A 72089-nucleotide genomic window follows, 5' to 3' on the forward strand; every position below is an offset into this window, starting at 1 on the left:
GTTATGTACACATTCAATCCTGTCATGGTAAAGAAAGGACATATGAGTAGGGAGGAATGCTTTTGTTTTTGCCTTTCTATTTCTAGTGCCAAGCACCCTGTAGATATTTTTTAAAAATTCAGTCCAATTCAGCAGTATTTATTAAGTACTTAATACATGACAAGTATTTTACTAGATCTTGGGAATACAAATGAAAAAATGAAATTTACCTTCAAATAGATTATATACTATAAGAGAAGGTAATACATGCATAGATAAGTAAAGACAAAATAGATGTATGTATAACATGCATAAGAAATATGTATTACAAAGGAATTTTTTTGGTGGGGAAGCCCTATCATCTAGTAAGATCCAGAAAGTCATCATTTAGAAGTTGGCTCTACAACTAAGCTTTGAAGGAAGCAGAGATTTTAACAGAAGTGGATAAGGACTGGATGCTAGGTATATAAACAGCCTTGGCAATGGCATGAAGACAGGAAATGGTATGTTGAGTAAGAAACATAAAACGCCTAAAAGGGAATGAGGCATAATAACCTCTGGAAAGGTAGATTGGAAAAAGGTTGTGAAAGGCTTTAAATACTAACTAGAGAAGTTTGTATTTGGAGCTAGAGATAATTGGAAGCTACTGAGATTTATTGAGTAGGTCAAATCTGCTTTACAAACAGAACTGTGACAACACTGAAAGATGAGGGGAGAGACTGAAGGCTGGGGGATTAGCTTGGAGTCTGCTGTAGGAGAGGCTTTTGAGAAGATGGTAGAATAAGGCAGGAAATTGCCTTGCTCATTTTGGTTCCAGGGCAGAGAAGTGAACTAAAGCTTGCAGCCACAAGAGGGACTGTAGGGAGTTTGAGCATTTGTGGTGATTGTTACTGAGCTCCCCCTCATGGCCCAGGGGTGGAGAGGAGTAACTGAGGCTTGTCCCCCAGATAGAGATCAATAAATAATAATACAAAAAACCTGAAGCCCTAAACATTATCTCCCACACCTCAGGACTAAAGCCCAACTCTAACAAAATTAACAGCCAAAAAATAAGCCATTGAAAAATAATGAGTAAGCAAAAGGGAAAGAGCTTGACTATGGTGACAGCAGAGGATCTGGGTTCTGAAGAAGATAGTGAAGTTAAAGCAGCTATTTCTACTTCAAAGAAAAAAGTAAAATGGTCACAAGTCTCAAAAAGTTTTTTGCAAACCTTAAAAAAAGATTTTAAGATCAAATAAAAGAGATGGAGGAAAAATAGGGAAACAATAAGAGTAATGTGAAAAAATCAAGAAAATTATGGGAAAAAGTCAACAAATTGTAAAAAGAGATCCAAAACATAAGGAAGAAAATAACTCCTTGAAAATTAGAATTGGGCTGGGGAAAGCTAATGACTTCATAAGACACCAAAAACTCCCCTAAAAAACACAAAACAAAACCCTACAACACAATAAAACAAAGTCAAAAGAATGAAAAAATAGGAGAGAATGTGAAATATAAGACAAATAACTGCTCTGAAAAACAGACTGATGAGAGACTGAAAGTTATGAGAAAAAAAAGAGTCTGGATACTCTATTTCAAGAAATTATTAAGGAAAAATGTCCTTGGAGTTATAGAATTAGAGGGCAAAATAGAAATTGAAAAAAATTCACTAATCACCACCTGAAAAACATCCCAAGATAAAAACTCCCAGGAACATAGCAGCTAAGAACTTCTACACCAAGGGGAAAATACTACAAGCAACTGGAAAAAGAACCATTTAAATACTGTGGACCTATAGTCAGCATAACACTAGATTTAGCAGTTTCTACATTAAAAGAATGGAACAAAATGTCATGGAACATAATATTCCAGAGAGCAAAGGTACTGGGTTTACAACCAAGAATAACTTACCCAGCAAAGTTGAGTGTAATCTTGAATGGAAAAAAAAATTAATGAATTAAAGGACCTTCAGTTATTTGTGAGAAGACCAAAACTGAGTGGAAAATTTGACCTATAAGATTCAGGAGAAACATAAGAAGGGAAAGATTAAGAACCAATTATAGCAAATTTGATAAGGTCAAACTGTTTTCTTATATGCGAAAACATTATAACTCTTAAGAATGTTATTATTACTTGGGTGCTTTGAAAGAACATACATAGATAGAAAGCTTGTGGTTGAGTTGAGTATGATGGTGGAATGAACCTAAAAAAATAAAATTGGATAGGGAGAGCTAAAACAGAGCAATTATCTCATACAACAAGGTGTGAAAAGAAGAACTGTTAACAGTGGAGGCAGGAAGGGGTGGAGGGTTGGTAATGTTAGAACCTTATTCTCATCAGAACTGGGTTAAAGAAGGAATAACATATACACCTAAAAGGATATAAAAAATCTTCTTAACTTACAAAGAAATAGGAGGGTGAGGGTATAGCATAAGGGAGGAATTGTTAGAAGGGTGGGTAAATTAAGGAATAGGAGAGTAAGGGGAGAGGATAAGGGAGGGATTCTTAAGAAGGGGAGAGGATAAGGGAGAGACTCTTAGAAAGGGTGTGGATTAGGGAGGCAGTGGTTACAAGTAAATTAGAGTTTGAGAAGGGATAGGGTAAAAAGAGAAAGAAGAATAAACAGTGAGGAAAAATAGGATGGAGGGAAAAGTACAACTAGTAATTATAACTGAATATGAATGGGATGAACTCCCCCATAAAGGGGAGGGAGGGAAGGAAGGAGTCAGTTTGGAATTTAAAGTGTAACTAAAAATAATTAAATTTTAAAAACAGTTTATAGCACAAAGAAAGATTAATTCAGTTTCCTGAAACAAATGGTGTTATGTGAGTCTCAGAATTTAGAGTTGGAGGGACCCCTAATGACCATCTAATCTAATGTATGTCTGAAAAGGCGTCTATGTTACAATATGGACAAAATGTGGCCCTGTAGTCTCTACTTGAAGACCTTCGATGAAAGGGAAACTTTTTTTAAAAAAATCAAGAATAAGTTGGATTCTTTAAAAATACATATATTAATTTTTAAATAAAAGATTAAAACAAGCAGGGGGAAGGAGTCTATAGTAATAATCCTAACAGAAAGTGATGAGGCCTGACCTTTGGGGGGGCCTCTGTAAGTGGAGAGAAGAGACAGATGTGAAAGATGTTTTGAAAATTGAATCAATTAAACTTAGAGTGGGAATGTGAACTGTTGAGGGCAATGCAAATTACTGTAAATAAATAGATAATTCAAGAACTAATCCTTACTTTTCTTCAACAACATTATTAGAATTCAAAGGCAAATTTTGATCAGAATTATCTCTGTGACTGCTTTAATTCACCAGTACACTCTACTTTTTAAAATAAACAACCCTGGTTTTTCTTTGAGTCTTTTTTCTATTCAATGATATTTACTGTATGAGTCTATGGCTGAGAAGTGAGGAAGTTTTTATAGAACTGAGAACAGTGTTTTCTGAGAACCTTGACATGTTCCTGTACATAAAGGAGTTATTTTGGTCGTTGACAGCATTCCAGTTAGCCCTCAAATAATTACTTAAAATAAAAAAGCTAGGAGTGTTAACTTTTTTTGAGTCAGTTCCATCTCCAGCTGGTGATTCTGGGGATGATTTGTATCATTGTGAGGCTGGTGGGACCTCCAGAGTTCAACTCTTTTTCATTCCTTTGCCTGCAAGTGAAATATTTCATTTAAAGGGGTTGCCAATTTTTGTTTCCTTTTAACTAGTTACTAGCAGTACACTGGCACAATAAAAGCTGAGAATTTAATATAACCCTTTCAGTTCCTTCATTGTCTGCTGAGCTTCAGCTTAGAGCTATGAGGCAATGATTCCGTTGAAAATTATTTTAATAGAAATGAATGGAGTTGGAAGAACCATACTGACAATTCCTAACCAAGAGATGAGGCTCACTGGGCACTAACTAGTTCAGATCAATCCACATGATGAGTTTCTAATAGGCAATATGAATCCCATTGGTTCTCATGTCCTAAAATGTTTTTTTAGAACCACTTTATCACACTTTGTATTTTGCAAAGATAAGTACCTTAAATAAGAAAAGTACTTAATCTTATACGGTAAGAAAGAACTATTTTTATTACTTCTCCATAAATTTTTTAATGGCTTTGGCTTAGTTGGGGAGTGACAGAGGAAAGGTCACATAGTAGGAAGAAAGAAGTTTTTAATTCAAAACAGGGGCAACACCAAGAATGCTTTATGGCCACAGTCGTTTTTCTGGGACCAGACGTTGAGTCCATTCACCTGGCACCAAGAGGTGGGTGATACAGGTAAGGAAGAGCCAGAAGTCATTGCAAGCAATGAGACAGCCAGTATCAACAAAATCACTAATGATGGGAGTTTCCATGTTCACTGGTATTCTCTATTGTCCCTTGGGTAAAATACAAAGTCTTCTTGTTGGCACTTAAAGTTCCTTACCAAATGCCTTCAATCTATATTTCAAGGCTATTCATTCCTTTGCATGAATTCTCTGTCCCAGGTACACAGTATTCCATCTCCTACCTTAATGTCATTTTATACATTTTCTCCTGTTCTTAAAATGCTCTCCCTACTCATATCCTGTTCTTGGAACCCCTAGATCATTTCAAGACTGACCTCAAGTGCCACCTTCATCAACAGACTATTCCTCAGTCTCCCAATTTTTAGTTACTCTTTGCAAAATCACTGAATGTTCCTTTCTGACATATCCTGTGTTTGGTCATCTTTGAACAGGTTATATCATATTAATAGAAAAGAAACTCCCTTAACTCAAGAACTTCCCCATTCTTCTATCTGTATCCCCAACACACAGTACTTTGTAGTTATTAGGTGCCCAATGAAAATGAGAACAAAGGACAAAAATCCTCTTAGAAGCTGGATTAATCTCATCAAACAAGCTCATAAGCACATTAAAAGTTTAATTATTAAATGTTAACCATATTTCTTTTAAGTTCCAACATGCTTTGTGAATTGCATTTGACTGTAACAGAAACAGAATATAAACAAAGGTGTACAATAAGATTCATGGCAATAATTCCACTTGAACAGTGTTTAATAGGCAACATTACAAAAGTCTATATATCTGTTGTATAGTGTCCACAGCATCACGAGATGGCATATTCTGAAACAACACCACGTTTTATGATTTCATAATAATGCCAGTTATTAAAAACATTTGTTTAGTTTTTAAACAGGGATGGTGCAGCAGACTCCAAAACATTCTCCAGGATTGTTTTAATTACCAAAGATCACTCCTGCTAGTTAAGAAATAGTACTGATTTGCCAGGGCTTTCATTAGCTTCACCCAGATAAATACTAGGAATCCAGCTAATTTGAAAAATTGACCTACTGGCCAAAGAAGGTTTTAAAGCAGCAGCACCACTCTGTAATATACTGTGGATTTTTTATATTGCATCTTCCTGAGTTCAACTTGTAAAAAAAAAAAAAAAAAAAAAAAAAACCCAAACCAATGGCCATGTAAACCATTAGTAGGAATGACTTGATGCCCTTTTCTGTCTTTACTGGTGATCGTAGTACTCTTGACCTCCATAGCCATTGTATGCATGCCCTTTGTAGTAACTGTATTCATCCTCATAGGTTCTGTAATTATCACCACGGGGTCCTGTATTCTCATTTTCATAGACTTCATACCCATTATCATATTCATTAGTGATTGGTTCTTCGTATCCACCATCATAGAGACTGCTGGTGCTTTCCTCATATGGAAGAGGAGTAACTCCCTCATCCCCTTTTGAAAGGGTTGTAGACTCATACCCACCATTCAGAAAGGTTGTTGCTTCAGTGCTGTTGCTGGCCCCTTCATTTTCTGTGGCTTCAGTGCCATTTTCTACTTCCTCTTCCTCTTCTCCATCCTCTGTGCCACCGTTCCCATTTCCATTTTCTCCTTCAGCATTTTCATGGTTGGTGCCATTGCCTCCTTCTTTATTTTCATCTACTTCAGCTTCACTTTCTTCTTCCTCCTCTTCCTCTTCTTCATCACTTTCTTCCTTTTTTGTAGCATTCTTATTTTTACTATCTTGTCCCTATAATGAATATTTGAAAGTATTCAGTTAAATATCTATTCAAAAACAGCTAAGAACATTTCTGCTTTTCTCAGTGCTCTTCTGCAGGGACTATGCCATTTCAAACTTTGTTTCAAACTAGTCAGTTTTCACTTTCAAATGATTTGCTGGGAATCTTTCCATAAAGAGTCAGAACAAATAGAAAAAAGAGATGTTTGTCTGCCAGATCTTCTCTTTGAGAGTATCATTTTTAGACTAAGGAAATACTTTTCAAGGTATTTAGGATCCTGAATTTTATGGGAAGCATAGTATACTGTCCATGTATCTGTCAGGGAGCTCTCTATTTTGCCTTTTTTAAAAAAAATTATCTTCTAACTGGGTATTAAATTGAAATCCTAGGAATGAAGACATAGCTTGGGATGGTGGAGTTTAATTTAACCAGTTTTCAGTGCTCCTGGCCATTCTTTAAGATTATGACTTGCTTAGCAGTTACCTATGTATCTAGTGGGAATTCCCTGTATCAGAGGTTCTTAAAGTGTGATCTGCAGACCTTTGGGTGTCCCTGCACCCTTTTAAGGAGTTTTCAAGATCAAAACTAATTCTGCAGTAATGTTAAGACATTAATTGCCCTATTAAAAATCCCTTTCTTTTCTAATTATATGTCCATGGGGACTTGGTTTTCTTCACAGGCTTCAATCCCAAACAATACATTGCAACAGATCGAGTGCAGAAGCAGACATGAGAATTCAGCTGTCATCTATTAACAGACCTCAAAAAATGTGGAAAAATATGTAAAACAATGCCACTCTTCTCATTAAAATTTTTTGGAAAATATGATTATTTTAAAATAAAAACTGTTATTTATATTAACATGTAATATGTTCAATATTATTTTTAAATGAATGAATAACTTTTTTTACCATGAGCTCTTTTAATTTCCAATATGGTAGATACCAATTAGATATATGCCACATAAACAAAAGCACTTTGTAATCTTCAATAATTTTTAAGAGGGCAAAGGAGCTCTGTAACCAAAAAGTTTGAGAACTGCTGCCCTACATTAATGAAGTCAAAAGTTGGAATTATTCATATCTATATATCTACATCTATATGCATGTATATGTTCACAAATATGTGTATAGTATGTGTATGTATCTATACATATATACATGGACACACATATGTACATATACATACAAACATATATATGTCTCAAATCCTTGACTTTTTTCCTGTATTCTGCTTGAAGGAGAAAGAGAAATCTGAAAGAAATAAAGTGTTATTGTGGATTTTGAAAAAAAAATATTTTTAAATAAAAATAAAAAAATAAAAAATAACTTCCAGAAGAATGATCTGCCATGATCTGCTTATGATTTCTTGTCATGCCTTCCCCCCAGTCTCTGCCATTCAATAATACCTTTCAAAATCCAGTTTAAATGTCACCTTATTCATGAAGCCTACCCTAGTCCCCAAAGCCAGAAATAATCATAGAAATCATATAATGTCCCTAATTTTAAAGATGAGGAAACTGAGGCCAAGAGCTGTTAAGAAGTAGAAATATTATTCCAGTTCAGGGCTTCTGACTTGTAATACATTCATGGGCCCTTTTAATTTTAGCTATTAGATTATGAGGTCCTCAAGAGCGGGGATTGTGTTTTATTTAGCTTTTTACTCCTTAGTATCTGTATCTGTGTATCTGTGTGTGTGTGTGTGTGTGTGGTGTCTCCTAAATGAATAGAGGAATAAAAGACTTAAATAAATACTAATTAAATTAAAAAATAAATAACAATAATTTTTTTTAAAAATAAATTAATTAAAAGTCAGGAGACCTGGGTTCAAATGCGACACAGGACAAATCACTTAACCTCCTTCTGACTTAATGTCCTCATCTGGTCCAAAGGACCACTGATACGCCTTCTCTTATGTCTTTAACTTTAGTACTGAATAATCAATGGTAATCAGAACGTTGACCAATCAACTGAGAAAGATGCAATTTTAGTCAAAAAGCTCTACCCAATAAGGCAGGAGAATCAACTATATTATATATAGGGAATAGTTTGAATAAAGGGGGGTTTATGGTTGAAACTTATTAGCAAAGATTTGTAGGATAACATGAACAGGAGTCACACAGGATGGAGAAAGTATGGAGGGCACTGTTGTAGTTAGCGTCCCTGCGGAGACCACAAATCCAATCTGCTATTAGATTTTTAGTTAACTAGAATATTCACTTACCGAGTCATTCAAGAGTTCCAGTTAATTGAGGTTTTAGAATAAATACTTATTTCAAAGCATGCATTAGAAGTGTTCATGGCTCTTTCAACTAAAGACAGAAGACATGCAATATTTCATGGAAGAGGGATAGCAAGGTCATGTTAACTTAGGGTAAAATGTAATTATCACCTTCTTTGGAAGTTGAATTGCTGCTAAACCCACATCCCCCCTTGCAGTGGTATTGTCCTCTCCATATCCAGGTGTAATGGCAGACACAGTGGTAGATTCTTCACTCCCATTACCCTCTGTTTCCTCTTCTTCATTTGAAGTCTCCTGGTAGGAAAGTCCACAACTATTGTAATAGCCAATAAAAGATAATCTGTGCTTCAAAGTTTGTCACAAACTAGCAAAGAGCTGAGCTTTCCATCTTTCTTCCTTTACTTATGTTGTCTCCCAAGTTGGAATACCCTTCTCTCTCCCTCAGCTGTATTTAGTCCCTCTCCTTTTATAAACTCAGCTCAAAATCTATTTCTTTTCAGAGAATACCTACATTTTACATATCTAGTGACTGAGGGATCCAATCCACTCTCCCTGCAGTGTGTCAATATTTCTATTGTATCTCTTCAGTCAATGTATTTGTTTTCTTCTTTCTTGTTGAAAAATGCATAAAACATTATGGAACTCATGGATACTAGGTATTTGCTTTGATGGAGAAACTTTTCTGTTTAGAAGGCTCTGTGATTTCGTTCTAGATGAACTGACTATATCACATTTAGGGGGTTTTCATTAGTTGGTGATTTTTAATTTAACTCCTTCCCCAGATATTAAGTTTTTGAAACCACTTATACGACAATATCTCTCTGAGGTACTGAGTCACATGGCCAGGTTTTTGTCATAGGAAGAATTATGGAATATATGCAACTGGGAAGAATTTTAATATATAATAAAATTTACAACAAAAACCATAGATTTGAGTGGGCACCATTTTCCCTGCTATTCAATTGGTTCTTGTACCTGGGTAGTTTGCAGATAATTATAGTACTGAAGATGCCAACTTTGAGGTAGAACCAAAGATCAAGATAATGGTGACTCTTACAATTATTGAAGTACTTATTACATAAAAACAAACGATTATCCATATTTTTAGTGACCTATTGATCACTACTCTATAAAGAAAGCTTAAATATACATGATTTTATTCTTGAAGAAAATATTTGTGATGTACATTGTGAGCTTTTTGTGTATTCTACAAATCTTTAACATTCATCAATTCTTATTTCTGGTTCATATTTTCTAATTGAAAAAATAATCCTTACTCATTCACAATTTTGTTTTTGTAAGGTACACTGTCTTTTTAAGGCTCTTTGAGAAAAAGAAGCAGTTAATAATGAAAAGGGCAGAAAAAGTATTTTGTATAAAGATTCGTACTTATTGTCAAAGAACTGATGAACATTTTGATACCTAATTATGAATATATTTGTTTTATGTAAACTATTAAATTATGTGTATGTGGAAATATAGCTTCCAAATGGGATTTAGGACATTTTGAGAAAGAAAATGATCAGCAGCATAGCTTTGAGAATTCAGATCTCTTTAACAACAAGGTAGAGGAATGTCTCATGCCTATTGGAACAATTCAGCATTGTAAAAAGGTAGGAGAAATCTTTTTTTATTTATTTTTTAAAACAAGAGAAATATGAATGGGAAGAAACACAATTTCAAGGACACCAAAGACTCCTGTGTTGAAGACTTCAGAGCTTAAAAATATGGTGGCAGGATGGCTAATTTGCCATTTTGTGGAAAATTTTATGAGTATAGAGGGTAAAATTTTAAAAATGGGAAATCATAAATATTTGGAAACTGACATATAGTTGAAAAGGATTATTAATTTCATTGGGAAATTTAGGATCTTTTACAGTAAAAGTTAAGTCACTGGGAATCAGGAGACTTTTATTTTAACTGCTGAACATGATAGAAAGCCCAGGGTCATCATAACAGGAGAGGAGGAGGAGCTTGAGAGGAGTTGAAAGAAGGGGAGGGGGTGAAAAAGTTGCTCTACTGGAGTCAGAGCAATTACAAACAGAGGAAAAGAAATAGTTACTGACTGGTCAGAGAGAACTAATGTCAATGGCCAAGAGTTCAGGTCCAGTTATTACACTTCACTGCCACCTACACTTTGAGAAAGGTAACGTCTTTCATAAGGGTTTGTTGATGTCTGCTGCTTTCTCTGCCTTGAGAAAGAAATGCAGACAGGGTTTTTACAAATACTGGGAGCCCCAATGCTGTTGCAGGGAGCTCCATTTTGATAGTACAGTGTAGCATCTAACCAAGTGCATCTGGTCTACTCTGTAGAGACCAAACATAACCAAACTGATGATACTTACAGTTCTTTGATGTGAAAGAGGTTCACATTTTGAGCTAACATTTTCTAAATGCCCCTTAAAGGGTACTGATTAATTTTAAAAAATTACAAAAAGTATTTTCCCAGTTGAAAAGTGGTTAGGATCAACATCCAGGCTTGAGAGATAATCTAACCTCGTGAGTTTTCTTCCTTCATTTGTTTCTCTTCCAAGTTTCCATAGGTATATGTCCATTCTTCACTATAGCTTTTATATGTATCTTGTGATGTATTTGGTTTAATACATTAGTATCTATAACATTATTAAATAATTTTATTATTTAAATTATTGCCTTAAATAAATGATTCTTTTAAAATCTAAAAGTGTCATTATTTTGAATGATTGATTGCATAAACATTACATAATATGTGGATACATTGCCTTGTGATTGGTTGGATGTATATGATACACCCTTGTGAGTGGTTGGATGTATGTGATAAAACATAATGGTTGATGCCTTAAGAGCTAAAGTGATAAGTAGGGGAAGTATATCTCACCTCAACACAGTTATCTTAGGACTCTGAGAGAGTATGAATGTAACCATTTGGGGGTAGTCTATCTCTGGGGTTAAATCTGCTAATGTGAGGACAGTTTGATGGAGTGAGCTAACCCCAGGGTGTCCCACAAATAGAAGTTCAGAGGTGTGACTCCCCAAGTGTGACACTGTAGGAGTATTCATACCCAGTTTGTGACTAGATCCCCCATATCTGAAGTACCACATTTAAGGTATCAAATTATGATAGCATAATACTTTGAAGTCACTGAGAATTAACTATTTATTGGTTAACTTGGAGGAGCTTATTAAGTAAGACCTTCCAATATTGTAGATCTTAATAGACAGGCTGTTAAGCCTGTATAGATAAAGATCTTTGTGAAAATACTGTGAACAGTACAGTAAAAGATGACTCCCCCCTTTTTCCTTTGTCCAAATAATAAAACAAATTCAATCAACTCCCCTTTTTGCCTCCTGTAAATCTGTGAACCAACCTTCAATTTAGCTGTACCATCCTTCTGTCTTTGAGTTTTGTTTACAACAAGTATGTAAAGATTAATATGATTTCTTTCTTCCAGATCTATGCCCCTCTCTGATCATTTGGTAAATATCTTACATTTTGAGTACCCATAACTAAGCTAATGTTAGAGATGGTCTGAAGACATTGTGATTCTTAGCATCCTTTAGTTCATTTATGGTCAGTCTGCCGTAGTTATGGCCTAAGTTTAAGGGAGGATGCAAAGGGTCAAGGAGCATTTGTATTTTTTCTTTGTTTAAGGGGTGTCCATTGCTAAAGAATTTGTCATCAAATTCCTAGACTATTGGTGATGAACCTGTCTATATTTAGCTAAGATGACCCTTAGAAAAACATCTCAGTCTTCCTCTGAGAAGGGTACTAGAATCTTACAGTTACCTTTTCTGTAACGTCCCAGAGCTTAAAGTCTGTGGGTGTAGCCTTCTAGTATAGAACAGTGGCTGGCACACTGGTGTGGAGTCAGAGAGTCTGGGTTAAATTCTTCCTTCCTAAAATGAGGGAGTTGTACAAGATGGCATTTGCCCCTTCCAGCTCTAGATATCTGATCTTCTGAGGTTCCAGAGTTAGTTCCATGTCCCAGTGAGGCATGGGTGGAGAAGTTTTTGTAATTTTAAAATTTATTCATCTTATATTTGCCACTTCAACAATACTGAGGTTATCATTTACTCAACCTCTATTATCATGTCCTAGTTATCTAAATATAGACTTTCAGTTTCTTCCTCATATTTTTTACCCCTAACTCAAAAGTAGAAATACTTCTGAGCTTGTATAACAATCCCAGGTAACTTTAACTGGAAAGTTATGGCAATGTCTGGGAAATTGTTTCAATTTTTAGCTGAATTGGGATTGAGTTACCTAACATCACTGCTCCCCAAAATAGAAAGCAGTAGGCAGTAAGTAATCCTGGGCATGGCTGTTTCTTGAGTATAGCATCTCTAGTTTCTTGTTCATTTTCATGCTGTTCTGTTTGTTTTGACATTGACCACAGAAATTACCTACCTCTTCCTCTTCCTCCTCTTCTGAGCTTTCACCATCACCTTCCTCAGATGAATCTCCATTGTACTAAAATATACGAAAAGACAATCAGAATTCTCTACAGCTGGTCATAAATAACATCCAACACATAGAAATATTAAATGTAGCTAGGTATAAGCTAGATTGTCTCTAAAGTCAATATAATGGCAAACCAAAATTAGAATATAGAGTTACAGAACTTTAAAGATGGAAGGGATCTAAAAGATCATCAAATCCGACCCTCTCATTTTACAGATAAGAGAACTGAGGCTAAGAAATAGTCACTTTTTAGTGCCTGACTTGGAACTAGACCTTATAGTTAGTTCTATTTTAATGTGTCTTTAAAAATCAACATGAAATGAGTTGCTTGGAATATAAAACCATTTTTTTCTCATAATTCAAAAGGAATCATTATTTTAACAAACATTTATCAAGTGCCTTTTGTGTGTAAAGCACACTAATAAATGTTTGCAAAGATACAAATTTTAGATAAGATAATATTTTTTCCATTCATGGAGTCTAGTAGGAGAACAAGATAGTCACATAATTAACTATAACTACAGGGTTGTTTTAATCATCATATTTAACGCATTTAAAATAGCATTTGATTCAATTCACATCAGCTAATCTTTCTATGTCTATTTCATCATCTGGAAGTTATCTTCCTTCAGTTCTGGCATTTTATAATTCTGTAATTCTCTGACCTCTTCTTAAAAGGGAAACAAGATTTATTAGCTTTGTGTGTGTCTTTTCTTTATTAAAGAATCCTTCCATATACACAGAGAATGACAATCAAAATAAAAATTTTAAACTGAGTGCTATAACCATATAACCTTGTAGGATTTAAAGGAATCCCAGTACTACCATATTCACTTGGAAAACTAAAATCATCCAACAAAATTGTAGTTTTTCTGAAACCCAAGAAAAAGTTTAACTGGGGGAGAAGGCTTGTTGACATTCTTGACATATATAAGCACAAATGATTAGAGTTTTCACTAATTGATAATTTGTAATGATTATTAAGTACTACAAATTCTTACTTTTCCTTATTAATGGATGGTATGGATCATTAAAATGTCATTCAAAAACTTCACCTTAGCCATTAATTTCAAATTCCTCTCCATCAAATCTCTTACTAGAACTACTATCAAAATATAGAATATGCCATAATGTTTTCTATGTTCTCTCTAAACTTCTCAATTAATGGTAAGCATGTGAAAAGGCATTTGAAGACAGACAACGGGAGAAAATAGAAGAAAAACTTTGAATATAATATATAAATTGGGTTAATTGTTTCCTGGATAATGGAGAATTTCCTGATTAATGATGACCTTGTGAGTTTGTATGGTTACCGCATATTATCTTTAGTATATTTTTAAAATGTCCTTTGATTGAAAAATATTACCATTGCCCTTTAAAAATAGTAACAATAATTTTAATTATCAGAAACTTAATATTTCCTGCTTTCCCAATAATAAATCAAAGTGAATTTTCCTTCTCTTCCTGGGACTATCAAAAGAGATATTGAGAAAAGAAAAGTAGCAAGAATCAAGATCCTATAAACATCCAGCAAATTTAAGCTTAGGTTATAATGATTTAGTTTGGAGCTAGCTCTTTTAAAATATAACCATAGAAGTATTATTCTCTTGCTGCTGAACATGGAATCACAAAATTTTAGAGTTACGAGGGAATTTAGCAGTCATCTATAAAAAGCTATATTTTTAAAAAATGCTCCCTTAACAAAGTTAAGTAATAATCAGGCTTCTGTTTTCCTGATGATTTCCAGTGAGAGAGAAATCCCTTATTTCCTGAGTTGAACATGTTCCATTTTTGTACAGTTCTAATTGTTAGTAATGGTTTTTATTGATATCCAACAATTACCTCTTCGCAATTTCCACATACTAATGCCATTTCTGTGTTCTAGGGTCAAATGAGCAAATGTAATCCATCATCTACATAGCAGCCCTTCAAAAACATGAAAATAGTCTGTCCAGGAATCCTTCAGGAATCTTCTTCAGGTTATATATGCCTCATTCCTTCAACTAATCCTTATATTCTCCATCCTCCTACTTGACTTCCTCTCAACACTATTTTTGCCACATGCTTTTCTTTTTTCAGAGGCAATTGAGGTCAAGTAAGTTGCCCAAGGTCACCCAACTAATGTCTGATTCTATGTTTAACCCAGGTCCCCCTGACTCCAGAGCTGATGCTCTGATCCATTGCACCACCTAGCTGCTCCACTAAGGGCTCAGAATTGAACATGATGCTCTAGAGGACCTCTTACCAAGTTACAGCACAGTAGAATAATCATGTTTTTATTCTTGGATACTCTACTGCTTGGGCTTAATGGAGCCCAAGACTACATTGGCTTTGGGAGGGATGGGGCAGACATCTCACAATGCCAACTGCTATTGAGTTTGCAGTGTGCAAAATGCCTAGAGCTTTTTTCCCCCAGAGAAACTACCCTCTGACCACCTTTTCCCATAATTAAGAGGTTTGTTTTTTTAACCCAGGTGTAGGGCATTGATCCTTGTTGAATTTTCTCTTATTAAATTCAACCCAATAGCCAAAATTTTGAAAGTTAGGTTGACTCAGTGATCCCTCATCCCCAGATCTGCCTGCCAGACCTTGTTGGGGGAAGGAGTTACCCAGTCTGCAGCTTTGTATTTCCTGATCCCACTGCCTGTTTGTACCTGAAAATTGTAATGGACTTACTAATGATTCTGGCTCTGTTCCTGCAAAATTCATGCTTCTTAGAAGATAAAACAGAAGCAAAATGAGAACTGGGCACCTGTGTGTTCTCTCTGGTCTGTAACATCATATCCATGTCCCAGCTGTGGCCCCATGACTCTTTACATACTTCCCCCTTTTACTTTTTTTTTTCTTTTTGGAGACAATTGAGGTTAAGCGAGTTGCTCAGAGTCACACAGCAGCGTTTGAAGCCAGATTTGAATTCAGGTCCTCCTGACTCCAGAGTCAATCGCCACCTAGCTGTCCCATGCTTTAAACAATAACAACAACCTTTTGTCGTCCTTAACTTTCCTCACCCACTTCTACTGGTCCCCAAGTCTAGAATGCACTTTTCTCTCCACTCTGCTTTTCTTCTAGGCTCAGCTTCAGTTCTATCTCATCCACTAAGTCTTCCTCAATTAGATCTTTCTCTTTTTCAGTGGGACCACTGATTTTGGAGTCAGAGAAACTTAAATCTGAGTCATAGCTGTAACACTTAGTAGCCTTGTGTAAGTCATTTAGTAGTTTCCTCATCTGTGAAATGGGGATAGTAATACTTACAGTACCTAATTCCCAGGGTGCAAATGCTTTGTAAATATTAAATGCTTTGTATATCTGGGTTAGTGTTAAAGCACTGTTAAAAATCCATACCACTTATTCTAGTGCATTTTGTGCTGGTCTTTTTCATGAACGTGTGCCTAGTTTTTTTTCCAATGAAACTATAAATCATTTGAGGCCAGGGATTTTATTTCTTGCTCCATTAATTTTTCCAAAGTTCCTACTTGAATTTTAGGTGCAGTAAAGGTAATTGACAAACACAGTTGAATAGTACTTTTTCTGTTTAGCGATCCATTTCAAAGAACTGCCAGCAATACAAATTTCTGAACTTGGCTCTCTTTTATAAAATGTATGATCTGTGATGCATAAATATATTTTCCTTTACGTATAACCATAATTAGTGCTTTTTGAACAAGAGCCTCTTGAATGAAACTGTAAATAGAAGCACAATTTACACACTTACTAAGTTTCTGGATGGAGACAGTCCAGGATCCTAAGCCCAAAAGCCCTAAAGAAAGCAACATCCCCCAGACCACTGACCCCCAAGCCATCATGCAGAAAATAAAACCATGTCCATTGCTTCAACAGGAGCTGCAAACCCTGCCTTCCCAGATGCCTTCATAGCTCCTGACAACTGCAAAAAGAAAGTTTTTAACACCCTAGTCTCTGGCACTGTCAAATGGCTCAAAATCAGAAAGGGGTGGAAATGGCATTAAAAAAAGATGCATTTCTATCTGCTTTGCCATTGTACCCTAGGGACCGTGGGGCCGTTCTCTCTGACTAGCAGCTAAGAATTCTTATGTGTTGCCTTTCTCTGTTAGAATGTGAGTTTCTTGATAGCAGGCACTGTGTTACTTTCCCATTGGTATCATCGGTGCCCAACACTATGCCGCACACTTAGTAAAGACTTAATAAGATCCCCCCCCACCCCATAAATCCACTTTCTGTTCTAGATGGAATTTAGTCTTTTCATATTTTCTATCTTGCTTTCCACTGCCAACAACAACAAAAATCTCCACCAAATGTAAAACCTCAAATGACTTTGTAGAAATCATATCAGATATCTTTATCACCTGTGATATTTTACAGAATCACAGAGCCTTAGAATTTGAAGCCACCTCAGATTCCATCTAGTCTGTCCTGTAGGTGCAAGAATCCCTTGAAAATGTACTCAACACATTGTCTTTACTTGAAGAACAGTTCCTGAAAGGGAGTTGCAACCCAAGAGAAAACCTATTCTGTTTCCAGATATCTTAATGTTAGAAAGTTCCTCCTTAAGTCCATTCACAAATTCTCTTTTGGCCACTTCCTTTCATGGTACTACTAGTTGTGTCCTCTGGGGAAAGTAGAATAAAGCTAATTCCTCTTTCTTCTTGACTTCAATTCAAGTACTTGAAGAAAACTCTCCAACTCATTCCCCACCTTCACCTCTAGATCCTCTCCTTTTCAGGCTAAATGACTTCTGTCCCTTTAACTAATCTTCATTTGGATTTGAGCCATGAATCCTGATCTCCATCTCTAGATCCTCTTTAGCTTATTAGGTCCTTCCAGACGTTGGACATCTTCAGTTCTGTAGATGCTCTCCCTTCATCCCATCCTTCCTTCTTTCATCCTTTATTTTTTCCTTCCTCCCTTTCTTTCTTGCTTTCTTTTCCTTCTTTTTCTTTCTCTTTCTTCCTACCTTCCTTTTTTCCTTCTTCTCTCCCTCCCTTCCTCTCTCTCCCTTCCTTTTTCCCCTTCTTTCTTTACGTCTCCAATGGACACTTTTTATGGCAGAATATAACCCTAAGAACCCTTAACTATCCATAATACTTCTATTTATATCTCCATAGACTACCGTGAATTCTTAGAATTGTTTACCCATTTATTCATACCATAAGGAGATTGTGTTCCTTGGAATAGAAAAACAAAAATGGCCCTAACTAAAAAGAATGCTTAACAACACCATCAATATATTAAGATGTTCTTCTCTAACACTGTAAGAGTTAAAAATTATTCATTGCAAATGTATCAAAGAAATATATCCAACTATCATGCCAAGATTTTTTCCATTAACAACAAAAACCTCTACAAAGTGTAAAAGCTCAAACGATTTTGTAGAAATTATATCAGATATCTTTATCACCTATGATAATTTACAGAATCAGAGTCTTAGAATTGGAAGCAACCTCAGATTCCATGTAGTTTATCCTGTAGGTGCAAGAATATTCCTTCTTGCATCATTCTCAGAATGTTGACCATGGTATATAATTAATGCCCTCCATGTAAATTACATGTACATTTTAAAATAGTTAAATCTCGGATTATTGCTTTTTTGGTGGTGAGGGCAGTTATCTTTACAAAAGTGTCTGTTTTTTTCTTTCAAATTTCAAAAGACATATCCCTTCCTGTAGAAGGGAGGCAGTGTAGGGTACTAGATAGAGCCTTCAAGTCAGGAAGACTCCCAAGACAATTCTCTCAGGCTACAGGTGTAAGTTACTGGTTTGTATCAGTAGAGGAAGTTCCCACATAAGAAGTTCCACATATTGATGAAATCACAGGTTTAGACCAAAAAAAAAAAATTCCTTTCCATGCAAGAGATTTCTATGGGAAGATGGAAATCATCTGCATTGTTGATGTCCTATCCTTTCATAAGGGTTCCTCTCCTCCCATTTCCCTTTATCAGCAGTATGCTAAACAGTTACCCCACTGCCACTTGTCAACATCAGTTATACTTTATTGAACAAATTGGAAAATGTAATTTGAAGGCCTCCAAGGCTGCCATGTTGTGTCTCCTTTTAAGGCTTCCTAGATCAATCCTTGAGTATCAGGCTCCCCAGATTTTTCCACGGACTTGACAAGGTTTTATAAACCTTTTCCCACTTTTCCCAATTCAATTCAACAAACTTTTACTAAGTGTTTACTATGTGCTAGGGTAGAGCACCTGTGACCTCAATACCACACATGGCCCTGTAGGTCCTCAAGTACAGCCTTTTGACTGAATCCAAACTTAACAGAACAAATCCCCTTAATAAAAGGATTTGTTCGTAAAACTTGGGCTCAGTCAAAAGGCTGCCCCCAATGACCTAAAAGGCCTGTTGACTAGATTCTGGGAATTCAAAGATAACATCCAAATTGTCTTCACTCTGGAGGAGTTTTAAACTTCTCTGAATTTTTGATGCTAAGATTTAGACCATTTTTTTATGACATTGCTGAATCAGCTATGATAGGATCTCCCAATTCATCATATTGATCATTTCATACATGTAGAGTAAAAAGATCACTGGACTTGGAAGTCTCCTCACCTGTAAAATGGAAATGATGATAGGTGTTCCACCTACCTCACATGGCAGTTGTGAGGTTCAAATGAAATAAGGGACATAGAACCCATGGTGATAGTACAATATTATGTTAATGTAAATTATTCTCACTATTGACTATATAGAATGCCTAATTTCTGGCAACTCATGAACTGAGCAGTCAGTCAAAACAACTGGATTTAACTTGTTGAAGACTATTTTAAAATTCTAGATGTGGCATTGATGGTCTTGCTTTGAAACACAAACCCCCTTTGTGCTTTAGTGAAACATTTATAATACCATTAGTGGTTGGTACTTGCTTTGGTTTGCTTGTAAAGATAATAGATTCTCTACCACCATCTCCCCTGTGTGGAGACAGTGGAAGTTTTGTATATCAAAGTAAGCTGAGGCCACATTGAATGCTGCAAGTTTTCAGAATTTCTTTGAGTAGCCCTAGGTAAAAAAAATATTTTTGGTCTATACTTCAAACAATCATTTATGCATTTTGATCTTAAAACATCTATAATGGGGGGAAAATGTTAACTGAAATAATTACCTGAACTGGAATTCGTTTTAGAGGAGGGTAAAGGTAAGAATATTTGTAAATATAATATCGGTGTCTATGATTGAAGACCTAAGGAAAAAATAAATGAAATTAAATGTTTATATTTTCTATACAAATAAATAAATGGTCCCCAAATTAAATGGAAGAATGAAAGTAAGTTGAATTCCATTCTGGAAATGACAAAGCTTCTTTAATGACTCCAAATTTCTCCTATAAAAAAGTTGTCATTTTTCGATACCAATATTCCACCAATGTACAATTATGAGTCATTTGGTACAGTAGCCTCTAAATAACCAAAAACATATATCCCTAGAGAGCAATTGGAGGTGTGAACAGGCTGCAACGCACAGGAGGATATCATGAAGAAGAATGCTCATAAAAGACATTGTCAAAGAAATGTATTCTAGAAATAGAAGAGGGACTGGTCATGTAGTAGAGAGTGTGTGTTCTACTGGTAGCCTCACTGTCAGAAGAAATTGAGGAAGGCTCCAGTATATTGGATGGACCTCCCTGTGCCAGATTTATGAGGGGATGTGGACAAGAGTCCCTCTTGATGAGTACTCCCGGCCATATTACCATTGGAGGCAATAGTCACACTGGTGAGATCACATTATAATGAGACTTGCCATTGTGTAGCCCATAAAAAAAAGAGAATGCAAAAAATAATCAATTACCCCATTTTCTTCAGAATCCTCTAATTTGGCCCTTCGGTATAAGTTTTTTACCTGGAAGAGAAAAATCAATATTAAATGTGTATATCAGTTTATCTCCCTGTCTGTCTGCCTGTCTGCCTGTCTTTTTATCAACAATGGATAAATTAAGAGAGTAAGAAAAAGACTTACTGAGAAAGCACAGGCTATTCCCAAAAGGCTGAGCAAAATGAGAGCAGTCTTCATTTTGTTGCTTTCTGAAATTAAACAGGTTGCAAATGTATTATCATTGCAAAAATAGCTTTTGTATTTCCTCCCACATCCAAGGAGAAATCTGTTCATTGGGTTTTACTTGTTTTCGCTCTGATTGAAGTTTGTAGGTTTTTTTTTAATTTTCACATATATTGGCCTCAATCAATTGGGAAATGGCTAAATAAATTGTGGTATATAATTGTGATGGAATACTACTGCATTATAAGAAAAGATAAGCTCAATGATCTTAGAAAAACATGGAAAGACTGGCACAAAATAATGAAAGGCAAAATGAGCAGAACCAGAGAACACTGTATATAGTAACAGCATATTGTTTTAAGAATGCACCGGCCCTGGAGTCTAAATTTTAAATTCAGCCTCAGACACTTGACACTCACTAGCTGTTTGACCTTGGGCAAGTCACTTAACCCCAACTGCTTTGCCTTCCCCCCTCCAAAAAAAGAAAAAAAAGAATGACTTTGAGTGAGTTATTTTGACTATTATAAATACTTAAATGAACCATAAAGGATATATGAAGAAAGTCGTTATCTGCATCCAGAGAAAGAACTGATAAATAGAAATACGTATGGAATAATTTTACACACACATGATTATATGTGTGTGCATATGTATGTATATATGTATGGGTGTGTGTATATATATATATGTATATATATATATATATATATATATATATATATATATATATATATATATACATATATATATATACACACCCCTATTTATATCTAATAGTAGCCATCTCTAGAGTGGGAAGGGAAGAAAAAAAAGAAATTTACAAGATAATTTTGTTGTACATTTAAAAGGAAAAGCAAGTTGTGCATACTAGATCCGCAGTGTCATGTGCAATCATCTTTTTTGTTGTACTATATACTTGTTTTATTCCATAATTTAAGAATAAAATAAAATGAAAAAAAAGAATATTGGCCTATTTCTTGGCCCATAAGAGGGCTAACACTGTACGTTTCTACATTTATTCTTGAATTTTGTGTATATCTCCTACAGCACTTACTGTGAATCTGTCACAGGATTGCACTAAGAAGCGCAAAGTGTTTCATTTAAAAGGCTTTTGTGTGCGTCCAAGGAAAAACACATGAAGAATAGAAGGATGAAGAATTCAAGATTTAAGACCTTATTAGGAGAGGCTTTTTCATTTTCACTGAAGTAAAAGGGTCATTTAATCTCTATGTGAGTGAGCTGTTCTCAGGGTCAGGCTGAGAGAAGAAATTAAGAAAATGAGATCCACTGAGAAGGGGGCAAAAAACTATAATAGGAATAGCCATAATATCCATAGGAAGATCTAACACCTCCAGATCAGACCCAGGAGGGCGATGGGGACAATAGTCCCTAGATACTTCTTGGACCTGGGTGAGCTAACAAGAATAACAAGCTTCAAGTGCCCTCTGGTGGCATATAGTGATACAGCACCCAAGTCCTTCTAGTCATCTGGACTTTGAACCATGGAAAACCCTGCTTGGGGAAAAGGGGAAAGAGGGGTAGAAAATGTGCTTTATATGTAGAAGCTATAACATATGTCTACTAGGTCAGCCCAAGACCTGTTTTACCTGTATTTATTTACTCATTTGCTTTGATTTATTCATATATTTATATGTCTCTCTGATAGAATTTAAGCCCTTTAGTTTAAGGATTGGGTTTTTTGTTTAATTTTGTTTTGTTTTGGTATTTCTATCCTCAGTGACAATACAGAACAAGTAGTCGTGCTTGGAAAAATGAAGGCCATTTGCCAAAAACACCTTTTTCTTCCCTGGTTCTCAGTCCTGCCACTGTCTCCCCTTTCATCCCATCTCCCATAATTTCCTGTAGATTATTTCATATTTATCCTGCATATAACTCATTTGTACATAGGTGTTTGCATGTTGTCTTCCCCATTAGACAGTGAGCTCCTTGAGGCCAGGGATTGATTGTCTTTTGCCTTTCTTTGTTTCCTCAGCTCTAAGCACCACATGGTAGAGATGCTTAATGAATGTTTATTCACTGATTGCTAATTGATTAATGTACCTGATCATATTAACACTACCAAAAGTTCTATGAGAAAATGTGTCCTAATTTTCTATTTGGAGACCAGAAACATATCTCTCATGGCTGTACTGTGATCAATGACTGCCTCTTTCCTCACCTACATGAAAGTGAAAGTGGGGAAAAGTTGGTGGTAACTAAGTTACTCATGAGTTGCTGGTGTACATCAGTAAAGCTAGGCTCCACATTAGGAGGTCCCCAACTGGATGAACTCGAAGAACAAAAAATCCTATACAAATTAAAAAAAAAAACTCTAATAAAAATTCTCCCCCAACCAATGGGGAACAAAAAACTTAAAGGATTCACTTCTCCCCCCACCCTAAACATTCTTTTTTGCTCACACCTTATAACAATAAAAAGGCAAAGATAATAGGAACCAGGGACACTGTGATAAACTTAGTTCTACCGGAACTTGGCTTACAGCCATGGCTGCCACTTCTGCTCAGAGTGATATTTGTGTTTGTGTGAATTTATGATTGAAAAGTGAAAAAACCCAGTTTCAAAAATATCATCCTTGTGCTAGGTTTGAAATTTCAAGGAACAGAGGCACAGTCCTATCTTTAACTATGGACTGTTGAATAATATACAATCCTTGTGGATGACCTCACTCAGGCAGGAATACATGGGCATATCTGCTTTCTTGCCAGTTGCTTTATCTTGGCTATTTTTATGTTCATTGTCTTTATCCCTTCCTTTATCTTGGTTCTGGGGAATGAAGCTGACCATAAAACTTATTTCAGGAAATCAGTTTTATCAAGATGATGGTTCAACAGCAGCTAGCCTACAGGGCTTAGGGAGATGTAGGGACTTATACTGAGGTAGACAGAGAAAGCTGAATACTAAAATTTAGGACCAGCAAACTCTAGCTGTCTTTGAATTCTCAAATCCTATATATGGTAGATGAGGTTAAACATTTGGTTAAATATGTCCAATTCATTTGGAGTCAGGGTCTGCACTCATGGATGATCAGTTTTTCTAGTCATCTTTACCACCTGCTCCATTGGAAGAGGGACCTAATGTAACTAGTCCAATTCAAGCAAAAAACATTGGTTTTAATTGTGAATCTAAGAAAAGAATCTAAGAAAATAAAACTAATTTAAAAAATTTTTATCAGTCTGCTTTCCAACCTTCTGTATAATGCATTTATGTGTATTTTTTCTCCTTTAGGAACTTCTTAGTGCCAGTTAAACATTTCAAAGTATTATTTTTATGCTATTTATTTAGTTATACTTTTATTTAAGTTATACCTTTATTTAAAAGTAAAGTATTAATCATGTTAGTCAGCAAGTCAGTAAACAAATACTTACTAAGCACCTACTACGTTCCAGGCATGATGCATAGCTCTGAGCATACAAAGAAAGGCAAAAGACAGTCCTTGCTCTCATGGAGCTCATAGTGTCATGGGGGATACAACATGCAAAGAACTATGTACAAACCAGCAATATGCAGGATACATTTCAAATAACTGCAGAAAGAAGATACTAGAATGAAAGATGATCAGGGAAGTTTTCCTGTAGAAAGCAGGATTTTAGCTCGACTTGAAGAAAGCCAAGACAGGCAAAAGACAGAGATGAAGAGAGCAGCCAGTCAAAATGCCCACAGTCAAAAGATGGTGTGTTTCAGCCTCAGACACTTAAGTGACCCTGGGCAAGTCACTTAACCCCAATGGTCTCCAAAAAAATAAAAATGAAAAGGCCAGTGTCATGAGATTATAGTGTATGGGATGGGAATGGGAGGGGGAGGGGGTGACATAAGATGTAAGAAGACTAGAAGGATGGAAGGGAATGAGGTGATGAAAAGCTTTGAGTTTTATTTTATTTTTATATTTGATCTTGGAGGTGGTAGGGAGCATTATTGCGTATAGAAGTGATATAATCAAACTTGAGCTTTAGGAAGATCACTTTGACAGCTGAGTAAAAGATGGACTGTAGTGGAAAGACCAGGAAGAAGGCCATTGGAATAGTCCAGGCATATGAGGATAAGGGCTGTGCCAGCAGTGCCAGAGGAGAGGAGGCATAGCCAAGAGATATGAGGTGAAAATGACAGACTGTAGCAATAGATCGGATATGGGGATGGGAGGGTCAGCGAGAGAGGAGTCAAGGGTGATGTCTATGTTAAAAGCCGAGGTGGCTAGGAGGATGGTAGTACCCTCAGCAGTAAAAAGGGAAGTTATGAAGGGAGCCGGGAGGTAATGAATTCAGTTTTGGACATGTTGAGTTTAAGATGTCTACAGGACATCCAGTTCAAAATATCCAGTAGGAAGACAGATATATGAGACAGGAGGTCAGCAATAGGTCTGGACAAGTAGATATGAAAATCATTAGCATACAGATGGTAATTAATTCATGGGAACTGGAAATAGAATAGAAGGAGAAGAAAAGAGGGCTCAGGTCAGAGTCCTGACCTGGATGAAATAGCAAAGGAGACTGAGAAGGAGCTGTCAGAGAGTTCGAAGGAAACCTAGGAAAGGGTAATGTCATGAAAAATGAAAGAGAACAAACTTTCAAAGAGAAGAGATTGAATGACATTATAAAAGGCTGCAGAGACCTCAAGAAGGACGAGAATTGATAAAGTGACATTATATTTGGCAAGGAAAGGGTTGTTGGTAACTTTGGAGACAGCAGCTTTGGTTGAACGATGAGATCAGAAGCCAAATTGTAGAGAATTAAGAAGAGAATGAGAGGAAAGGAAGTAGAATCATATAATTGTCAATGGTCTTCTGGAGGAGGTTAGTCACAAAAAAAAGACGAGAAATGGGGCACTAGCTAGTGAGGATGGCTGGGGCAGGTGAGGGGTCTGGGAGCATAGAGGAGATACGGGCATTTTGCAAGCAATAAGGAAGCAAACAGTAGAAAGGCAGACACTGAAGATAAGTGAGAGTTAGAATGATAGAAGGGGAAATATACAGGAGGAGAGAGAATGAAATGGAGTCCTTTATTGCCTTGGCAAAGAGAAGGGCCAGCTCACTGTGTGAGAAGGAGTGAAGAAGGAGCCAGTGACAAAAGGTGTCTGGGTGATGTGAGATAAGAAAACGGGGAGAAGAGGGTTGTGTTTGACCCTCATGGTTGAAAAGAGTATTTAACCCATCCAAATTATACATTTGGTAATGTATCATATAGACTTTTGCAACAATTTCCATATACAATCTAGTCTCTTTTTGTCTCCTACATGGGGGAGGTGGGGAAGGAGGGAAGTTTTGGAATTTTCTGTTTCCTTTTTTTCCTTTAAAAAATTCTGTAGAGTTCCAAGAAGTTTAAATAACACTCATTTGGAAAAGCCAATTGAATATATTCTCTCTTGTATCCAAAGAAACATAACAAAGTTGCAGTTTCCAATGCTTTAGCAATGATGATGATGATGATTTCCCTGGAAATATTTAAATACTTTGAAGACCTGTGATTTCACCGGGGCTTGCACTTGACAGGGGCATCAAATTGTTTTCCCCTCTGAAACTTGTAGCAATTCTTTGAATATTGATGTTTTCCCAGAATTCATCATCTTGAAGCCAGCTTGATGATTAGCCTTGAGAGAAATTATTAGTTCTCTCTTATTTTAATAATCAATTATTAATTGAAATTAAGATTTTTTTCATTTCTGTTTCCTCATTCAGAAATAAATTTCTGTAGCCAGTCTTTGAAGGACATTGCTGATCTTGCCCCAAATTTACCCCACCTAGACCGTCTCATGTAGGTGAAATTGTTAGCCCACTCAACTAGAAAACCTTACGAAAAAGAATCTAATCTAGGTAAATTCTGACCCACTGTGTTCTATTCAGGCAAGCTTGGGGGAGAGAGGGAGGAGTGGAGGAAGTGTAGATCCTTTTGTGTAGATTGCATTGTGTGTGTGTGTGTGTGTGTGTGTGTGTTTGTGTGTGTGTGCTTGCATGCCTAGTGCCTCATTAGAATAGCTCCACCTCTTATTATAATATTGTCATTAGTTGTTAACCAATCAGAGTTAGTTGATTGCTACCTGTCAGGAACACCCACTCTTCCAAGGGCATATAAATGTTGAGAGGCCCTCATGATTTGCTTTTCCTTTACAAGAGAAGTCAAATGATCATCCTTTTATTAATTATTGGCTAGCCATAATTAATACAATGATTACTTACCCAGAAATTACTCTTGAACGTTTCATTCGACACAGCCTTTCAAACTTAAATAGACAAGCATATAAACAGACACATTCCATCGCCAGGCCTGTACTCAAAGCTCGACATGTTTACACACCACAGAGAAGCCTCTGGGTAAAGCTTCAGTGGAAGTTCCCAGTAAAATACAACCCCAGTAACTACCTTTTACAAAGCATACTGAAAACTGCAAAATTAATGTTCTTCTCAAAATGTTTCTTGATGCATCATCACAAACCAAAATTCACTGCAAAGCTACTGGTTTTTTTGAAGGAGTAAGGCATCTCTGTGACTTTCTCAGTGAACTGAATGCCTAGTGGACCTCTGCCAATGCACCCTGGCATCCACTTCATAGTAAAGGATCTTGGAGAGTTACCTGGGGCACTGAGAGGTCAAGTGACTTGCCCAGCTTCTCACAGCCAATATGTGTTAGAACTTGGACCCAGAATTTCCTGACTCAAAGGTTAGCTCTTTATCTTGAAAAGTATTTCTTTTTTCTTGCTTCTCTATGGGAAACTACATGCTACCTTTCTTTACTGAAATCATTGCTACCGTGGAAAACCCAAAGAAAGACTTTGGACCTAGATTGTTACATTTTGCCTATAGGCATCATGTTTTCTCCATGTAGACACCATACAGTGCAGTCATCTTAAGACCCTGATGACCATGTACTGTGCTTCAGAATAGTCTGATACCAAAAGTTTCAGATGGAACTGGTAGTGGGAGGAGAGGAGAGAAGGAAGGAGAGGAGGGAAAGGGAGAAGAGAGGAAGGAAAGAAAAAGGAGGAAAAGGAAGGGGAGGGGAAGAAGACTTGATTCTTAGGAGTTACATACTTACTGTCAAATGATATACTGCTAAAGGGGTACTTGGGGTAATGTTTACCATATTAGCAAACATAAGCAATATTCCCATTATACTTTCATCGATTAAGGATCTCCTTTGAAGAGCCTACTATGTTCCAGGTACTGTGGCAGGGCTTGGAAATACAAAGGTTAAAAAGAAATAGTTGCTGCCTTCGTGGAATTTGCCTGATATTGAGGGACATAACATGTAATATATAAATGTAGGAGAATTGATCGCTGCCCAAACTCCTCCCACCCAGAAAGGCCAGAATGTAATCACCAGATTTTAACAAAGCCCCAGGCATCAATGGTGCCAAGAGGAGCTCAGTTATAACTTTACACAAAGAGAAAAAGAATGCCCAAGTCCTGCAGCATCAGGATTTATGAGTTGCTTTTGCCATATATGTAATATTGGTCTAATGTTCCTGGCACACAGTAGGCACTTCATATATATTTATTGTCTGACTAAAATGCACTTCACTACAATTGTTCTCTAATGTGAGCTTGTTCTTCTCAGGGATACTGTATTTATGGGACAATGCATCTTGGTTTATAGGGAAATCATTTTTGGCTATGTCATCTAGGTAAATGCCTTTGCTAAAAGCTAATTGTGCCTGTTGTTTGAGTCTCCATTGGACACATACTGATATTGTCTTATGAGCTATAGTTTTAGAAATACAGACTCAGAATCTCGGCTAGCGACTGCTCTTTGTGGACCCAAACCTTGAATGCAAATGCAGATTTGAGGAGTAGCCCATGGGTCATACGTCATAAGTACAACAAAATGTATGTAAAATAAATGCACATATTGAAGGTAATTTACTTTATTTTTGTTTACTTTTAAGAGCATTCTAGTAGATTTGGGGATTAGGAAAAACCTCATGTAGAAAAGGCAAAAGCTTATGTCGTACTTTCTAGGGTACACACAAGTAAACTGGAATATGTTTTCAAAAGAATTTGCCCTGTCCCTTCCTTGTATTGTATAGTGAAGATAGCCCATTCCTGTATCTTCATTTCGAAGTTCCACCAGCACTCCAAACTTGACAATTCCAACCTGTACCTCCAAAAGCACCCCAAAACCTAGGGTTCATTCTAATCAGGCTCCGAACCTCAGAATCATATTTGGCCTTTCTATGTGTCCTTTACTTCCAATATAAATGGCAAGTTCTGTCCATTTCTCTCCAGAATCTCTTTCATCCTTCACTTTCTTTCTACTAGCATAATCAAGACCTTAGCTCAGGTCCTTCATGTCTAACTTGGACAGATGTAAGAACCTTCTCACCAATCTCCCCAATTCCAAGAAAGATGCCCAAATTGTCTTCTTAATGTCCAGGGCTGGCCTGTCCATCACAGCACTCCCCTGCTCAAAAAGTCTGCAGTGGCAGAGTGTCTCTAAGATAAAAGCACAAACTTTTGTTTGTGACAAACAAAAAACGTGACAAACAAATGTCGCATGACATTTAAGTGCCTTCCTAATCTGGCACCAACCTAGCTTTTGAGCCTTTGGGGGACTCTACTCCTCTTACTACCAAACTGGAATGCTATTTCCCACATTCTATGCATTCTTTCAGTACATTAGCATGCCTTCCTCATCTCAGCCTGTCAGAATCCTATTCTTCATTCAAGGATTAGCTCAGGTCATCTTCCCTGTGCACTTTTCTCTGGTCTCCCCAGCTATTAGTTTGCTCTCTTTCTTATTCAGATTCTCTGATTTCTTTTAGACTCTACCTCGTATTATTTTTGTCCATGAAAAATGTATTTCCCAGTAAACTCTAAGTACATCTAGGCATGGTCTGCCCTATTTCCAGTCTCCATGATTGTCACTTAGCACACTACCTAAGTACTTTATACCTAAGTCAGTGTTCGTTGACTAGAATGGAATTGATTTAAATTAAAAAAGTCTTTAGATCACAGAAAGAAGAGAAAAAATAAGGCATATATCAGTAAAAAATGAAGTCTGAAAGGCAACAGTCAACCTACCACTACCATAATAAGAATGTTGTTTAGAATTTCATTTTGTTCTTCTTCTCCATCTAAAATTGAGATCCAGAATGGTCTACTCAGATTATAATATAATACAAAACTAACCCTAAGTTCTAACCCTAACCCTATCATCTTGGGTATGCAAGTTTCCATTGAGAAGATGAATCTATGATGTACTACCAAATCCCTCATTTCATCATGTACTATATATTTTCCTGATTGCAAAGAAAGTTTCAGAATTTTATATCTATATATATCTATATATATATGTGTGTGTATGTATGTATATATGGACATAAAACTCTAAGACTTTGTATGTAGATAGGTATGTATATGTGTATATGCATACATAACAATGTGAAAAGATGGTATATAGTGTTTTATTATATGAGCTCCTTAAGAAAGGAAATTCTGATTCTTATATTTGTATCCCCATTGCCTAACACAGTGGTCACAATATAATTTTTTTTAAAAAATGTAATGCATATTAAGTTGAAATCTAGGGTGTTATGAGATATAGTATTATAGTATTATAACATATATATAGTATATAACCTAGGTTATAATGAAACACAAAGACAAATTTCTTTCCCTGCAAAGCCTCTTGGGTGAAACAGATTAGCAAACTATCTTTCATACATCAGGAATGATTGGTGGGAAAATAGGAAGCGAGTATAAGCAATGGGTATAAGAATAAGGGCAAGGATTCCAAGTTAATTTCCAAAGTATTAAGGAGTTTGAGCTTTAGATTGAAGAGTACCTTCTTCCAGACAGAATCGAAAAATTGATAAAATACAATAAAGAAACCTCAAATTATATTGCCATTCTAGATAGAAGAAAGATTTTATAATTTGAAATTAAGAAACCAGAGGCAAAGCCTCCCTGTCTCCCATCCCATCTCAAGTCAGTGGATTCAAACTTACCCTTTTGTAGAGCTGAGATGAGTAGACAAGCTAGCAGGAGTGAATGAGTGGGCACAGATTTAATTTTTCCTCTGCTCACTCATTCGTTCCTGCTGGATATAAACTATTTTTTGTTCTCTAGCAGCCAATCACAAACACTGCCAATGTGATGTCAGAAAGTGGGTTCTCATAAAAAAAAAAACACCAAACTTCATCACTTTTTCTAGTTTCAGGTTTAGTTTATAAATATGAAATGCTTTTCTAGTGCCAGGAGGTTTGCATTGTGGAATTTAATTGAAGGTTTAAGTGAAGATGAATGGTTTAAGTTCTGAAGGTTCACAATAATGTTCAGGATTGAGTTAAGATAAATATCCAGGGCATCAGACTATTTTAGAAAATGATTTTTTAAAAAATGATTCCTTTCCACTAAAATCTGTGTTTGAAGGAAAAGAAGCTTGTGGGTATTTTTACAGATCCAGGACAGTGTGAAAAAAATAAAATTGCATGGAAATCTCAGTAGAAAACACACTGGCTTAGCTAACAGTTTACATTCAAAGATGATTCCTGTGCATCCGTATTTCTTTATGACATACGCTCAGTTTAAAAAGCTAATTGATGTGATTGTACCTTATTTTATTGATAAAACATACCTCTCAAAATATTGGGCTCCAGCAGTGTTGAAATTGAAATCAGAATTGGTAGGATCCAGAGAAGATTACCAAAGCCCATCTTCAATCAAAAATGGGCATTCACATGCAAAGGTGTAAAATGGTCCATATTTTTAAAATGTTCCAAAACACTAACAATAATGAAAGTACAAATCAAGATGATCTTGAAGCTTCTCGTTTCCCATGCAAAGGTTGTCAAAGATGACAAAAAGAAGTAGTCACTATTGGGAGTGTTTTGGAAAGACAGGTATTGTTGACAGAGCTGTGAACTAGTATGGCTATTCTGAAAAGCAGTTTGTAATTTTGTAAATAAAGTGACCAAAATGTCCACACGTTTTGACCTAAAGAGTCCATTAATAAAATAAAAGTTTCCATATTGATAGCAGCACTTTTTCGGGGAAGGTAATAGCTGGAAACAAAGAAGATGCCTATCAGCTGGGGAATGATCAAATAAATCATGACACATAAATGTAATGAGATATCATTGTTCCACAACTAATGATGCATGTAGTGAATACAGAAAAGCAAAGAAAAACTTTCACAAACTCATGCAGAGTGAAATAGGAAGAGTCAAGAAAATAATATAAAACTACCATAATCTAAGTTTAAAGAGCAACCACCTCAAAAAGTTGACAGTGAATGTTGAAAGTTAACAAAGAATGAGCTAGGCTCCAAAGAAGAGATACAAAAAGATACTTCTTCCAACTTCTTTGCCAAGCTACACATGAGGAATACAGAATATATTGTTTCAGCTTACTGATTGGATTTGCTGATACTTTTTCTTTTGTTTTGTTTTTTTAATTTATCAAAAAGTCGAGTTTTTTTAAAGATTCTTTATTACAAGGAGTTGAGAAGACGTATGTGGAGAATGGAGGCAATATAAAAACAAAATATATCAGCAAAAATTTATTTTAAAAATATATTGTGGAGCAGCTAGGTGGTGCAATGGATAGAGTGACAAGCCTGCAGTCAGGAGGACCTGAGTTCAAATCCAGCCTCAGACACTGACTAGCTGTGTGACAACGGGCAAGACACTTAACCCCTATTGCCTCCACGCAGAGAAAAAACATTTTTAGATCTAAGAATTCAGGATAGAGTTTGAGTGCAAAGGGACTCAGAAGTAGAATTCATTATGAGTGATTTAAAATGTGCAAATCTGGATATTTCATGTAGCAGCGAGCTATCCTGACAGTGAGATGATCTGATATTCACCTCCCATGTGTCTATGTTCCTCTGTTCTTTTTCACCAGGCAGTCTCATAGTTTCCTTCTCTTATGCCTGTGGTAAAGAAATGAGCAAATATAACTGGGCAGAACAATCAATCAAAAAAAAGCATTTATTAAACACTTTTTATGTACCAGGATCTGCTCTAAGCACTGAGCATACAAAGGCATAAACAGCCCCTGACCTCAAGGACTTCACATTCTAACACAGAGAGACAATGTATAAATAGCAAGGTGCATGCACTGTATGTAGAGTTGATAGCAGTTAGTCCCAGGTGGGAAAGTAGTAGCAGCTAGTGAGTCAGGGAAAGGATTCCCTCAGGAGGTAGCAGTAGAACTGAATGTAGATATGGGGTAAAAGTGGGGGAAAGGGCCAGATATACAGAGCTTTAATTGTCAAACATAGGACTTTATATTTGATCCTAGAGATGATGTAACAGGTGGGGGTGGGAGAGGGCAGGGAGAGGACAGAGGAGAAAGCAATGACTTGGTCCTGCTGTTACCCTCCCAAAAAGTGTTGCTATCAATGTTTTAGTGTAAATATGGAAACTTTAGGAGAATTGTTTTAGTAGCTGAGTGGGGGAGATATTAGATTAGGGAGAGTGTGAGGGAAAGCAAACAAACAGAAGGCCAATGCAATACAAAGAGAAGACAAGACTTTTTGTCTATACTGAGAAAGAAGGGGCTTAGAAGAAGGCATAAGAGCCTGAATATGCTGGTAAATGCTTAACAACTAGCCCTGGGGCGGGGGGGGGGGAGGAAGGGAGGGATGGGGAGGCTTTTAAGTTAAATCTGCTTTATTATTGTTTTTCCATCACTTTGTTAAATATGCACAATCGAGAAGGCTAGAGATGATGGGAGCCTGCCTGAAGATGTCAGTTATATGACAAAAGAGAAGGGGACTTAGAGGAAAGATGTTGTGAAAGTGGAAATAAGACTTGGTAAAAGCAATGTATGGAGTGATCGTGAGAGAAGAGTTGAAGATGACACCAAGGGTGTGACCTTGGATGACTGGGAGGATTGTGATAGTCTTGGCAGTAATAAGGAGGTTCAGAAGGGGGACAGTTTGGGGTGAAAGATAATGAAGTCTCTTTTGTACATGTTGAGTTTCAAATGTCTACAAAATTTTGCACTTGAGATGACAAAAGACTCAGTAGAGAGATTGAAGATGAAGGTATAGATTCATCAACACATAGTTGATAATTAAATCTATCCTATTGATGAGATCACCAAGTAAGACAGTATAGAAAGAGAGAGAAAAAAAGAGGGCACAAGATATAGCTTTTGGAAGACAACCACAGTCAACGGGTATGATGTAGATGAAGGTGTAGCAGAGGAAACTGAGAAGGAATGGTCGCACAGTAGGAAGAGAACGAAGAGTTAGGAAAACCTAGAGAAGAAAGAATATCCAAGAAGAGAAAATAATCAACAGTCAAATGCTACAGAGAGATCATGAAGGACTAGGACTAAGAAAAGGTCATTAGATCTGGCCATTGGTGCATTTGAAGGCATTTACTATAAAGAAAGATGGCTTCCTCCAAGGATTTAGCTGAGAAGGGGTAGAAGTGAAGACATATGGGGTGACAATCTAGTTGGGATGGTAAGAAAAAGTGGGAGGGAGTGTTGATTGTTTGTTCATAGGTGGTAGAGATAATGGCATTGTTCTAGGTAGTAGGGAAGGAGCCAGTAGTTGGGAGAGAGAGATTAAAGGAGACAAATCTGTTAGAGGAGACTGGAAGGGATGGGATCAAGGGTACATGTATAAAGACTGACCTTTGTAAGAACTGCTTGTATCAGAAAATGGATTGTAGGAGATACTGGGGAATGTTGTGAGACTGAAGCAAAATGTGAGAAGTAGAGAAGTTAAAGGAAGCTGAGAATGAATATAAAAGATGGTACCATTCTACAAAAATAATATCAGAAGAGCTTACGTTCAGGATTTTCTATGGACAATGATGATTGCTAAGAGAAGACAAGACTCTTTGGAGGGAATAGGGAGGCATCTGAGGTTAAGTGACTTGCCTAGGGTCACACAGCTAATGTGTCTAAGGTCAAATTTGAGTTCAAGTCCTCTTGACTCTAGGGCCAGTTGCTCTATCCACTGCACCATCTTGCTGCTCCATGACTCTTTTCATCTATAGGATTTTTGTATAACATCAACAAAATTCAGCAGGATGAGTTAAAAAGAGAAATCCATTTAAAATAAATAGAGGTTACATTAAATCCTCGGGAATATAACGAACAAGAATTATATAGTTAAAACTACAAAACAAATATTAATTGCTCATGAGAGATCAAGCACATGCAATGAAATTGACAAAACTAAATTAATTTACTTATTCAATGCCATATCAAGCAAACTACCAAATGACTATATAGTTAGAAAAATAAATATTGAAATTCATCTGGAGGAACAAAAGGGCACAAATTTCATAGGAAATTATGAAAATACAAAAGGTAAAAGGTAATAAAAGGAGAACCAGCAGTGACATCTCAAATTATAATACGAAAGCGACAATATAACAAGGACAAAATTATGTATTATGGGTTTGAATTGAGTTTTAATTTAGGTAGTATTGTTCGCAAGTGTGGTAGTATTGTATATATAAATATTCATGTGGATTTATTATATATGCAACTTTTTAGAAAAGCTTCAAAAAAAGAGATAATTTACCAAAGGACAAAATAAATAATTTAAAAGAATTAAATAGTAATTAAGGAATTAAAGGATCCCATTTTCCCTTAAAAAAAAACCAGTTCATGCTATATTGGATTTTACTTGAATGTATGGTTGAATTAGCTTTTAAACTTTCAGTGTGTTCTACCCTTTTGATCAGTTCAGATGAAAATGAAGTTCACATGCCTCTATTCTGTATAATATTCTACTTGAAAAAGCAATTATAGGAGGTTGTAAATTCCCTCATCTTTTCTATTTCTTCCCTAGAATATCTCTTGAATGAATTTATCCTGTTCAGATCATCAACCTATAATAATATCACTCAATGACATCTGTCTTATTTAATTCTTTCTATCACCTATGATAATATTAGGGTTATGAAGAACACTCTTATTTCTCCTGCCCTTATTAGAATACAAACGTTTCTTTCTGTTAAAGTTCCTTCTGAATAGTCACAAGCTATTATAATGATGATGGTCAAGTCCTACATTGAATAAATGGAAAAAGTGTGTATATAATATATTTTTATATATAATTATACAAACACATATTATATGTATATATAGGTGTATATATATATCCTCTTTTTTTAGCATCTGCTAAAATGACATAAAGGAATGAAGACATCTTCTGGTCTTGAGGTTTTAGAACTAGGGTTGGGGGAGGAGAGATCTAGGATTTTGCCTACAATTTCCAGCTAGTCCAAAACCAGAGTCAGGTCTTCCTTGTAATTATGTTTTACTGTAATAGCTCTTCTTTGAAGTTCATAGTTCATTAAGGTGAATACCATTCCTCATGAATTTGGAAACTGCAAGAAGTATAATACATTCTATCAAATATACCAGATAACTCACAGTCTCTCTCTGAGATATGTGTGTGTGCTTGTCCTTCACTGCCGAAGAAGACCATGCCATCAGGGAAATAATGACATGACTTACACTTCACTTTGTTTTGAGTGAGGGAGGGCTATGCAGATCATCAGCCTCACTTCTCCTCCAGAGCCATCTGAATCCAGTGACCAGATATTCATCAGGATGACTGGAGATGACCCAGGATGAGGCAATTGGGGTTGTGACTTACCCAAGGTCACACAGCTAGTGAGTGTCAAGTGTCTGAGGTGAGATTTGAACTCAGGTCCTCCTGACTCCTACACTGGTGCTCTATCCACTGCACCACTGATAGAAGAGATGGCAAAGGAAAATAGATCTTACCCAACTAGGTAAGGTCAAGAAGGACTTTTCCAATATTTTCACCACTGCCTAGGGAAAACAAGATGTCCATAAACTTAAACTTTTCACATATCTTTTCTGCTGCATCATAGGAAGAAATTTCACTTCACTGTGACTCCCAAAATAAGACTTTTATAATGAAAAGTTGCCTACTTCACAAAATCTAGACATGTGTGCAAATACTTGAAGAGAAATTGCAATTTTCCTAGCTCTGGTGACTTGAAATCATTAACTCCAGACATTCTTTTCACTCACTTAGTCAACAAGCATTTATTAAACATTTACTATGTGTCAGGTACTGTGCTAAATTCTGGGGCTACAAAGGAAAACAAACACACCCTCTGTCTTCAAAAGCTTGTGTCCCATTGGAGGAGATAACATACAGCCAACTGTGTACATACAAGATATACAAAAGTAATGGAAGTAAACATCAGAGTTAATATCCTCACTAATGGTGATGAGTGAAGGCAGGAAAGGACTATTGCATAGGTGCAGGTACCAAATGTACATGCACCTTTTCCTGCCCATCACACATGACCTCTATAAATCTTTTGTTGGTTTTACTTCTACTCTACATTCTTTCTTAAATCGTTTTGGTATTTTTTTCTCTCTCTTTTCATCTTACCTTATTTACTATCTGTGACACCCATAATAAACAATTATTCTTGAAGGAACAATTTTTCCTTCAAGTTACTTTTTTGTCATTGTTTTATATGCTTTTCTGTTTTTTAGTCATGGCAATTTTTTAAGTTTTTCCAGATTTGCACAAATTTCTCAAAAACTCAGAAATTTTAAAATTCTAACAAATTCTTTTTATTAGTCAAATATAGTCTTAACACACAAACCAGATAAGGAAAAGGAAAAGAAAGAAAAATATATGGTAATATCATTAATATCCTTTCAAATTTTAAAAATAAAATCCTGTAAAAAAAAAAAAAAGACCAGAGTAGCATCTTTAAAAATTACTCACAGTGATCAAGTTGGATTTATATTAGTGATTCAAAGAAAGCTCAACTGAGAAAACTAGGGAGCAAAGAGGCTTCCAAATTCCATATTCCAGAGGGAAAGGGAATTCTCCTCATTCTTCTACCATTGATAAAGAGTGTGTGCTGGTGCAGGGGCCTTAGTGTTAAGCGAGGACCTAGATGTTTGATGATAATTGGAGGGTTATAGTGACAGAGTAGGTGTGGCTTTCAAACAGGGTAATGGATTTGGGCCAATAGGTTCTGAAAAAGGGAAGCATCTGAGTGGGACTGGAATGGAAGCTCTTGGATTCAGTTCTTGGATTCAGTAATGCAGGGTACCAAAAAGAGTAGGAATTTTGTAGGTCCATGTCTTCCTGGGAACTCAGTGGTAAGAGGGCTGTAGGGCAGATAGTCATTTCAGAGTTGCAGTAGACTCTAGGTACTGTGTTTGAGATGGGGGAAAGATAAGTTGAAATTGAGATATCTATGGGATAAGTACATGGATATATCCATCAGGTCACTGAAGAATGGATGAGGTCATTGAGAGATGGTATAAAGAGAGGAGGGAAGAGATTTTTGGACAGTCTTGGGGAAAATTCACATTGTAGGGTATAGTACATAGATAATGATGCAGCAAACGAAAATGAGAAGTGGTCAAGCAGGTAAGGAAAAAGCCAGATGTGCAATATCATGACAGCCAAGGAAGAAAAAATTCTATAAGAGAAGGCAGTAGTTAACAGTTTCAAAAACTTCAAAGAAGTCAAGAAGCATCAGGATTTTTAAAAAGCCATCAGACTGATCAATTATAATGTTGTTGATCATTTGGGGGAGAGGAATTTTAGGAGAATGGTAGATTAGAAGCCAGATTACAAGGGACTGAGAAGTAAATGATAGGTAAGGAAACGGAAACAAGCGTGTTATTGTTCAGTTGAGTTTGATTTGTCACAACTCCATAGACTTTTCCATGGGATTTTCTTGGCAAAGATACTGGAGTGGCTTGCCCTTTCTTTCTCCAGAATGTCCTTGTTTTATACATGAGGAACTCAGGCAAATAGGAGCTAAGTGATTTGTTCAGGATCATACAGCTAGTAAGTGTCTAAGGCTAGATTTGAACTCAGATCTTCCTGCCTCTAGGTCCACCGCACTATCCAATATACCACCTACAAGCCCTGGAAACATGTGGAAGGCTGGATTTGGAGCCAAAGGACCTGGGTTCTTTGGGCTCTGGTTTCCTTAGTTTCCCATCTCCTGGGGGGAAAAACTATCTAAATATGTTCCTTGTACCTTTTCACTTTCTAATTACTTCTAAACTCTTGAGATCAGGTTTTTAAACCTACATCTTAGACTGAAACTTTTCTCTCTTGATTCTTTATCTATCTTACTGCTTCTTCTCAGTTTCTTTTGTGGGACCATCAACCATGTTCCATCCCATACTTTTAATATGCTGTCTTGGACTCCCTTTTTTCTCTCTGTATTCTCTCAGTGATATAATTAACTCCCATGGTTACTTCCAACTGGATGTCCAATGGGCATGTCAAATGTAATATGTTCCAAACAGAACACAACATTCTTCCTCAGTTCATCCTCTTAACTGCTCCATTTCTCTTAAATTAATCTATGAATAAAAAAGCGTTTATTAAAATGTTTACTACATGCCAAACATTTTGCTAAGTGCCAAGGATGTAAAGAAAGGCAACAGACGGTCTGCCTCTAGGAGCTCAGAATCTAATGGGGAAGACAATGTGCAAACATCTACGTGCAAACAAACTAATACAGAACAAATAAGAAATTATCCACAAAGGGAAGGCACATGAATTAAGAAGGGCAGGGAAAGGCTTCCCGTAAAAGGTGGGATTTTTAACTAGAACTTGAAGGAAACCATGGAAGCTAGGAAGTAGAGTTGAATAAGGAGAGAATTCTAGGCATTGGGGACAAATATAGAAGATGTCTGGATCTGAGAGGTGGAGCATCCTGTTGAGGGACCAAAATAATCAGTGTCACCAGATGAAAGAATATGTGGGGAGAAGGGGAAGTGTAGGGTATATGAAGACTGCAAAGGTAGAAGAAGGGCTATGTTATGAAGGGTTTTGAAGGCCAAACAGAGGATTTTGTACTTGATCTTGGAAGTGATAGGGAGTTACTGAAGTTTATTAAGTAAGGAGATAACATGGTCAGAATGGAACTTTAGGAAATTCACTTTGGCAGCTAGAGGATGGACTGAAGCAGGAAGAGACTTGTGGCAGACAGACAAAGCAGCAGGCTATTACAATAGTGTAGACAGAAGGTGATAAGATCCTATACCAAAATGGTGGCAATATCAGAGAAGAGAAGGGAGAACAGGAATATTCAAGAGATGTTACAAAGGGAAAACTGACAGGTCTTGGAAACTTGGAGATGGATGGGGTGAGATATAGTGAGGAGTCCTGGATGACTCCTAGGTTATAAGGCTGAGAAACTGGGAGAATGGTGATGCCTTCCATCAAAACAGGGAAGTTGGGAATATTGGGGGAGTGGTTTGAATGGAAAGATGAGTTTGTAACCTGAGTTTTTATTTGATCCTTCCCTCTCCCTTAATTCACCTTCACATATCCAATCAGTTACAGTCTCATCAATTCTACCTCCATAATATCTCTTGTGTTTGTACTGTTTTATTCTCTTCACAAAATCACTTGCCTAGTTGGCATTCATCACTTGTCCTCTGAATTGTCTTCTAACTAGTCTCCTTGAATCCAGTTTCTTTTTCCTCCAGTCACTCAACCGTCAGTGTTATCCCTAAGCTCTAATACTAAACATGTCATTCTCCTGTTTAAAGACTTCCAGTGTCCTCCTATTGTGTCTAGGATAAAATCCAATGCCTTCACTGGCATTTACAGTAATAGATACCAAATTAAAAAAAATTTTTTTCTTGATCTCTAGAGCAAGAGTGTGAGGTATTATGTGTAAAAGGAACTACCTCCCCCACCAATCTGCCTTCACCTATCTTCCCAGTCCAATTATGCATTATTCTCCCTCATGTATTCTAGATTCCAAGCAAACAGGTATATTTAATGGTCTCCAATCATCATATTCCATTTTCCACCTTTAACTTGAAAAGGTTCCCCATGGCATTCTGGGCCCTCTCCAGTTGTCCTGATCTATATTTGGCCATCAGACCCAGGTAGCTCCAAAGGAAGAAAGTGAGGCTGGTGATTTTGCACAGCCCTGCCTCACTTAAATCCAATTCACTTGTATGTCATGGTATCCCCTTCCTGATGTCATCAGAAAAAGACAAACGACAACAATCATTTCCCACCTCCATGATTTTGCACAGACTGTTGGAAAGTTCCACCTCTTAAAAGCCCTACTTGCCTTCAAAGCTCTGGGAGAGTGTCACTTCCGAGTCCTGATTTCCTAATTGCCAATGCTCCTTTCATCCTCCAAATTACTGTGCCTTAATTCATGCGTATGTTATTTCTCTCCAGAACTGTTTTGCTTTTTGTCTTTGCCATCCCAACACTTAGCACCTTGGCACACAGTGGCTGTTTAATAAATTTCTTTTATTAATCCAGTTCTTATGGAATTCAATGGGGGAAGTGAGGAGAAGTGAATTTTTCATGGACAAGGATAAGAGCAGATATTTTAAAATCCATTTCCTGGATCTGTCCTTTGTGCTCATCACTCCCTGTCTTCTACATACAATATTTCCCTATTCCTGATTCTTCCTGGAGAATGTTATCTCCTTGAGGCTCAAGACTTTATCATTTTTTCTTTGTTTCCCCATTGCCTGGAATTTAAAAGGAGTAATCACAAATATAAAAACTTGTTGCCCCATCTCCTTGGATTTAATCTTTCTTTTCGATGCATCCTCTGGGAAGGATAAGAGAGCTAGCTTCACAGTTTAACTCAATTTCTACACAACAAGCTCCAGTTCCAAGGCCACAATCCTGTTTGGATTTGATTCTCAGGCACCCTGGGTTTTTAGGGCTCCTCTGCTGGGTGGGCTGGTTAGATGCAACATCTGGTCCAGAATCCTTGGCTCCAAGGTCAACCTGACTGAAACAACCCTCTGCACCTGAAACTGAGAGACCAAACATCACAGGACAAACACAAACATTCCCAGGCACATTTCTCAGAGCCAAGGTAAAAGAGAGGGAGGGAAGGAAAGGAAGTTTTCCCTTCTAACTGATGAATGGAGCCTGTGCTGTAACTGAATTGGAGACAGCCAGAAAGAGAACAGGAATTATTCAGACACAGAATGTGAGGGACTACCTCAGGTTGGCAGCTTTTAAAAATGAGCACTCTCTGGCTGTGCAGCCAAGGCTACCTCTGCCCATGTAAGAGGGAACACAGAAACCTCCATTTTAGGTGATTTGGGTCTGCCAAGAGAAGCCTCTTTACATAAGCACGGAATAAACGGGTTTTTTTCTCATTCATACATTCACTTATTCATAACCTCATTTGATTTCACCAAAACCCTGTGGGGTGAGCCCTCTTATTATACTTCAGGCTCAGAGATGGAAGGAAGTGTCTGGGACAGAATTCCAATCCAAGAGTTTCCTAACTCCAAGTCTAGAGCTTCATGCCACAATGTATCTGAATTACATTTCAGGCAATGCAATTCTTTAAGCATGACCTGTTTCTTTGAAATAATTAAGCAGAAAGTCAAATTGTTATTTTAAAATTTTGAGAAATGATCCCCAAACCCACAAACATTGCTAACATTTATGTTTGTTTAGTCTTTTATATTTTGAGTGATCACTAAAATTAGAAACTAAAAGGGCACACATGTGACTTCACTACTGTAAAACAGAACAAGCCCCAACCCATCTCTGGCCTCCAGGCAAGTCCCAAATGACCCCCCAGAGACATTATTCCTGTACTTATTCAACACTGAAGTGATTTCCCTGTTTCCAGTTAGTCAGTCAGTCACTCAGTAAGCATTAATTGCCTATTATAAATTGTTCTCCAGGATGGTTGCATCCATTCCCAACTCCACAAAAAAGAAATGCATCGCCACCAACTTTTATCATTTTCTCTTGTTTTTGGTCATCTTTGCCAATCTGATGGGTATGAGGTGGAATTGCAGAATTTCTTTAATTCTCATTTCTCTAATTATGATCTGGAGCACTTTCATTAAGGCAATAGATAGTCTGGGTTTCTTTCCTTGAGAATTGCTTGTTCATACATACACATGGGTATATGTATATATATACACATATATATATGTGTATATATATTATGTATGTATATATATGTAAATAACCCAGCTCAACAATCAAAAGCCTGTAAGAAAAACATTAAAAGTAAGTTGCCCCAAAGATCTAATTGGAGTTCACTTAAAAATCTTCATTTTTCAGATTTTTCAGATGATGCAACTGAGATCTGAAGAGACTTCTAAAAGATCGCAGATTTAGAGAGAGGAGATGGGGACTCAAGTCTCTGGCCTTCACATACAGTGTCATACTGCCTCCTTAGCCCTGTGTTGTTGGTGGTGGTGTTTGTCCATCATTCTCAAAGAGGACCAAGACATCAGGAAGCTAATGCTATGACTTTTAAGTGAACTGGATTTAACTGAGGCAAGGCTGGGAAGAGTCACCAGCCTCACTTTCTCCTCTAGAGCTATCTGGGTCCAATGGCCAGATATAGATCACGATGACTGGAGATGGTCCCACAGCCCTTCATAAGATGGCACGGGAGCCACAGTTTTAACACATGTACAGCATAAAAAATACATATCAGGTCATGAATGCATAGTAATGTTTATAAACATCTTAACTCTCTCAGAAGCAACATCACATATGCAGGAAAACACCATTTATTCAATTCACAAGGTCTTTTTTTTATTTGATTTTGTGAACATATGGTACATCAGAAGACCAGTTTAGTCTTTTTTAGGTTGTTTTGTATTTTTTTTGGTAAGCACTGCTCTTTCCACCCCAAATTATAACTTTCTTAGACCAGTGGTTCTGTGCTTTTATTCATATATATGGCTAGTATTACACAATATAGCCACTTGCTGAAATGTGTTTCTAATAGTGACAAACATGCTGGGATCTACAGCTTTCCCAGTGGAATAGAATATTATATCCTTCCACTTCCTATTTACATTGCAGAGCTCAAACTAAAGAATTTTGCTTTCTGAGTACTTAGTTATACTTCAAAAAAGCAAAAAATTGGCTACTACACTGGTACCTAAACCTGTAACTGGAAAGCTACTTTGCTAGGTGGATAGAGTGCTGGATCTGAAGTCAGGAAGATTCATCTTCCTGAGTTCAAATCTGGTCTCGGAAATTTATTAGCTGTGTGACCCTGGGCAAGTCACTTAATCCTGTTTGCCTCAGTTTCCTCAACTGTAAAATGAGTTAGAGAAGGAATGGTGAACTACTCTAGTATCTTTGCCAGAAAACCCCAAATTGCAGTCACTGAGTCAGATTATACTAAACAATGGAGTAAAATAAAAATAAGACCTGAGGTAGCGAGTGGGAAGGAAATAATGACATTTCATTTTAAAGTGATAGAGTTCCACCATCAGAACAAAACATGAAAGTGGATGGATAACTTCTCAGAGTGTTATCACACTTCCTTGTCTACAACCCTCCAGCTTTTTATCCCCTTTTGGTAGCCATAGTGAGAGGGAAACTGACAAAAAAGCATCACCACTGGCTACTTGTTCTTTGCGGGTTGCTAGGAGGTAACGCTTTTCTCTTTAGTGTCTCACCAAATGGCAGATTCTTAGTCCAGGCTCAATTCCAGTTGAATGGAAAACTCTGAAGCAATACACCTCAGGCAGGGTAGAAATGTCCACACATTACCTGCCCTCAGAGATCACAGACTTTGCTTTGTAGCTACTTTGTCCTCCTCTGATCACCTTAACATCTATGTCCCCTAAGGTTTTACTTCTTCACTCTTCTCCTCCCTCTCTGAGAGGTGGTTTCATCTGCTCTTGAGGCTTTAATTATCACCTCTGTGATCCCAAATTGTAATTAGTTCAATTTAACAAATCTTCCCAAAATTTTAATTTCAACTTGTCATCTCTCTCCAGAACTCTTGTCCTTTATTGGAAGGAAGTCTTGTCCTTAACTGGAAAATCATCTGCTGGATAGATTCACCTGGAAATCTGGTCAAGACCTCAAATTCAACAGGTCAAAAACTAATGTCATCATTTTCCCTTAAAAATCCAATTCAGTCAAACAAGCTTTTGTCCCTCTCTTTTTTTCTCTTAGTTGACAGTACCACCAGTTTCTCATTCATTTACTCTCACTGCCACCAGCACCATCAATGACATAAAAGATTCACATTTAAATAGCACTTTAATTTTTATGAATGCTTGCCTCAGGCATATTTGAGTGTGCTGACCTCTCCTATACCATATGGTGCCACATCTACTGGGGTCCTTGCCACACAGACTTGGTTACTTTTCCCCTAAAAGGTAATGAGCCATGGACATAAATAACATCCTGATTGCCTAAATACAAATTCTTTCCACACTAAAGCTCCTTTTGTTAAATTGTATATTGGCCACAAGTCTCATTTTGTTTTAAACCCAAACTTGAACCACAGAACTGGCGTGAGTCAGGTCTAGTGGAGGACATCCCGACATGTTCCTGATGCAATCTGACAGGAGGTAAGCCTAGGAGAGACATCACCAGCTTTTACAAACTGAAATCACTAACTTTACATTTCACTTTGAGCACAAAACCCCAAGACAGATCTTCTTTCCAGTGACCTCTTTCCCTGATGGGAATTCCATCTTTACTGCCAGTCTTCTCTCATTGCTGCTGAAACCACATTCACCCTGTTCACTGTCATCATTAATCCCACTTTCCTGCCTGTGGTCCAACCACTGCTGATGTTGCATTCCTGCTAAAAAGAGAGGAAACACAGAAAGGAAGATAAAGGTAACCAGGAGCTCTGACCCAGGTTCACTTGATGAAGTGCCCTGGCCATCAGTGATAATTAGAAGACATGTCCATGGCCCTGGGATTGGAAGGAGACCCTGTATCTCCTCATGCCTCAGTAGCAGTCACATCTTACTGTTTAAGAAAGAATCTCCCTAGCTAGAAGCCCCATCTTTTATCTGATGTAGCACCTTGGCATCTCGCTGCTATCTCAGGGTCCATCATGTCATGCTAAAGCATTAAAAGCATTTCAGCACTGGACCTCAACATGGTAGTTTTTACTTCCTGTGCAGTCAGGAAGTTCATCACAGCTAAAGATCCAAACAATGAGTCACCTTGTCCTCCGAGTTCCCAGAAGTTCCTGGGAGGAATTCTTCGTAATGCTCCCTGGAATGAGCTGCCACATTGCATAACCAGAGGATGAAACATCTCCAGCAGGTCAATCACTAAGTGAGGAATAGATTGGCCATGTTGAAGCAGATAATATAAAATAGTCCTGGATTTTCTGTTTCCATGGTGATTAGGAAAGGGCAGAAAAAAAGGAGAAGTTGGTAAGAATCACAGAATGACTTTTGTCCAGTAACTAGTGAGTGGGTTCACTACTGAAAGAACTAAACATTTTTGCTATAAATAAAATCAGAAGACAGACAGAAGGTGCAGCAAAATTGAAGGAAGGTCCACGTGTTCTTCTTAAAGAAGAAAGTGAATTAGTTGGCTGGTTTCATGACCAGAGGCAATAAGAAACATGAGAGGAAGAAAGGTATAGTAGATGGGGTGCTAGATTTAGAATCAGTAATTTATCATCTTGGTCAGGGGGGATGGGTAATCTTAGAAGGGACAATGCAGTCTTTGCAAAGTTGTCCTGAATTCAAATCCTACATTAGCAGCTATGGCTGATTAATCTTAGCGCCAGTCACTTAATGTTTTGGAGCATAAATTTCTTCATCAGTGAAATGGTTGTGAAAATAATACACATAGTACCTTTCATGTGGTATTAAATGAGATAATGCATATTAAACACTGGAAACTTTAAAGCCTTCTTGGTCAGCTATTATTTTTTTATTTTTGTCAAGGCAATCAGCATTAAGTGACTTGCCCAGGGTCACACTGCTGGTTTCAAGTCTGAGGCTAGATTTGAACTCAGGTCCTCCTGACTCTAGAGCTGGTGCTCTATCCACTGTGCCACCTAACTGCCCACAGCTATTATTATCTTGCAAAGCAGCTCGTGATCTCCTCTTTATGATGAGCGTAAGCAGGGAAAGCTTATGAATATTGTCGTAGCTTATGTTTCATATCTGTTTCAAGGATAAGACAGAATAATTCTACAAAAAAACACCTTGAGATCTTCTACTTGTTCATTTATTGACTTCAGTACAAATGCGGGAACAGGAAAGAATGGCAGAGCAATGTTGGAAAATATAGTTCAGGAGTAAGAAACGAAAGATTATTTTGATCAAAAGCTTCATGCTTCAATGTCATGAATGTTTTCTCCATAAGCAGACTTGGAAGGTTCTTGACTTGGGAATCATTGAACAATGTCCAGTAGAACGTCAGTTCTTCGAAGGCAGGGACTCTTCCCCTGACCTTCATATCTTAGTATCTAACACTGGGTGCTTTGTACATAGTGAACACTTAATAAATATCAGATGAATTGAATTGAATCACAAAAAAATAAAATTGATGGTAACCCAACAAATAGCATGTGACTATTTACCAGTGTAACATAGGGTATGTATAGAATGTGATATAATAAAGAGAAAATTGGACTTGGATCCTGCTTCATCTAGTTATGTGACTGTGCACAAGTGACCTCAACTCTTTGAACCTCATGAAATTTAGTGTCAAAAGGACTTTAGTACTCTCCCAAGCATAACTTAAAAGGAATCCTCAGTATAACATATCCAACAAATAGCCATCATCACTTTCTTGAAGACCTCCAAGGAAGGAGAACCCACCATCTCCTGAAGCAGTATATTCTTCTGAGTAGACCTAATTGTTAAGAAGTTTTTTCTTGGACCCCAATCCTAAATTCATTTATTTATTTATTTATTTTTTGCAACTTCTACTCATTTCTCCTGGTTCTTGGTTAGAAGAAATCTAAATCTGCTTGTATATGAGAGCCCTTCAAATGTTTGAAATCAGTTATCCCTCCCCCACTCCATTAATCTCTTCTGTAGTCAAATAATCCCCTCTTCCAACAGCCAATTCTTAGGTGATTTGAGGTCAAGGCTGTTCCCTTCCTAGTTGCCTTCCTCTAGACATGATCCAGCTTCATCAACATACAGAAGTGAAAATGATTCTTCAAATTTAGTATGACTAAAAAGGAATAGAGAAGAACTGTCACCATCTTATTTCTGGGAGTTCCGATTCTCTTAACGCAGCCCAAGATCACAACTTTTTGGGTTGTTATATGACAATGCTAATTTATACCAAGTTTGTGATTCACTAAAAGCCCCAAACGTTTTTCGAAAAAATTTCTGTCTTACCATCCCTTTCTCATTCTGTATCTGTGAAGTTTTTAAATCCTTGCAAGCCTTTAAATTTGTCTTGATTAATTTCATCTTATTAGATTCCTACCCCATATTCTAGCCCATCAAATTTCTCTGGGATCCTCAGTTTGTCAAACAATGTTAGCTATATTCACCTAACCCTATGTACTTTATGTCAACTTCAAATTTGATAATCATACCATATCTTTGTTTATTGAGGTCATTAATAAAAATATTAAACAACACAGGAGTCAGCGAAAACTCTTGGAACTTTTGTACTGGAGATTTCCTACCAAGTTGACAGAGAACCATTCTTGACCCTTCTTTGAATCCAGCCATTGAACTAGTTCTGAAATATTGTCATCTAGTTCAAAAATCTTCATCTTCTTCACATGAATATTACATTTATGTTAAATGCTTCGTTCAAATCTAAATAAACTGTGTAATCACAACTTCCTTTTCAACATTTTACTAAAGATGTTCCTAACAAGCTCTCTAATGATCCATTATAGAACTTTACCAGGAAATGAAGTCGAATTCACTGTGCTATCATTTTCAGATTTAATTCTCTTCCTTTTTTTGAAAATAGGGGCATTTGTTCTCTTGTCCTTTGGCATCTCTCCCATTTTCCATAATCTTTCCAAAATCACTCATTCTGACTTAGCAATCAAATCTACTAGTTCTTTCATTACCAAAGGATATAGTTCACTGGACCAGGTAACTTGAATTCATCAAAGGAATTTAGATGCTCTTTGATGTTCTCCTAACTTATCTTGGGAAATCAAACATTGGTGGCCACTTTTTGTTCTAGTATCTCTACTGTGAAGGTCATTCTTCTTAGCAGGGAAAAAAAAAGCAAAACAAGAATTGAGCAGCTCTGTTTTCTCTCCATTGTCGGTTACCATCATCCTCTCCACTTCCAAGAGGATTCATCTCCCTTCCTGGATCCCCTTCTTTCCATCACTAACTAAAATGTAAAATGTCCTTTTGTTGTACTTTGCTTTACTTGTTAACCTCAGCTTCTTTTGAACTCTAACACCTATCCCTATCCCTTTCTCCGAACCTCAGAGCACTATAGATCCTTGTCTGTGAAATCCATGGCTACTCAAAAAATTGACTTAACATCACACATTACCAAAAAAATGGAAATATTAGAACTAATTGTATTCATCTTTCTTGTCTCTCCTATTACACTTGAACCTAAGCCTTCCTGACTGTAGTCTTTAATATAACATTGAAGCTCCCATTACATGCCTCCTCTTTAACCTGGAAATGCCTACACCTTGGAAAAGTATTCATAGGTGCATATGTACCAAAGAGGATTGGTATGGAACTCCTTCCTCATTGATGGAGAACAATGATCCAAGCCTGTAGCTTGTGGTGCAGGACAGAGTTGGCAAGAACCAGAGAGGAAAGAGATTTGGGGTTCTTCCAGCTTCCAGATTCAAGAGAAATGTGCAAAGTGCAATGCCAATTTCTCTTTAGGTACTTGGGAGGAGGCCAACATAAAAGAAACTGGTAGTTTCTATCTGGTCTCTATCTTTAGTTTGCTAAACTAGAGACTTCTGGGAATTTTCCCCTTGAGTGAGATCTGGGAATCTCTCTTGGTTGAGCTGATCTGGTATATATTCTCATATGTGTACTCTTTCTGATTTTTGGTTGGCTATTCGCTTGGACAAAGGAGTTTCTTTGAGATTTGTTATATATGTTTACTACAGAACAACTGTTACTTGGCAGGAAGAGTCAATCTTTGGATATAAAATTTGGGATCCTTCTTTCTTCATTAATGAATAGTGATTAGGAGTTTAGCTTGAACCTAAAAATTACATCCCCTAGACAAATAATACTTAAGAAAGCAGATAGATCTAATTCTTGCATGGTACTTCCTTCTCTCTGAGGACAGAAGAATGGCCAGCCTCTGGCACCGACCTCTTGATTTCTGTCTTGGCAGGAATTAAAGTGTCCGTTGGAAAAGGGTGGAGGAAGGAAATGCTAAAGATGTCTATTCTGGCCTTCCTGCAAGCCACATCAAGACAGCCACATTACATGTGGGGTCTTGCCTGAGATAAAATAGGGCCCTTTGCTTTAGAAAGGACCTTTGGAGAGATAATCTGCCTGGGAATTAATTTTTGAGATACCTTAGACTATGAACTCTTAGAGAAATTTGGCAAGAAAAAAATTGTTGTAAATGCACAGTTGATTTTTTCCTATTGTGTGTTAACTCACAATTTACTTCCACTGATTTAATTTTGCAAACTTTACATTTGTTAACTGCCTATCTAAATTCTAAAACTTTTTGTATTATTGAATTCTGTGTAAGTGTTGATGTCCTCATACCCGCTACTGATATGCTGATTTTTTTTAACCATTCACCTGTTTATTCTAGAAACCTCCAGTATTCTGGTGTTGAAGTCAGCCAAAGGGTGAGGAAATCTACCCCAGAAGGTCATTCATCTCTCCCTAGCTCCCCATCCCCTCACTCACACCAAAAAAGAAAGCAAAGTTATCTTTCCCTCCTCTGGGGAGACAGAGCAGGCACAACATGGAAGAAAGGGTCGAAACCTAACTTTGTGCAGATGAAGAAAATGAACCAAAGGTGTGGAAGACATCTCTAAATTGTTCATCTTCATTCTTCTTGGAGGAAAATGGGAAGTGTTACACTGTCATCATTGCCATGACTGGAACAATGTGAAGTCTTTATTTTGGGTTGGGGGAAAGGAAGGGCCCTTGGACTACTTTTGTTCTGCCCCTCACAATGAGGTTCAGGGTGGTGGCACATAGTGGCTAAAATCACAGCTCAGGGGGTTGTTCCTGTTCCTTTATAATAGATTGAAAAGAGGAGATAAGAGGTTTCACCATCCTCCTCCTCCCCAGTATCTTCACAGTCAATGTACATGAGACTTATGGTGACTGTTGGACCCTTTACACCAACACCTAAGATAGGACCAGCAGAAAAAAAGATGTAGGAAATCCAGGTAGATTCAGATGGAATAAAGAAGAGAGAAGAGAGAGTCAGAAGACAGAGCAATAGTTCCTCTTGCTCAGGCTTACGTTGTGGAGAAATCCTCCATTTCCAAAGGAGCCAGCTACCCTTGCTCCCAACCTGGTGGATTTGAGCCTGGTAGTTGCTTCCATCTACATGCCTGCAGACAGGAGGTGCTGTGAAGCAGAGAGTATGAGGCTGCCACTGATATGAATGCTCTTTTATGTTGCTGAGTTCTGCTTAAGTATTGATATTAAGTTTAATGTGAGAAATTTGGAATCAGTAGATTGTCATCTAGTAGAAATGTTCGTATTGGTTTTTTTTCATTGAACAGACTCAGATTGGCTCTCTGGAAAACAAAACCCCCTATAGCCTCTTAGGGTGATATATGCCAGTGCCTGAAATCTGCAAGTAGCTGGTATTCATGGCTACTTCTCTAACTGAGGCTGCTGATTCCATTTGGTTGATCCTGGACGTAGCCAAGAGCCATGGGGAAATTTGGGGTACCCTTAAGGATAAAGGACCTGAAGAAATTGCCTTTTAGGGGATTGTCTATACCAAGGGTAGGGAACCTGTGGTCTTGAGGCCACATGTGGCCCTCTAGGTGCTTGGGTGTGGCCTTTTGACTGAGTCCAAGTTTTAGACAACAAATCCTTTTATTAAGAGGATCTGTTCTGTGAAGTTTGGATTCAGTCAAAGAGCCACACACGTTAGTATAGGCCCTATACTAGAGGGGCCCCTAGAGAAATTTGGTGTGCTGCATACAAAGGATTATTTATTGCACCAACCCCATTTGGATGGATTTATGCACTGAGAAAGCCTTGTAAGAGGAATCATTGGGACCCAGGACAGTGTCCTCACTTGAGAAAGGGGTGGTGTCTGGACAATTCTGTGTCCCAGATCGGATAGTTCTATGTAGTGTGGAAAACTCAGTGTCCAGTGGATTTCTGCTTCAGATGGAAAACAGTTTTCTTTATCTTTGCTCTTTCTTTTGCTTGTGGGTTGAGAAAAGTCCTATGAGGTAAAGGCTAAGGGAGCAGAGATACTTGGCAAACTTTGTCAAATGTGTCTTATTGTGTTGAATCTGCAAAACTTTGTATTTGGGAATAATTATGATTTTTGTCTACACATGGGGATGGCATATGATTATACAACATTGACCGTTTAGAGGAGTAGCACTGAGGAAGCAAGCTAAAGGGCATTGTTTAGGCCTCCCCAGAGACCACAGATTACTATTCTGAATTTGGGAAAAGGACCTGAATTTAGGGTGAAGACTGTGTTAAAAAAAATGCAAGTTCCTTTATTGTCAGTGATAGCAAATTTCATTGGGTCGGGGGGGAGGTATAAAGGGTCTTTGGAGCAGCCCTAGATTGCCCAACATGAAGAACTTGCTTGGGCATGCCAAGGTTATCCAACATGGCGGCACACTACTCCTCCTACCATGTATATATAGTCTCCTTTAATTGTGTAGCCAAAATAGTCTATGTCTTTAGAACTGGCCAGATTTAGATCCCTGGTTTCTTTCTGACTCTCTCTCTCTCATTCTAGTTCACTCTTTCCTGTTGCTCTCTTCCAGAGAGTGAACAGCACAGTTCACACACAGGGTAGGCATCACAAACTGAGCCAGCATAAGGAAATCCCTGCTCCTCTCTTTTACTCTGGCTCCAAGAAACTGGCCTGGGGTCTCTATTCTGTGTTGTCCCCAGTCTCAGGTCCTTCAGACCGAGAGTTCAAGCCATGGCAATGTTGGGGCCAGGATTCCAAACAGCATGTTTGTTGCACCAGTCAAGCTGGCAGGGAGTCAAGCTCAGGGTAGGGAGCTGGACCTGAAACTGGGACTGTACTAAACTATGACTCTAATTCCCCTTCCTCTCCCCAGAGCCTGAGATGGTATAAGGGGAGGATGAAACCCACAAAAGGGTGGGGAAGGGAGAGTAAGTTTGTGTGTTTGTGTTCATACTCTTGAAGTAAATCTTTCTTTGTAAAAGCTAAGCTATTTGTGGCCAAATGAAACTGAAGGGTAGGAAACTATCACTACTCTTGAAGGAATAACATTTGTGGGAGCTGAAGCACGCTGCAGAGAGCCTAGACACCCCCAAACCTTCCTTAAGGCTACTGATGAGCCCTGGGGGAGGGATGAGATGAAGCATATCTGGCCTTTCAGGCTCTGGGTGCCAGTGTAGACAGTTGTTACAGTTTCCTGAATTTAGCATTGGATAATTAAAAGGAAAATACATACATACATATATATATATATACACACACATGCATATATATGTACATGTATACACATACACATATATGCAAAATATAACATGCAACATGTGTATTTAAATAATTCTTTCCTCTACTGTTTTATTATATCTATAAATACGTTGTCTTTTTGCTGATTAAACATTTTGGTGAGAAAATTAGGGAGGAAAAAAGAAAAGGGTCAGCCACCATCCCTAGAGGCATATCATTCACATAACCTAAAATGGAAGAACATGCACATTTGTGGACGACCATTGTATGAAACCAACTATCAGCAAATTAGGGCTTTCTGAGGCCCAAGGGTGAATTTGGTGGTATTTGGGGCTGCTGAGCGGTCGGGTGGGAGTGGGGAGTTGGGATTACAATCAAATGTTCCCACCCTTTCCCAAGGGCAAACAGAGTATCCCAGAACTCAATATTTTCTTTAGTAGTAGCTAGTCACCTCACTGATTTCAGTGCTTTGTTCTTAAAAAGTATTTGACATTTTAATTACGCCTGTAAGTGGGTGCCACGATGTCTTAAAACCATACACTTAGCAAACTGAAGGCATGGTTGCATGGGACTTTAATTTCAGGTGCCAGATTTTTTCAGGTCGGAGTTGAATAAATTCTTGGCATTCTCTAGTAGTATTTATATGTACAGATTTTTTTCTGTCTCTCTCCTACCCCTGAGATTTTTTTAATAGCTTAGTAAAATAAAAATAAGCATTTAGCTTTGCCACTTCTCGATGCCAAGGTTAGGTGTGCTAGCTTCGGTTCATTGGCATGGTTCTGCCCTAGAGAAACCACAATGCCAGAAATAAGTAAAAAAAGAAAACATGTTGTTCATTTTAAATAAGAGGTGCTATGGTTCAATTAAGATGAAATTTTTGATTCTGTGAAGATATTTTTTTCCTGAGATTTTAAAGTAGAAATGAAATAAAATGCTTTGCTATGTTTCATTTGGCAATGTGTTGAATTTCCATGGCAGGTCAGAGGAGTAAGCTAGGGCAGGGAAGTCAAACAATTCTGTCATCTTCTCCACTTTCTCCTCATTCAGTGAGTCCTTCTTTGCTCTGCTCAGAATCCTAAAATTTTAGAGTGAGTTGGTACCTCTATAATCATTTAGTCCAAGCCCCTCATTATACAGCTGACAAGGCCTGAAGGATGAGATGAGCACATTACATGTAATTCCTCATCCTTCCCTCTTTTCGTCTTCCATACATTCTGATTCCACAAAGCCATCACTTTACTTCTGCTCCGCTTCTGGAAGGTGCAATATAAATGTTTATTCAATCAGTCGGTACTGTCCCAGGCAAGTAAAAAAATAACAAAAAGAAATATGACTATGAAACAAAAACTAAATGTAATATTGTGAATGAATCTGTGTGCGTACATAGTACCCATGACCTTTGAGGTGTCTAAAAAAAATCCAAAGGACTAGGCTGGCACCACCAGTATCCAAGATGGAGGGAAGGACAAGCAGGATCTAAGATCCTTAAATCTGGCCATTCTCTCCTCCAGTCTCTAAGACTAGAATTATATCAGTCTGGCACCCCTTAAATATCTCCAGCCCAAAAGCCACAGGAAGAAAGCCACTATCCTGATTTCTCTCAAAGGGGAAACCCTTTCCTATTTACATGAAAGAGCACCATAGTGGCAGTCTTCTTTAACAAAGAAAACAGCAAACAGAAATTGGAGAAGTTAAACAGATTAGAATGTACCCACAGAACACAAAAAAGTGAGTTCTTTGATCATAAGTAAGATAAGATTAAGCTCATCCAAGGAGAGAAGAAAAAAATATATCACAAAAGGGAATCCACTTTCCTGGGGGGCAAGCATAGGAAATCAGGATTCATAATGGAAGACAATCCTCCAGGTCTGTGGTTCCAGGTTTCCATTTAAGTGGTTTTGCCTTGCTCTTCATGACTCACCTCTCCTGAAGGCCCTCTCCAAGTGTGTCTCCAACAAAAATGGATTCCTTTCACAGGGCTCAGTATTCTCTGAGTCAGTGAGGACTCACAGTCTCTCACACATATTCAGTGGTACCCAGTGTCCCCAGTACAGGTCACAGGGTTGTCCATCAGGAAAACTGACCCAGGCTTGGGTCATTATAATCAATCAACTAACATTTATTAAACAGGACCAGAGAGTGTTAAGTGTTGGGCACACAAAGAGAAATCAGATTTAGACTTATGTGAATGTGGGCTGGAAACCCAACTACTTAACAACTGGAACTCAACTTGAATGAAGTGGCTCAGGAAGTGGTGGAATCCTTCATCTGAGGTCTTTAAGCAGAGGTTCCTGGGGGACTATGTATCAGGAAATTACAAGTTCTCTGATTCTTGGGTACGAGCTGAACTAGATGCCTCTGAGGTCCCTTCTGATATTTAGACTCCATGATTCTTTGATATGAAATCTTGCCAGTGTCTACTTGACGACTAACAAACAAATTTCAAACACACGCATGGGTAACTGATGGATATATTTTCCACCATATTGTTCTAGTTTAAGAGAAAAAGAGAGAGAAAGAGAGAGAGAGAGAGAGAGAGAGAGAGAGATGGAAAGACGGAGGGAAGGTGAGAGGGAGAGAAATTTATATTAAAACAGCACAACATAAAATACTTTATTATTTGGAGCTGGAGGGTTAGAGCTGGGATAGGATAAATGGGAGCAATACCTCCCTTACTCCAAGTCTTAGGATCTTAAATCTAAATATGTAAAGAAGTTCAGGGGCCAACTAAACCAACGTTTTCATTTTACAATTGAGGAAAATGAGGCTCAGAAATTAAGTGAATTCCCCAATGTCATGCAGAGAGTAAGAACGAACCCAGATTCTCTCATTCTTGAATCAGTAATATTTCCACAATACATGCAAGTCTTTAAGAGTTTCTTTGAAAGAAAATGTCATGGCCTGGTGTACAATAAAATTCTAGAGCAATAACTTAGAAAACAAATTATATATACCCCTGAAAACAACTAAATATAATAATTTTACTATTGTTAATGTTTCCATTATTTCAAGCAGCCTATCAAGTAGAACTTTGCATTATATGTCATATTTATAACTAATGTGTACATGATATACCCCCAACCGATTTTCAGAAGACTGAACATTTTTGTCTGACCAGACTGGCAAACATGGAGGAATGGAAGGAAGCAGTATAGCCAAGCTCTCCCCCACAACTACTCTGACCAAGATTGAGGAAGAGAATGATTGGGAAATCTGAGGGAAAATCACTGTGGGTCTTTTTGTTTTTCAACTCAGAACAGCAAGGAAAAATTTCAAGAGGCATGGACTCTGTAGAGGACATATATCCAGGAGGCTTCCAGAACAGGGACTGAACTGGGGCTGTAACTGTATACCAGAGCAAGGAGTGGGGTCACAGATCCAGCATGGAGGGGACTTGAGACTGGGTATACCCTTCAGAAAGAAGATATGGGAGCTAGCCTACAGTTTGGAAGTCAGACCTGGGCATGAATCTAGATTGGAATGAGACTGAAGTCTGAAGCAATATATAGATAAGGAGGAAGACTAGGAAATAGCTATATGGCTCTGAGTAAAACTGGGTTCTTTGAAAAGACTAATAAAATTGATAAACTTTTAACTAATCTGATTAAAAAGAAGAGAGCAGAAAATCAACAAAATAAAATAACAAATAAGCATAGTAAAATCATAACAAGACCAGAATAAATACAGAGGACAATCATATTTTTTGCAATTATATGTGAAAAATTAGCTCAAACAGTAGAGTGTTTGCCTAGCATGAGAGAAGACATTCTATGCTTTGAAGATCTGAATTCTCCAGCTTTGTTTTAGATGGAGATGGTTTTGGAGAGGTCTAAAAGGTTGTGTGGATGAGAGAAAACGTCTAGCCCTCCATTTTGTTGCTCACATGACCATGAAGTTGTATTCCAGTTTATCATTCTTCCTGCTCTCTTCTTTATCCTATTAACAATTAAGACTGTTCATTGTATATTAGTAATCTATATTATTGTCATACTTTTCCTTTTTTGTTTTCAGCCCTTTCTTTGTTTATTTTGCTTAAGATTGTCTTCCCTCTCTTTTCCTCTCTCTTTTCCCTTGACCTTTTAATCTCTGCTTCTTTCCCTTAACCCCTTTCAGTCTTGTTTCCCTACTGAATGAAATGTATTGCCATATGCAACTCTGTGCTTGTGTATGTATTCCTTCTATAGATAAATTTAAATCAGCCTGCAGTTCAAGTGTTACCACCTTACCCCACTTTTTCCTCATTGATTTAATGTGAAATACTTTCCCCTATTTCTCCTCTCTCTTTTTTCCCTCCCAATATATCCCTCTTCCCCTTCCTTTTCATTCTTCATTCAAGATCATAAATATATATATAAAAGAACCATTCCCAGACCCTCTTTTTAATTAGACTCCTTCTAATTATTGAATTGTCTCCTCACATTAAAACATAGTTTATTTTTGTTTACTCCTTTATGATCTCTCATATTTAAATTTTTATGCTTCTCTTGACTCCTATGTTTATATTTCAAAGTTTCTATGTAACTCTAGAGGTTCCACAGGGAATGCTTGGTAGAGCTTTTGAGTAAAGGTCTATTATTCCTTGTATAGATTTATACTCAGTTTTATTGGGTATGCTGCTGTAGCTTTCAGCTCCTTTATAGTGGTAGCTGTTAAATTACATGTGATATTGACTGTGGTACTTTAGTACTGAATTCTTTCTTCTTGGTTACTTGAAGTACTTTTCTCTTTGACCTGGAAGCTCTGGATTTTGGCTCAATGTTCTTGAGAGTTTTCATTTTGGAATTTTTTTCAAGAGGTAATGTGTGGATTTTTTCTGTTTCCACTTTGCCTTCTAATTTTACGAAATCAGTTTTCTTTTATAATTACTTGAAATAAGACATCTAGGTTCTTTTTGTTCATGGTTCTCATGTAGCCCAGTGATTCTGAAATTATCTCTCCTTGTTTTCCCAAATATTTCTATGAGATACTTCACATTTTCTTCTATTTTTTCCAGTCTTTAACATTGTTTTAGCATTTCTTGATTTTGCATAGTCATTAGTTTCTATTTGAATTCTAATTTTAATGTTTTTTAAATTAAGGTTTTATATCTCTTGTTCCCAACTATTAATTCTCTTTCATTTATCTTTCTTCCAAAATTCTAATTTTTTTCCCATTTTTCCTTTCAACTGTTTTTATTTGGTCTTAAAAATATTTTTAGCTTTTTTCCCAAAAAATAAAACCAAAAAACAACCCTTGCTACATCTCTTCAAGGCATTCTGGTTGGATTTGTGTTCTCAAACTATCATTTTCTTGGACGTTTTGCTTAGAGATATTTTAGAGTTATTCTCTTGTGTCTTGAACTTACCTGTCACTATAATAGCTCTTTACGGTGAGATTTTTGTTTGTTTGCTCATTCCAAACTACTTTCTGATTTTGAATTTCATGCCAAGGCCAGGCTCTGCATATTTCTGGAGGGGGGTAGAATTTCTGAGCTGGCTTCTTGTCTTCTTGGGTCCTAGAGCTTTCTTAGGGTTAATGAGTGTTGTGTTTTTCCAAGATTTCAGGTACAGGTCAGGCTGGAAACCTGCAAGCTTTGAGTGCTTCCAAAATGCTGTGTTCTGGGACAGTCAATTCCCTCCCCTCTTGGCTTGAGCTCTGTAAGTTCCTTACCTAGGTTTGAGTCTGAGCAGCACACCTGTGAGTGTGTCTCTAGTTGGAAGTTCCAGTGGACTATTTGCTGCTGGATTCAACTACTCTCAGACAGCTGGGAAGTTCTGCAGCTTCATAATGACAGAATTGCAGGCTATTCTTTCATCCCGTTATCCTGCTTTGGACTTCTCCCCAACATCCCCCACCCCACATTCCTAACTTCCCTATTATTTGGAGAATACTACCATCCTCCCAAATCTTCTAGGCTGACATCCCTGACTCATCATTCTTCTTCACTACCAACACCCACACATACTTCAAATCTTTTGCCAAGTCTTGCCATTTCTACTTTTGTATACAGTGGAAAGCAAGGTCTCCTCCAACACAGCAAGCATACTGGTACAAGCCTTATTGACCTCATCCCCGGATTGCTGCAATGGTGTATTGATTGGTCTCCCTATCTCAAGTCTTTCCCCACTCCAGTTCTTCTTCCACTCATCTGACAAACTTAAGTGTAGGTCTAATCATATCGTACAACCCTCCCTACCCATCATTCAATAAACTATGATAGCTCTCTATCACCTCCAGCAACAAATATAAAGTTCTCTGTTTAGCATCCAAAGCCCTTCATAACCTAAGACTTTCCCTCCTTTCCAGTCTTCTTATAATCATACTCTGCAAACCAGTGACACTGGTCTCCTTGCTGTTCTTTGCACAACACACTCCATCTCATTGCTCCAGGCATCTTAATGGGCTTTTCTTCATTTCTGAACAGCTGGCCCTCTTCATCTCTACCTCTTGGCTTTCCTAGTTTCCTTCCATTTTCTGTAAGAAGCCTTTCTCAGTCCTTCTTAATCCTAATACCTTGTCTCTGATACTGTCTTCAGCATATCCATGTATATCTTGTTTGTATATATTTGTTCACCTGTTGTCTCTCCCAAAGTTTGTGAGCTCCTTGAGAGTAGGGACTGTCTTTTGATTTTTATTTATATTGCTAAATACTAGTTAGCTTAACCATACCTATTTTTGCTTTTCTTTTGTCTGAGATCATGATATTCACTCTAGTTTTTTTTGGATATTCTGATGCATAATAGATTTCACTCCAGCCATTTATTTTTCTAGTATGTGTGAATATTTATGATGCAAGTAGGTTTCTTGTAAATAACATTTTGTCAGATTCTCCTTGTTAACTTCTGAACCCCACCCATTTATGAATAAATTAATCCTTTTCACATCTTTTTAATTCCTTATTTTTATTCTGAACACACTAAAGGAAAACAGACATTTCCATATTCATGGTAGAACAGAAAAATAGGACCACACCTCTTACTGCAAACGTTTATTATGTACAACTTTTCTTTTTTAAGTGTAGCCTAAATTCAACCTATAGTTTTCAAAGCTAAATTTCTTGTCTAAGCTACTTTCTGGCCTTCTCTCTATTATCTTTTCTGTTTTGAAACAACAACAAGAAAAAACTAAAATATACCTCAATTATTTGCTTTTATTTCTTTTTGGTTTTGCTATCATACATTCCCATCCCCACTCACCTTTACACACACATCCCTTCATTTAAAAAAGGAAAAGAAAGAAAAAGTTCTTGCAATAAATACATCAAGCAAAATAAAGTTCCAAAATATGTGTGAAAATGTATGCCTATTCTATATCGAATCTATTATGTCTCTACCAAGAGACTGATAGAATGGTTCATCACCAGTCCTGTAGAACTGTGGTTGGTCTTGCAACAATGAGTTCTCATGTGTTTTAAAGTTTTCTTTATCATGTTATTTCTGTGTAAATAGTTCTCCTGGTTCTATTCACTTGACTCTACATCAATTCATATTGGCAAGTTTTCAGGTTTTTCTGATGCTTTTCATTTCATCTTTGCTTATTGTACAATATTATTTCATTAAATTCATATACTATTACTTGTTTAACCATTCCCTACCTCATAGACACCCTCCCTCCAGTTTCTAATTTTTTTTGCTACTGAAAAATGTTCCTATAAATATTTTTGAACATATGGATCCTTTTCTTCTCTCTTTAATCTCTGGTATGGACCCAGCCCCAGCTCCAGTGCAGCAGCAACCATTGCAACAGTAGCAGCAGCATCCATTTTTGGAGCCCTCAGCCTAAAGACCCTGGGAGAGTCGAGTAGCTGATCTGGATCTCAGTCTTGAGTGACACTCCTGGGGTGAAGAGGAGCACTGGCATGGTGCAGCTGGTGGTGGCTGTGGAAAGGGAATCCTACTCGTAGTTCCAGGGCAAAAAAGAGTGTTTGTGGGTGCTCACAGACCAGAGTGCAGGCCAGGAGAGGAGCAAATTCCTCTCCCTTGATTGTGCCACCTTGGAGGAACTGAGAATTTACAGATCCCTAGGGATATCTCAGACAACAGCTGTACAAAACCTTTGAAGCCTAGGGTGGTATACCCTCCACTTGACAAAGGAATCAAAAGTCAGTAACTGGATGGAAAAATGAACAAAAAAGGGAAGGTTACTTTCTTGGTGAAAAGGTATTTTCTTCCATCCTTTCAGATGAGGAAGAACAAAACACACCATCAGAGGAAGACATCAAACTTAAGGCTTCTACACCTAAAACCTCTAAAAATATATGCAATGATCTCAGGCCATGGAAGAGATCAAAAAGGATTTTGAAAATCAAGTAAGAGAGGTGGAGGAAAAATTGGGGGAAAAAATGAGAGCAATGCAAGAAAATCATGAAAAGTAAGTCAATAGCTGGCAAAAGGAGACTCAAAGAAATGCTGAAGAAAATAACACCTTTAAAAATAGACTAACCCAAATGGCAAAAGAGGTGCAAAAAGCCAATTAGGAGAAAAATGCTTTAAAAAGTAGAATTAGCCAGATGGAAAAGGAGGTTCAAAAACTCACTGAAGAAAATAGTTCTTTAAAAATTAGAATGGAGCAGATGGAAGCTAATGACTTTATGAGAAACTAAGAAATCATGAAACAAAATAAAAAAATAGAAGACAATGTGAAATATCTCATTGGAAAGACAACTGACCTGGAAAATAAATCCAGGAGAGACAATTTAAAAATTATTGGTCTACCTGAAAACCATGATCAAAACAAGAACCTAGACATCATCTTCCAAGAAATTATCAAGAAAAACTGCCCTGATATTCTAGAACCAGAGAGTAAAATAGAAATGGAAAGAATTTACCTATCACCTCCTAAAAGAGATCCCAAAATGAAAATGTCTAGGAATATTATAGTCAGATTCCAGGGTTCCCAGAATGAGAAGAAAATATTACAAGCAGTCAGAAAGAAACAATTCAAGTATTGTGGAAATACAATCAGGGTAACACAGGATTTAGCAGCTTCTACACTATGGGATTGAAGGGCTTGGAATATGATATTCCAGAGGTCAAATGAGATAGGGTTAAAACCAAGAATCACCTATCCAGCAAAAGTGAGTGTAATGCTTAAGAGGGGAAAATGGAATTTCAATGAAATAGAGGACTTCCAAGCATTCTTGTTAAAAAGACCAGAGCTGAAGAGAAAATCTGACTTTCAAATACAAGAATCAAGAAAAATATGAAGAGGTAAACAGGAAAAAGAAGCCTTAAGGAACTCATTACATTAAACTGTTTACATTCCTACATGGAAAGATGTTATTTGTAACTCATGAGACTTTTCCTGGTATTAGGGTAGTTAGAGGAAATATACATGAAGGCGTGTATGGGTACATATGTATGTGTGTATTATATATGTGTAGGTATGTATATGTACATGGGTGTATATGCGTATGTATGTGTGTATGTGTATATATATATGTATACACACATGCATACATAGATAGAGGAACACAGGGTGAGCTGAATATGAAGGGAGAATACCTAAAAAAATAAAATTTACTGTTGAATGGAATGTACTAGGAGTAAGAGAAAGGGAGGAGTAGAATGTAGCAAATCATCTCACATAAAAGAGCTTTTACAATGGAAGGGAAGGGGAGGAGATGAAAGGAAATAAGTGAACCTTATTCTCATGGGATTTGGCTTAAGGAGGAATAGCACACACTAAATTGAATATGGAAATTTCTTTGCCCTGCAGGAAGGCAAGAGCAAAGGTAGAGGATTGTGGGAGGACAGGTCAAGGGAGAAAATGGAATAAATTGAGAGCAGGATAGGACAGAGGGAAATGTGGTTAGTCTTTTACAACATAACTATTATGGAAGTGCTTTGCATTGTTACACATGTATGACCTATATTGAATTGCTTGTTTTCTCAACAAGGGAGGGAAGGGGAAGATATGGAACTTAAAGATTTAAGAATGAATGCTAAAAATTGTTTTAGCATGCAGCTGGAAATTAAGCTATATAGGCAATGGAGTATAGAAATCTATTTTGCCCTACAGAAAAGTAGAGGGGAAGGGGATGGAAGAAAGGTGGGTAATAGAAGGGAGGACTGACTGGAGGAAAGGGTGGACGTGATGAATGCTGTCCTGGGTTGGGGGTAGGGAGAGATGGGGAGAAAATTTTGAATTCAAATTCTTGTGGAAGTGAATGCTGAGAACTGAAAATTTAATAATTAATATGTTAAAAAAAAAGAAAAATATTTAGTTCCTACCTTGGATACTATGGATGATTCTTAAATATGTTTTTCCTAGACTCTCTACTTGCATCTCCAACTGCCTATTGGATATGAGAAACTGAAAGTTCTGTAGACATCTTAAAGTCAACATGTTTAATGCTGAACTAATCATTTTCTTCCCAAACCCCACCCCGTTTCAAACCTCTTTATTACTGCCTAAGGCATCATCATCTTCCCAGTTACTGGGGCTCACAATATACGTGGTATCTTTGACTCCCCACTCTCTCACCCCAACCCATAGACAATCTGTTGCCAAGGCCTGTTGATTTTACCTTTGTAATTTGCTTTGAATATGCCCCCCTACTCTTCTCTTACACTGCCATCACACAAAGTCCCATTGGTTGTTCTGCTGTCACAAGGCTTTCTGTACTCCAGTTCATCTTCCATTTATTTGTCAATATGATTTTCTTAAAGGGATGATGTGACCATACTACCATCACAGATACTTAAACTCTCATATCCATCACCTCCAGGATCAAAGATAAAATTCACTGGTATTCAGAGCCTTTCATAATCAGCACCCTCCAACTTCCCAGAAAAAGAGTTCGTAAGTGTTAAATATTTTGGTTAATATTTTCATTTGACTATGATTTCAGTTCCCCAATATAGCCAGAAATAAAGAAATTAGTTATATGACAGTTTTAACAGATCCCCTCTTCACCTTGTATCCTGACAGTATTATGTCCTTTCCTAATTCATTCATTCTTTAATTCTCTGGGCAGTGCAATAATGACCAGGAGTGAAAACAGTTGGTGGCCCATCCAGAAATAATTGAATTTAAATGCTGGTCAAAGAGTGTCCTATATTTGTGTCCTGAAAAAATAAGGCAACCCTATCTTCTTTGATCTTAATTATATCCTTGTCTTGAGTATTCCTGGAAGAAGGGCCAAGAATGAAACTACTGGCTCACTCCCTCTGGGTGGTCTACTCAGTAAAAAATTAAAAAATATTACCAGCTTTGTGTGGGAACAATTTGCATCGCCAATTTTCTATTCTATTCTTGGTTCATGATAATGGAAATCTTTTGGCTTAGAAATGGGAATTAATAGAAAAATCACTTTACAAAAGTTAGGTGAAGATAAGATAGGCAATGAGGAGGAAAGGAGAGAGGGAGTTTCTTGGTATTATTACCTCTTTGTTCTGGTCACTCTGAAATATTCCTCCACCACCCTTCTTCTATTGATGAATTCATCTTGAAGCTTCCATTTTGCTGAAGGACCTGGACCAGATTTCATTCTCCTTCCAACTCTGTTCCTGATTATCTGAACTTCAAAATCAAGGTCTGTCTCCTCTGCACACCCACCCATTCTATGCCAGATTCCTTCTTTCTGTCCCCCACTTCTTTTTGCTCCCTTTTGGGGAATTTCCTTTTCTATAAGAAAAAAGTCATGGAGATAAATAAAGCGACATATGAACCTAATTATCATAACTTTAAATGGGAATGGATTAAACAATCCAGTAAAGTGAAAATGGGTGATCGACTGGATAAGAAAATAAAACCATACAATCTTAAAAATCTTAAAAAAAAAAAAAGACATAGAGAAAATAAAAATGAAGAGATGCCTCAAGTGGATCCAAAAAAGCAGCAGCTGTAATCAAGCTACTGTAATCAAGCAAAAACATTCAAATAATAAAAAGAAATAAATAAGGAAACAGCATTATGCTTAAAGGAATTATAGACAACAAGCCAATATCAGTCATAAACTTATGATCCAAATGTGTTAGCATCCAAATTCATAAAGGAAACATTAACTGAGGAACAACAAGGCATAGAAAGTAACACAATAGTGACTGGAGACTCCAATAGCTCATTCGCTGATTTGGAAAAGTCTAATCTTTAAATTAAAGGGATAATATGAAACTGAACAAATCTAAAAATAAGAGAACTGAAAATCAAAACAATCCTGTGGTTTTACCTCACATGCTGCAAATAGGCAAAGATGACAAAAAAAGGCAATTGTTGGTATTAGGTTGTAGAATGAAAGGCTCCTGAACACATTGCTAGTGGAGCCGTAAAATGGAATAAACATTTTGGAAAGCAATTTGTAACTATGGAAAGTAAATAAAATTAAGTGACTAAAATGTCCATACTTTTTGACCCAGAGACTCCATTACTAATATTATACCCTGAAGAAACCAGCAATAAGAAGATAGTCCTTATATACCTTTATATTTATATACTTTTATCTATATATTTATATACCTTTATCTATCTATCTATCTATCTATCTATCATCTATCTTTATGTTCATAAAAACATTGTGATAGCAAAGAATTGGAAACAAAGTAGATACCTATTGATGGAGGAATGGATAAACAAATTGCATTTCATAAATGTAATGGAATATCATAGTATGGTAAGAAAAAAATGTGATGAACACAGAAAATTATGGAAAGATCTATATGAACTGATGCAGAGTGAAGTAAGCAGAGCCAAGAACAATCAAACATGACTCAAGCTAAGAGTTATGAGAGGACACTCCCCAACTCACCTCTTCTGGAGATGGGAGGTACTCAGGTATTATATATTGAAATGTTTTCAGACTTTTTCATGTATTGATCAGTTGTGCTCATGTTTCTTCTTCTTTTTGTCTTTAAAAGACACTATTTATAACAAATAGAATAGTGCCCTGGAAGGAGAATGGGAGATACACTGGGGATAATATGATGATGTAAAAAACAAAAGGCATCAATAAAAACTTACTTTAAAAAGCATTTCCAATTTATTAATACTCTCCTTTTCCATTTTGTTAATGTTTTCAATAGCATAACTTTCTTCTTAACAGCAACTTAACTGCATCCCAGAAATTCTGGCATATCGTTTCATCATTATCCTTTTATTTCACATAATTATTTTTTCTGTGATTTGTTCTTTGACCCACTCATTTTTTAGGATTTCATTGAATAGTTTCTATTTAGGTCACTGTCTTTTGTTTGTGCTCCTTGAACTGGTCAGTATTTTACTGTAAACGATGTGTTTACTATGTCTGCCATTTATGCCCATACAACCTATGCCCATTATTAGTAATATCCCTGTCCCTTAAAACATGCTCAGTCCTTGTAGAAGTTCTATGTGGTGATAAGAAATATATATATTCTTTAGCAGTATCAGCTAGAAGATGTTATTAGTCTTTTAGTTCTAGTTTCTTGAGCAAATTGTTCAATTCTACTCTTGTCTATCTTTCCATTTCATTTGTCCAAAACAGAGAGGGATTCTCACTTCTGCCACTATTATACTACTCTCCAAATTTTCTTGTAAGTCACATCATTCTTCATGAATTTATATGCTAGGACAACAGGAGGATATAGGTTTCATATTGATACTGGTTTGTTGTCTATGGTTCTTTCCAGCATAATATAGTGTCTTTGTTTACTTCTTTTATGTTATAAGTTTTAGCTTTTGCTTTATTTTATGATTGCTATGAAGTCTGCTCTTTTGGATTCATGAAAAATAAATTTCCTTCCAATCACTCATTTTTATTCTGTGTATAGTTTTGGGTTTCAGATGTGTTTCTTATAAGCAATAGATTGTGAGGTCTGATTTTCTTATCCAATCTGTCATCCTTTTTTCATTTTATTGGACTGTTATATCTAGCAGTACTCAAACTTTTTTTAAACCTCATGAACACTTTACACTCTTGAAAAGTATTAAATATCCCCAAAGAGGTTTTACGTATGTAAACTGTATCCATTGATACTTACTTAATTAGAAATTACAACATTTTGGTATTATAATTAAAATAGTATTGACCTCATGGAACCCCTGAATCCCAGACACCGTGAGGAATCCTCACACTACACTTTGAGACTCATTTTAGAACCTTTCATCAATTTACAATTACAATTATGAGAGTCAGTTTTATATCTTCCTCCATTAGTCTCTAATATAAATTATTTCCTGAACTGGATTTTTCCTCCTCTTCCTTTAGAAAGATAGTATTTTGTTTCTTTATTTATTTTAGCCTAGTCTACTTTAAGACATCCCTATTCACAGTAACTCTCTTCAACATCCGAGAGGCCATCTCCAGTCACCCTGACCTACATCTGGCCACTGATCTAGATGGCTCCAAAGGAGAAAGTGAGGCTGGTGACTGCATAGTCCTCCCTCACTTAAATCTAATTCACTTGCATGTCATGGTATCATCTTCCTGATGTCATCGTCCTCTTGGAGAATGAAGAACAAACACCAACAACAGAAGAACAACCTTCAACACCCTCAGCCTCCATTGGTCACCCATTTCCCTAGTTTGGGGATTTTGCTTTAATTATTCATTCCCTTTATCTAGTTTTCTAAGTTTTCCCCCTCCTTTTTCTCTAACAAGTAATAAAGTAAAATCCCTCTATATCTCTTCCCCTTCAATATGTTAGTGTTTTGTTTTCTGCATCTTTTACTCATTTTCCTGCTGTTAGGAAGATTCATTTTCCTGAGTTCAAATCCAGCTTCAGACACTACTAGCTACGTGGCTCTGTTCACTTCACCCTGTTTGCCTCAGTTTCTTCATCTGTAAAATGAGCTGGACAAGGAAATGATAAGCCACTTCAATATCTTTGCCAAGAAAACTCCAAATGGGGTTACAAAGAGTTGAATACAACTGAAATAAGTGAACAACTATAACAAAATTCTTCATGGAATTAAAATTTCTAAGGTATTCATTTTGAGCTCTTTCCTCTAAATATTTTTATGGTATTGTTATATAAATCTTTCCTCTTTCCCTGCTTTTTCTTTTGTGTCTCATTCTTACAGATAGAAATTCTTGAAAAAGACAGAAGTATTGCCTTCGTAGAAACTTGGCCATGTCTCTGATTATGTCATTCTGTATGATGTTTTACCCTGCCTGTTACCACTGTTCCCCCATCTGCCACGAAATCTCTCTGGATCATGCTCATACCTTCTTCTGGGCACCAGTTACCCTGAGTAATTCTGATTCCCTTTCTCCTGAAGTAAGATGAGAGGTATTTCTAGACATCAGATCCCTGCATATTATACCCATTTTAAGGTCCGCAGCTCCCATTGTACAATCTCTTTTGCCCTCTGACAGCATTCTTCAATGGAACTCTCTCCCACCACTGAAACAAGACCCTTTTCTTCATCAACTTCCCTTTTCAATTTCTTCTTTTCCTTCTCAGCAATTATTGCATAGACTCTCTTCTTCCTAGGAGGCTAGAGGAGTTATTTTTCCTTCATTGTTAACTATTGACTTCCCTTTATTGTGACCTCACATTCTGCAGTTTAGTCCAACAAAAAACATTGATTCCCCCTGAACTGGGATGTTATGGGGCTCAGTACAAGATGTTATAGGTCTATTTCTCCACTATGACTTCTTTTTGACTTCTATTTTCATCCTTTTCTCTTTCTGTATTCTTAAAAAGAAATCTATTAATGGTCTTTCCTGGAAAGTTGTTATTGTTGTGGTGATTGGCTTTCCTTTTTAGTTTTTTCCCCCTATAGTAATTAATTTTTTTATCGGTACCTTTTCAGTTGCTACATGTTTACCTTGATTGTATTTCTGTTGTCTGGGGCATTTATAAATCCATAGTATATTCAGATCTGGGTTTTTTGTAGAAATTTTTAGAATGCCTATTTTTTCACTGAATGTCCATCTACCACCATCATTTAATAACATCTCCTCCTTTGAGAGTCTTTCAATCCATATTTACTCCCAAATCCAAATTCTGGTAGCTATTGACTACCAGCCTCCAGGATTTTCTTTTCTGAATGAGATGAGTATCTGGTTCACTCTCTTTCCTCTTCTATTCCTATCCTCATACTAGGGGACTTTATCATACATATTGATACTCTCTCAAATACTCTAACCTCACAGTTTTCAATGTACCCATTTCATATGATCTACTCTTCCACTCCACCTCAGCTATTCACTTCAATGGTCAAGAGATCTTGCCACCACCCATACACTTACCACTTTCATAGTCATAAATTCTTATCAGATCACAAGCTATTGGATTTCTACTTCTACTTCTGCCTTCTACTTCCAAATCCTGCTTTTAATCCACACTGTTACCTCCAATCCCTCAACCCTAAGTTTTTGCCTAAGTCATCACCCTAGTACCAACCACAATCTCCTTCTTTCCCCAATTTGACCTCTAGGCAGATCAATTCACTACTTATACTCCCTCTACAAACTCTGATGATGATAGAGTCAGAAAGGACACATATATTGTATCCCCATATTATAATGTAAGCAATTCATCCTTTTTTTGTCCTTTATTGTTGTTTATTCATGTTTAGTTTTTTTATGTTTCTCTTTACTTCTGTATTTGAACTTCAAAATTTCTATTCAGCCCTGATTTTTTCATCAGGAATTCTGGTTGATGACTGAGAAATCATCTCAATTTCATTAAAGGTATATCATTTCCCCTGTAGCATTATACTCAATTTTGTGGGGTAAATTTTTCTTTGCTGATAAGCTTATGTCCTTTGCCCTTTGTTGAATTCTAAACTCTCTACGCCTTTATAATGGTGACACTAAATGACATGTAATCCTGACTCTAGGTACTCTACATGAATTCTTGTGTTCAGGCTTTTCACAGGTTTTTCCTCTGATGTGAAAACTCTGGATTTCAATGTGAGGTTCCTGGGAGATTTCATTTTGCTGTTTCTTCCAGGAAGAGACTAGTAAACCCCTTCTATTTTGACTTTTCTACCTGGTTTTAAGTGATTTGGGCAGCTTTCTTTAAAATTTCTTTAAATATGATTTCTAGGTTCCTTTTTTTTGGTCAAATCATGGAGATAGTCCACTAATCCTTAATTTTTTTCCTCCTTGATTTGTTTTCCTATAAGACATATCACATTTTCTTCTATTTTTTGAGGCTTTTTACTTTGTTCTAACATTCCTAGTTGCCTCAGGAAGTCATTGGCTTCTATTTGTTCCATTTGAATTATCAAAGAGTTTGTTCCTTGGTTGAGGTTTTATACCTCTTGTGTCTAGCTATTAATTCCCTTTCCAATGATTTCTTCTATAGTTCTAATTTCCTTTCTATTTTTTTCTTGAGTGCTCATAATCTCTTTTAAAAAAAAAAACTCTAGCTTCATCTCTTCCAGGAATTCTAGTTGAGTTTGTACTTAGGTTTATTTTCTCTGAAGTTTTGCTTGTAGATGTTTTAGAGCTAATCTCTTCTGAGTTTTGAGCATTCCTGCCACCATCAACTCTTTATTGAGGGATTCTTTTTTTGTTTCTTTATTTATTCATTCTTCCAGTCTACTTCCTGACTTCAGACTTGATGTTGAGGCTGGGCTCTGCCTCACTTCTGGGGGGAAGATCTGAACTGGTCCTACTGCTGCTCTCTTAGAGTTTGATTTCAGGGTCTCAAGGACAAGATGAAGACCTGAAGCTTGTAATGCTCCCAAAGTGGTGTGATCCAGGGAAAAGCCTGATTGCCTCCACCTTTGTCTGAGCTCTGTGAGTTCCTGACCTGAGTTTTGGTCTGAGCAATAACTGATGTTGTTGAATCAGTCCCTATCAGCGATCTGGAAAGTTCCCTTGGCTTAGAATGAAAGAGATGTAAGCCCTCCTTTGGTCTGGGATGCCTACTCTGGTTATTCCTCTCAGGACATAAAAGAAAAAGACTGAACTAGCTGCTGTAACTGAGATGATCAGTCACCTTCACCCCTACCCTCCCACGCCCATAGTCCTGCCATCTGAGCCACACCACTGCTGTTTGACTTTTAATTTCCTTTTTTCTTGGAACATTATCCAAAACCTTCCTACCCAGGAACACTACCCAGTGTATGGGTCTCCTCCTCAGTTCACCTTGGATCTGTAACCCAGAACTGGATAGTAGACCACAAAGCTTCCACTTGGCACCTCTCCCCATTGTAGTACCTGGTATGAGTTCAGTGGCAACCTGTTATGGGTCTGGGACCTCCTATGTCCTGGTACACAGCTGCTCCCTGGGTGTGCTCCTGGCCCTATTAGTCTTCTGTGTCTGAAGACCTCTCTTTCTATATAGAGCAGGACAAGACAAATGACTCACTATGAGTTATTTTGGATTCTCCATTGGAATTTGTTCTGGTACATTTTTAGATCTGTTTGGAGTTTTGCGGAGGGTAGCTCAGCTCTCCCATTTCTATATCCTTAAAGTCTTGTCTCCACTTCTTCTGTGTGGCCTTTTGAAGTAAACCAGTTTAATTCTATGTTGTCCTCTTTTCTCCTAAGTCCACTGCCCATGGATTATATGGCCAATCTCACCCTACTAAGTTCAGCCTTCCGTCACTCCCACCACCCACTGCCTTTGCTTCTACTGATGTACTGTTGGAAGCTGGAGAAAAGCATGAAACCGAGATGACCTGATCCATTACAAATGTAAGTTACAAAACTTCGAGGCAGTCCTTTGCCTTGCTTCTATGAGACAACAATCCATTTTCACCTCCTTAATCAGTTTACTATCCCACTTACCACAATGACTCTTCCAAATCTCCTCATTCCTCCCCAGTCCTCTCAAGATTCCTCCACCTCCAGTCCTGAGAACTTCACAAACCATTTTAATGAAAAAAAATCAAGGCCATTTTCTGAGAGTTCCTTCTTCTCATCACAATCACATGATGCCTTCTCCCATTATTTCTTCCTTTATCTATTTCATATGAAAAGACATCCCTCTTCCTTGCCAAAATGATACAAAACAAAAGACCTTTCTAGATAATAATAATAGTTAACACTTACATATTACTTACCATGTGCCAGGCACTGTGCTAAACACTTTACAGTTATTATGCCATTGGATCTCCATCATAATCCTGGGAGGTAAGTATTATTATCACCCCCATTTACCGATGAGGAAACTGAAGCAAACAGGGGTTAAGCAACTTGCCCAAGGACACATAAGCATCAGAGGTTGGATTTGAACTCAGGCCTTCCTGACTCCAGGTCTGGTACCCCTATGGGTAGGTGACCCCGTTATGTTGTCTTCCCCAACAGA

At 37.2% G+C, this 72089-nt stretch overlaps 1 protein-coding gene across 1 annotated transcript; it reads right to left on the reverse strand.

Annotated features, from left to right (window-relative positions):
* Positions 1-4041: 4041 nt before the first annotated feature.
* On the reverse strand, positions 4042-20653 carry IBSP (integrin binding sialoprotein). The gene is made up of 6 exons (XM_072623867.1): positions 20594-20653; positions 20426-20476; positions 19743-19820; positions 12606-12668; positions 8369-8512; positions 4042-5989 (listed from the first exon to the last, which is right to left on the reverse strand). The coding sequence occupies exons 1-6, from the start codon at positions 20645-20647 to the stop codon at positions 5465-5467; spliced, it is 915 nt and encodes a 304-aa protein (XP_072479968.1). The 5' UTR covers positions 20648-20653; the 3' UTR covers positions 4042-5464.
* Between the last annotated feature and the right edge of the window lie 51436 nt (positions 20654-72089).

This window comes from Notamacropus eugenii, chromosome 7, assembly GCF_028372415.1.
Source record: "Notamacropus eugenii isolate mMacEug1 chromosome 7, mMacEug1.pri_v2, whole genome shotgun sequence".
Lineage (NCBI taxonomy): Eukaryota > Metazoa > Chordata > Mammalia > Diprotodontia > Macropodidae > Notamacropus > Notamacropus eugenii.

What these genes read in the sequence shown, in the direction of transcription:
- IBSP (XM_072623867.1), bottom strand. Translation starts at nt 20,647, where the DNA reads ATGAAGACTGCTCTCATTTTGCTCAGCCTTTTGGGAATAGCCTGTGCT. An exon ending in AGGATTCTGAAGAAAATGGG is followed by an intron (nt 19,821 to 20,425) that starts GTAATTGATTAT and finishes TTTTTTCCTTAG; the next exon opens with GTCTTCAATCATAGACACCG. An exon ending in AAGAGGAGGAAGAGGAAGAG is followed by an intron (nt 8,513 to 12,605) that starts GTAGGTAATTTC and finishes CTTTCCTACCAG; the next exon opens with GAGACTTCAAATGAAGAAGA.